The sequence below is a fragment of the Nyctereutes procyonoides genome, unplaced genomic scaffold, assembly GCF_905146905.1.
Source record: "Nyctereutes procyonoides isolate TBG_1078 unplaced genomic scaffold, NYPRO_anot_genome, whole genome shotgun sequence".
In the NCBI taxonomy this organism is placed as follows: Eukaryota; Metazoa; Chordata; class Mammalia; order Carnivora; family Canidae; genus Nyctereutes; species Nyctereutes procyonoides.
Genome location: NW_026575034.1, coordinates 22,528,250 through 22,599,660, shown reverse-complemented (window position 1 = coordinate 22,599,660; position 71,411 = coordinate 22,528,250). Strand labels below are relative to the sequence as shown.

The 71,411-nt window shown below is 38.7% G+C and overlaps 7 protein-coding genes across 7 annotated transcripts; all 7 read right to left on the bottom strand.

Moving 5' to 3' along the window:
* Positions 1-967: 967 nt before the first annotated feature.
* Positions 968-6,590, bottom strand: LOC129505072 (olfactory receptor 52Z1P-like). The gene is made up of 2 exons (XM_055318003.1): positions 6,569-6,590; positions 968-1,878 (listed from the first exon to the last, which is right to left on the bottom strand). The coding sequence occupies exon 2, from the start codon at positions 1,814-1,816 to the stop codon at positions 968-970; it is 849 nt and encodes a 282-aa protein (XP_055173978.1). The 5' UTR covers positions 1,817-1,878; positions 6,569-6,590.
* A 9,061-nt stretch (positions 6,591-15,651) lies between these two features.
* LOC129504873 (olfactory receptor 51V1) lies at positions 15,652-16,602 on the bottom strand. Its single transcript, XM_055317751.1, has one exon. The coding sequence runs from the start codon at positions 16,600-16,602 to the stop codon at positions 15,652-15,654; it is 951 nt and encodes a 316-aa protein (XP_055173726.1).
* Positions 16,603-29,986: 13,384 nt separating this feature from the next.
* Positions 29,987-30,925, bottom strand: LOC129505075 (olfactory receptor 52Z1P-like). Its single transcript, XM_055318012.1, has one exon. The coding sequence runs from the start codon at positions 30,905-30,907 to the stop codon at positions 29,987-29,989; it is 921 nt and encodes a 306-aa protein (XP_055173987.1). The 5' UTR covers positions 30,908-30,925.
* A 15,159-nt stretch (positions 30,926-46,084) lies between these two features.
* LOC129504872 (olfactory receptor 51V1-like) lies at positions 46,085-46,915 on the bottom strand. The gene has a single exon (XM_055317750.1). It carries the CDS (start codon positions 46,856-46,858, stop codon positions 46,085-46,087), a length of 774 nt encoding a protein of 257 aa, XP_055173725.1. The 5' UTR covers positions 46,859-46,915.
* Positions 46,916-58,306: 11,391 nt separating this feature from the next.
* LOC129504919 (hemoglobin subunit beta-like) lies at positions 58,307-59,544 on the bottom strand. The gene is made up of 3 exons (XM_055317795.1): positions 59,411-59,544; positions 59,060-59,282; positions 58,307-58,468 (listed from the first exon to the last, which is right to left on the bottom strand). The coding sequence occupies exons 1-3, from the start codon at positions 59,500-59,502 to the stop codon at positions 58,340-58,342; spliced, it is 444 nt and encodes a 147-aa protein (XP_055173770.1). The 5' UTR covers positions 59,503-59,544; the 3' UTR covers positions 58,307-58,339.
* Positions 59,545-60,629: 1,085 nt separating this feature from the next.
* Positions 60,630-62,104, bottom strand: LOC129504913 (hemoglobin subunit beta). The gene is made up of 3 exons (XM_055317789.1): positions 61,952-62,104; positions 61,601-61,823; positions 60,630-60,885 (listed from the first exon to the last, which is right to left on the bottom strand). Exons 1-3 carry the CDS (start codon positions 62,041-62,043, stop codon positions 60,757-60,759), a joined length of 444 nt encoding a protein of 147 aa, XP_055173764.1. The 5' UTR covers positions 62,044-62,104; the 3' UTR covers positions 60,630-60,756.
* Positions 62,105-66,728: 4,624 nt separating this feature from the next.
* LOC129504912 (hemoglobin subunit beta) lies at positions 66,729-68,193 on the bottom strand. Its single transcript, XM_055317788.1, has 3 exons — positions 68,043-68,193; positions 67,692-67,914; positions 66,729-66,981 (listed from the first exon to the last, which is right to left on the bottom strand). The coding sequence occupies exons 1-3, from the start codon at positions 68,132-68,134 to the stop codon at positions 66,853-66,855; spliced, it is 444 nt and encodes a 147-aa protein (XP_055173763.1). The 5' UTR covers positions 68,135-68,193; the 3' UTR covers positions 66,729-66,852.
* Positions 68,194-71,411: the final 3,218 nt, after the last annotated feature.

Here is a 71,411-nt window from a genome sequence, read left to right as displayed (position 1 = left end):
ATGTGATAGGCCTTGAGAAAGGAGAGATCATAAAATATTTACATATTTCAAGATTGCAAAAATATTTTCTTGAATGAAGACATTAAGGTACAGTATAGAGACAAGCTTATAGAAAATTATACTTAATGAGATTAGAGCCATTTACATAAGATTATTGGAAAACATCTTATGTAATCTATTATTGCCTTTTAATTTTGGACTCAGTATGACATTTTTAATCTTTTAGTCCCTCCCTCAATGAAGTCTCTGTTGATAACAGGATACTTCCTTGGTGATTTGGGCCTGAAGCTGCTAATTTATAGGGGAAAAAAGTATTAACTTTTAAGTTGTCTGCATGGTCTCAGATGGGTTCATTTAATTTATTATTTGTTTTAATTCAATATTATCTGTTCCTTCAGTAACGTATATTCTGTGTTTATGCCATATAGGAGACATTATGTCAGTGAGAGAGAAAATATATCATTTTAGAACTCACATTTCTATTTAAGAAAAAGGTGCTGATAAAAATAAATATGGTTAAGTGTCCTCATGCTACAAGGCAATTGTTTACTGATTGCAGTGGGAGAGTTTTATATTTCAGCAGAATTTCAAATGTCTGTGCAAAATCTCACAAACTCACCATTCTCAAATCCCAGCTATACCCAAGAAATTTCCATCCTAGTTCAATTCTAAAATGCATTCTTCTTTTCTCAGAGATATCTTATGTTTGCTTAGAAATAAGGTACAATGCAAGAAAATAGCAGGTCTAGGAGAATTAGGAATATCATTAGTTTTTCAATGTTCTTAAGTGCTTTCTGAAAATACACTGGTAACTTTGGCATTTACTGTCCTTTTAAATGTGTTGGGGATTCTTTATAGATTTCAATGATTCTTATTCCTCATTCAAATATTCTGTGTGTGTATGTGTCTGTGTGTGTGTGTATGTGTTTAATTCAGAAATATGCAGCGTTTAGCATCAACCTTCATTTTAACAACAAGTGCTGATGAAGGAGAAAAGCAACATCACTCGGTCTTGAATCTGTTTGGTCTTCACCCCATAAATGATGGGGTTTAGCATAGGGGGAACAACCACATAGAGATTGGCTACCAGGATGTGGATGTGGTGAGGGATGGTTTTACCCCCAAAACGATGGGCAAAAAATGAAAAGAATGCTGGGGCATAGAACATAAGGATGACACAGATGTGGGAAGCACATGTGTTGAGGGCCTTGAATCTGGCAGCCCAGGAAGGTATCTGAAACACTGTGCAAAGGATCATGGTGTACGACATAATGATGAACACAATATCCAGTCCTGTAGACAATAGGGCCACAGTCAGGCCATAGATGATGTTGACCTTGATACTGTCACATGCCAATCTGGCAATGCCCATGTGCTCACAGTAGGAGTGCGGAATGATGTTTCTCCCACAGTACCCAAGTCGGTAAACCAGGAAGATGAATGGAAGGCAGATGATAAAGCTCCTGACCACAGCTGCTATGCCAATCTTCCCAGTGGCTGAGGAGGTTAAGATGGTGGTGTATCTCAGGGGGTGACAGATGGCCACATAGCGGTCAAATGCCATGGCCAGGAGAATAGCAGATTCTGCCACAAAGATGAAATGTATGAAGAACATCTGGGATACACAGCTACCAAAGGATATATCCATGGACTGGAACCAGAAGATGGCCAGCATCTTGGGGGCCGTGGCTGTGGAGAGCAGCACATCTGCCGAGGCCAGCATGGAGAGGAAAAAATACATGGGCTCGTGGAGACTGCGCTCAGTCACAATCAGGAAGATCAAGAAGCTGTTGCCTATGACAGCCAGCACGTACATGGAACAGATAGGGATGGAGATCCAGGGGTGAGAATCTTCCAGCCCTGGGATTCCAATCAGGACATACCACATACCCTGGGTATTGGTGTGGTTGTAAGAGAAAGGGGCCATCTCCTGCAGCATATTCAGGACCTAGTACCTTGAATACAAACCACAGGGCAGACTGAGAATTGAAGAGCACCACTGGTTGATGTAGGATCAGAATTTCTTCCCCAATATGTTCTTCTCTGTGGAATGACAGTGAGGTGTATAAACCAGCCTAAAATTGCACTCTGACTCATTACATGGAAATATTAAAACATCTCTTGAAAAAAATAGTTACCATTTGATAAGTGCTTAATATATGTCTAGCACTCCCAAAATTTAAACTCATTAAATCTTCACAATAGCCTGTTGAAAGACTTGAACAATAATCCTTGACGTGAATATCATTCTTATTCCCACAGATGAAAAAAAAGAATCTCACAGACTTTCAGCTTCCTGACTTAGGTCCCATTAGAGCCAAAGAGTGAAAAGGTGAAAGCTCTGATCTTAACCACCATCGAATGTTGCCCATACAAAAACACGTCATCGAAATTTTCTCTGATCCTACCCCTGAGTAACATAGATACCTGTGAAATTGATCATACTGCTTATTAAAGAGGGAGGGAATTCGGTTTTACCAAGATAGATTTCAGACCATGTATACACAGAGGCTCTCTTGAGCATTGGTTGACCATAGAAATGATGCTAAGGCCTATGCTGGGCATTGAGGAGCCACAGATGAATTAACTGATTCTCGTCTGCTAATCAACATGTTTCTTAAAATTATAGGCTGAACATTAAAAACCTAAAGTTTATGCAATATCGAGCTCAGTTAGATTCTTAAATGGATATGTCCTGCATGTGGTGAGGAAAAACATTCTCTCCCTTTTGGGTCATTGATTGAAAATTGGACTACATATTTATTATTTCCAACTCCCCACACAGCAGCAAATACTAATGTATCACATTGAAGTAGGCATCCACTGTCCTTCACTAAAAGGGAGGGTGAGTAATTTACTGTTTGCTCTTTTTCTAGAGTTCCAAAAGAATGTGCATAAAATCAGGAGAGCTGTTGGGTGAAAAACAGACTAGGAGATACAACATGTGAGTGGGATGTGTGTGTGAGGGGGTGTGTCCATATGAACACACACATACAAACGAGGGTATAGGCATGAATAGGAAAGAAGTGGATAACGAGTGGCTTCCATCCTCCCTCAGTCCCCATTCTTCAATAAAAGCGCTCAATGCATTTGCTGAAGAGGAACATGGACTCAAGGGATGTTAACCTATTTACCTCTTGTTTGCAAGGTGTCAGGATCACTGCACAGTATAATCTGACCACTTTGACTTTTTTCATTAAACGTTCAATAATCTGGCACTTCATTTCATATTATTGAAATATTTGGATTCCATTTTTGTTTTTCTTGTTTCTATTGAAGAATTTATGTACACGGTTGCATTAGTTTCAAGAGGACCACACCATGATTGGACAAGTCTATATGTTATGTTATATTCGCCAGATGGATACATCTCATATGCCACCATGCAACGCCATTATAATTCCACTGACGCTATTCCCTATACTTGCCTTTTATTCCTGGGACTAATAATTCCAAAAAGGAAAGCTTCTCCCTTCCACTCCCTTTCACTCATCTTATCCATCTTCCATCCCCCCATCCCTATGGCAACCATTAGTTTGTTTTCTACTGTCATTTGGACCCCATGTATTAAATTACAGTTTAGAATATATAACCCTCAAATGATCATCCCATTAGACCTTTCCTTAAGTTGGTACTTAATTCTTTAAGGTGTTACACTAAAATGTTGAGATGCATAAGTCTGGATCTCCTTTGATTACATAAGCTAATTGTCTAAACATTTAACATACAGTTAGAATTAATTGTTGGAAATTTATTTTAAAATGGATTGCAGGGTTTCAGAGAGTGAGAGAAAAGATATGTTTGGCAGTATACTTGATCCAGACCTGAACCAGAATCATGTATGTAAGTCAAGTACAGTTATGGGGAGGGGTTGTAGAGTAAGCGGGGCTTCATAAGGACATCAGAGATGGGGGAGGGAGGAGTCTACATGAATGATGAAAAGCACAGAAAAGGAGGTAGAAGAGAAATCAAACCAATTTATAGATATTCTCCTGATCCTTTGGGACACCAGTGATCTGGTTTATTTTACTTGATTTCCTCTTGGCGAGCAGTATCACATGCAGCTCTCTAACCTACAGCTCCGGAGCTCACTGAAGAATTTCTTTACAATATTCCTAATGGCCTAGTCTGACTGAACCATGACTATATGCACAGAGGCGGTATGTGTGGCTATAGAGACAGATTGGGACCCACAGATTAGATGTACATGCTGAGTATGTCATATTCTGACTACATTTCCATTAAATCTTACTTGATTTGAAGCTTAGTTTTCTTCTGTAAAATACCCAAAAATAAACATCAATGACAGATGTGAGCCAGTTTTGAAGTTACAATTTTAGGATGGTTGCTACTAAATCAGACACATTTTTATCCAGGCAACATATGAAATTAGGGCACTTCCAAAATTACCATCACTAAGATAAAAAACATTGTTACTTTGAAGTAAGTTCAATGTTTTGGACTTTAGGCTTAGGACCCACTGGACAGATATTGAACTGCTTTAGAGTATACACACAGGCCTTGGCACTTAACACTTTTCACTCTACAACCCCTCCCCTTAGCTGTACTTGACAAACGTACATGGTTCTGGCTAAGGTCTGGAACAAGCATACTGCCAAATGTATCTTTTCTCTCACTCTCTGAAACCCTGCAATGCCTTTTAAAATAAATTTCCAACAATTAATTGTACTTGTATGTTAAATGTTTAGACAATTAGCTTATGTAATCAAAGGAGATCCAGAGAATTATGCATCTCAACATTTTAGTGTAACATCTTTCAAGAATTATGTACTACCTTAAGGAAAGATCTGATGGGATGATCATTTGAGGGTTATATATTCTAAACTGTAAAATCACTTTCCCACACTAGGCACATGGTATCAACTGTAATTTTCACCCCAAATCTGTCCTCCTCATTTTATAAAATTCAGGCAGCTCAGCATGCTGAACTCAGTGGGCTTAGAAATGGAGTTTTATTTTTGCCCGATCACCAGGGTAGCAACTTTGTCACGTAGGGAGAGGAGTCCAAATCTCTAAGCTTCTTCCTCTGTGCTGAGCCCAGCACCTGCTAAATGGTGAATATCAAGGAAATCTAAGGAAAAATGCATGCATGGATTGATGTGTACACACCTATACATGGTCTTTAACTACTAGACTTGTGTAACTCCTGAGCCTTATTCTTATTACTGGATCTGGAATAGAAATTCATTGCCCCAATGCCCAATATTCAGAGACACGTAGTAAAGAAAAACAACCACTGCATAAATATATTCTTAAAGGAAAAAATATTTGTGCTCTTTGCAGATGACTCATTTCGTTAAAGAGCCCAAAGAGCCACTACAGTCACCCCTGCAGTCCAATTACAGCCACACACCACACATCAGGGGTCAGGGCTGAGAGAAATGTGGGATGATCAAGTTCTAGGAAGACTGAGTAGCTCCTTCGGTTTCCTAAGATTTTCTTCCTTTCCTTCCCTTTCCTTTTTTTCCCTGATGTCCTTTTCTACGTCTTTGCTGAGCAAAAGTCAGCTTACTTACCTATCTTTTCTAGGACCCTGGAGATATTTAACTCATTGAAATGGAAAAAGTAAAAGGCAGATGATGTTCAAAGCAAAAATAGGATGGGCCACCTGGGGGTGGATCAATCCATTGAGTCTCTTACCCTTGATTTTCACTCAGGCCCTATGATCTCAGCATCATGAAATGGAGCACCACGTCAGGCTCAGCACTGTGTGCAGAATCTGGCTTGTCCTTCTCCCTCTGATCCTCCCACTGCTTGTTCTCTCTCTCTCTCTCTCTCTCTCTCTCTCTCTCTCTCCTTTAAGTGGATACATAAAATCTTTTCAAAACACACACACACAAAGAGGAAATGGGTAGCTATTTATACCTCCTTTAGGGATCTCTCAGGCCCTAGATCTTCAGTCCCCAGAGTACTGAACTTTACTGATTCATGGAAGAAGAGGGCCCCGACCTGGCTTAGGGGAGAAGTGCCCCCACATTCTCTCCACGTGCCACACGTGCAGGTTTCCCTCTGCCCAGCACTCTAACACACCCAGATCAGCACACACTTGCCGTTAAACATCCAGGTCTCCATTGAGAGGCAGAGACCCCTGCTAGTGTAGTCATGTCTTGTTCCCTTGGAGGCATCAGCAAATGCAGAGGCTCAATGTCACAAGTGAAAGCATTGTTTGCTTCTTAGAAGTTTCCTAAAACCTTGAAGTTGTCATCTTACTTACTTCAAAAATTTAAGACTCCTTGGCCTTCTCTCTCTTCCATTGGTCGTATGGTAGAATTAGCATCAGATGGATCCAGAAACGCCATTAGCTCCTATAGATATTTTTTATTTGGATATATATGTTCTCTGCATGAGGTTTTCTTTTTCTGTCTCTGTTTCTTTTTGAACTTTCTCATTCCTAGTAACCATTCTCTACATGCATTGGGATTGTCTGGGTTTTCTGCAAAGGTTATAAGTATAATCTTAATTTTAGCTTTGTTTTATAATTTGTCCTCTATTTTAACTGATCTCTGTTTCTTTAAAAAATATATATATATTATATAATATATGAGAAAGAGAGAGAGAGGGAGAGAGAGAGAGAGAGAGAGAGAAGGGAAAAGGAGTGCCCAAGGAGGGGTGGGATAGAGAGGAAGGGAAAGAAAGAGAATCTCAAGCTGATCTGCTGAGCGCAGAGCCCGACTCAGGGTTCCATCTCAGGACACGGAGAGCAGAGTTCAGCTGACAATCAAGATTCAGAAGCTTAACTGACAGTGCCAACCATGTGCCCCTAACTCACACCGGTTTTGTCATTGTGTTTCCTGACACAAAAGCAACAGCTTCTCAAGTTTGCTTTCAAGTTTCTTTTCCTGCCCTTTCAACTCTTCCTTTAAAACGCCACTTAAGGAATGTCTCCTTCAAAAGCCCTCAGACCTATTCTCACTATTTTACACCATGGAATGGACTCTTTTTTGGCATTTGTGTTGGTAGATGTGGTGTTTTCAATGTTTCAGTAACAGTAAAATACTGCTGCTCAACCTTATTTCCCTAAACAGTCTTTTTCAGATGTAGTTCTGGAGCTGACTCTCAAAGTTTGAGATTTTGTATGTCCCTAGACATGGAAATATGGATAGTTATGTCTCGTCCTCTTGTTGTACTTCATAGGTTGAGGGAGAGAAAGAAATCTGTAGATATATTGAGATGGAAGTGACTACCATTATCATCAGGAGTCCAGTACCTTCCCTTAACCTTTTGAAGGGATTTTATGATATCTTCTAGATTCCGGCATTCTTGTGGAAATTAGCAGGACCATTCTGTTTTCCACTCCTTTGGTTTTGGCTTTTGGTTTACTCACTTATTCACTTTCAGCTCCAAGCTACTCCTGTGTCCTTTTCATTCCCATTTGATGAAGTATTGATGCATTATTACTCACCAAAGTTGACCGTTTACATATGGGGATCGCGCTGTCTACAATCCTGTGTCTGGTGAGAACATGTTTTCTCCCTGGTGTCCAAAAGTAGAGAGTTCCTATAAAATATTTTCTGAGCCAAAATGAAATGAAACAAAGTAAAGACGCTATTAACAACAACAACATCAACAACAACAAAAAAACCCATGAAGGATTTTGGGCATTTCCAGACCCCCAAAGTACCTTCTATTGGGTTTTCTGATACTTCAGGACATATCTTGCTGACAGATGCGCAAAATCAATCAGGATAGAGCATAGGTGCTCAAAGACACAGTATCAATACTGTGGGGTTTTGATACCGTGATGTTGAGTGTGCTTCATGGGGAAGGACCTTGGTGGGGCTGCTCTCACTGCTCCTGTGATGGCTGAATGCAAAACACACACTAAAAGCTAGTTTTGATTTTCACCTTTTTTGTAAAGTTGAAATATTCTTGAGATTTCTTTCAAGTACCAAAAAGAGGACTAATGTAGGTCTTTCATGACAGCTAACTGCCATAAGGTGAACTTTATAAAACTAGAGGTTACCTATAGATAATGTCATATACCCAGCATCAGAGTATCCTACAGAAACCTTCACTAGCCTAAAATTCCCTGTTCCCCACCTATTCATGTATCTCTCCCTCTTCCTGGACCCCTGGCTACACTGATTTTTATTCTATTACTATAGTTTTGCCCTTTCCAGAGGTCAGGTCTTTGAAATCATATAAATATTCAGCCTTGTCAGGACAACTTCTTTCACTTAAAAATATGCATTTAAGGTTCTTCCATGTCTTTTCATAGATTGATAGCTCTCTCTCTCTCTTTCTCTCTCTCTCTTTAATCAAAGGGTAATGTTACATTTTACAGAGATACCAGTTTTTTTATCCATTCATCTTAAATGCTTCCAATTTGGGGCAATTGCAAAGAAATCTGAAATAAAGATTCAGGTGCATGTCTTTGTGTGGACATTAAGTCTTCATATCATTGGATAAAATGCCTGGAACGAATGACCATATGATAAGAGTATGTTTGATCCTGTGAGAAACTACAAGACTCTCCTCCAGAGAGGCTGTACTAGTTTGGCTTTTCACCAGCAATGAATGAAATGCCTATGACTACATCCTCAGCAGAATTTGGCATTGTCGGTGTTTTAGGTTTTAGCCATTCTAATAGGTGTGTAGTGCTGTCTCGTTGTTTTACTCTGCCATTTGGTAATGACAAATGGTATTAAACATCTTTTTCACAGAGAAAACATTTGACAAAGCAGAGAAAGCATTTGACAAAATACAGCATCCGTCCTGATCAAAACTCTTCAGAGTGTAGGGATAGAGGGAACATTCCTCAGCATCTTAAAAGCCATCTACGATGGGCACCAAAGTGGGCACTTGACAGGATGAGCACTGGGTGTTATTCTATATGTTGGCAAATTGAACACCAATAAAAAATAAATTTTTAAGAAAAAAGAAGCCATCTACGAAAATCCCACAGCAAATATCATTCTCAGTGGAAAAAAAACACTGGGAGCCTTTCCCCTAAGATCAGGAACAAGACAGGGATGTCCACTCTCACCACTGCTATTCAACATCATACTACAAGTCCTAGCCTCATCAATCAGGCAACAAAAAGAAATAGAAGGCATTCAAATTGGCAAAGATGTAAAACTCTCCCTCTCCACAGATGGTATGATACATGGTATGTAGAAAACCCAAAAGTCTCCACCCCAACATTGCTAGAACTCATACAGCAATTTGGCAGTGTGGCAGGATACAAAATCAATGCCCAGAAATCAGTGGCATTTCTATACACTAGCAATGAGACTGAAGAAAGAAATTAAGGAGTCAATCCCTTTTAGATCTAAATGTGAGAGAGGATTCCATCAAAATCCTAGAGGAAAACACAGGAAACACCGTTTTTGAACTTGACCACAGCAACTTCTTGCAAGATACATCCATGAAGGCAAAGAAACAAAAGCAAAAATGAGCTATTGGAACTTCATCAAGATAAGAAGCATTTGCACAGCAAAAGAAAGAGTCAACAAAACTCAAAGACAACCTACAAAATGGGAGAGGATATTTACAAATGATGTATCAGATAAAGGGCTAGTATCCAAGATCTGTAAAGAACTTATTAAACTCAGCAGCAAAGAAACAAACAATCCAATCATGAAATGGGCAAAACACATGGACAGAAATTTCGCAGAGGAAGACATAGACATGGCCAACAAGCACATGAGAAAAACTCCGCATCACTTGCCACCAGGGAAATACAAATCAAAACCACAATGAGATACCACCTCACACCAGTGAGAATGGGGAAAATTAACAAGGCAGGAAACAACAAATGTTGGAGAGGATGCGGAGAAAAGGGAACCCTCTTACACTGTTGGTGGGAATGTGAACTGGTGCAGCCACTCTGGAAAACTGTGTGGAGGTTCCTCAAAGAGTTAAAAATAGACCTGCCCTACGACCCAGCAATTGCACTGTTAGGGATTTACCCAAAAGATTCAGATGCAATGAAACGCCGGGACACCTGCACCCCGATGTTTCTAGCAGCAATGTCCACAATAGCCAAACTGTGGAAGGAGCCTCACTGTCCATCGAAAGATGAACGGATAAAAAAAGCTGAGGTTTATGTATACAATGGAATATTACTCAGCCATTAGAAACGACAAATACCCACCATTTGCTTCAACATGGATGGACCTGGAGGGTATTAGCTGAGTGAAATAAGTCAAAGATAAAATGAGTGAAAATATCAGTGAGGGTGCAAAACATGAGAGACAGTTAAGTCTGGGAAATGAACAAGGGGTAGTGGAAGGGGAGGTGGGCGGGGGGTTGGGATGACTGGGTGATGGGCAATGAGGGGGGCACTTGGCTGGATGAGAACTAGGTGTTATGCTATATGTTGGCAAATTAAACTCCAATAAATTTTTTTAATTAAAAATATATTTTTCACGTGCTTATTGGTATTGACCAGTCCTCTTGGAGGGAAATATCTTTTTAGATCATTTGCTCAATATTTAACAGACTTGTTTATTTCCTTGTTTTTGAATTAAAACGTTCCTTGTATACTTTGGATACAGATCCTTTGATGAACAGTATGTTGTAATGATTTCCTCTGGTCTATGGATTTCTTTTCATTTTCTTAACTTACTATGAAATTATATTCTTTTTTATTTTCTCTTCTGGGTCCTCAGGGTGTAGTATCAATGTGGAATTGTGTCCTTTTGTTCTGGGAAAAAATCTTGTATAAAACTCTAATACATTTCTAATCCTAATATTCTGCCTAAATTTTTATATTCCCTGACTTCCTAGGACATGTACTAGTGATGTGTTGTTGTTGTCGGATTGATCCTCTTTTTCTTCTCCTGCCCCCACACACCCCAATATAACATTTAAATTTTTGTTCTACTTTCTTAACACTATTTCCTGAGAGTTCTATTGGTTTTTCTTTAATCTCTCACATTGTTGCTTAATTCATAAATAATCTTTTGTGTTGTCTAATTATGTCTTATTAAGGGTGTTCTAATCTTCTCTCAAGTATCTATTATGACGGAGTATGTCATTAGGAGTATTAAATAGGGATTGTGGTTTTTTCTCTTTAAGTTTTATATTCTACTCTGAAGAAGCTCTGCTCAATTCAGGTAATTTTCTTTTCATAAATTAACTTTTGATATGTGACTTTTCCATATCTGGATTTGATCTCATCCCTGGTGTAGATTTGGTTGTCCATTCATATGTCATGATGAGGGACCATGAATGTAGCAGGGACTTCCATGGACATACTGGGATATGTTACCTGGTCCATGACATTGTAGGTTCCATAGGAAGGAGACTACACAAGTCAGTGAGTAAATACTCAAATGTCAGTACCTGTTACTCTTTTCTTTTGAGACAGTTCAATGGAGAATCATCTCAAACTTGGTTCCCTAGAGAGTATCAGCGTGCTCCTATTTTACAAGGAGAATGTAGACAAGTGTCTATGGGCTTCAACATTCAAAATGAATTATTTTACACAATCCCTCTCTCTTATATGACCCCTCATTCCTATCATCTTTGTACCCAATGCCCTTTTATCTGGGTCATATTTGATTCTGTCATTATAGAGACCAAGCGTTTTGCAGGAATTGAAATAGATCTTTTCTGGACACTTCAGTTAGGAAGCCTTACACACAAACTCACCTTTTGTACCATTCTCACTGCCACCTCTCACCACTGCCTTGGATGAAATTGCTGTGTTTTTCTAGAGTTGATATACACAGATCATTTTTTACCTCACGGGTATCCCCTTCTGCAGGCACCAAGATTTCAGATTTATGTAACCCATTCTGCCTTTTGGGGATATCTTAATCTTCCATATTTATACAATTTGTTTACACATACATTGGTAACATTTCACACTGTCTCGTGGGCACCATGGTTTTAGTGAACTTCAGAAAGTAGCAGAAATAAAAACATAACATTCAATCTGCTGAGTTTACCTGTAAATTTACACATCCTATTTCATAATTACATTCCTTAAATTCATATTCTATTATTAAGTGAACACAGGAAGGTACACAAAGATTATCTTGGTTAATTACCACGAAATTTGCAGAAACCTATAGCCGACACTCTGACCAAGAAAAAGAACAGCGCCAGCATCCCCAATTGGAATACAGATTCTGTTTCAGTAGGACTGGACTAAGCTCAAGAATATAAGTTTTTTCCAAACTCCCAGATTGAGCTGAGGCTGCAGGACTAGAAGCCACACGTTCAGTAGAAAAGCTCTAGGACACCAGTATTCACTGCAAAGGGAATTTAGAGTGGGTTGGTATTATTTTTAAATTTCTAAGAGAGTGATCCTGGATAGTGGGCTTGTTTTCATTGCCTCACCAGGAGGTCTCTATCCATTCCTCTAGCTGATTCTCCCTTTTTGAGGTGGTGGTCACAAATAGTCTAGGGACCAGAGAAACAGCCTAAGGTAGAAAACCTTCTAAGTTGATTGAAAAGTAGAGTTCTGTTACATCTAAGGAAATAAGGACATATAGTGTACAGTAAGAGCATCGGCCTCTGGACTATTACCAGGGTGGGGTTATTTCCACTAAAAATGTGTTCCCTCACTTCTGAGGATCACAAATCTCTCTCATTCTGGACCATAGCTTTCTGAAGTCAGAACAAAGTGAACACCAACAGAGCAATGACTCTGTTTTCCCACATCCTGTTTTGCTCAACTCACCCCGTCTAATATTCTTTAGCTCTCTCCTTTTAGGTTGGCCTCAGTTAAGGAAGTAGCGTACAAGGACATGACAGTTGACGTGTAACAAAGTCTACACCAAGAGAACACATGCTTCCAAAAATTCGATAGTGGTTTCCATCCATGCTGTATGGCAGCCTTGAAGGCTTAGCATGATATCTGGGCAACTACCATCAGATTGTTAGTTCCTACTAACTCTTTAGGCCACCTCATTGACAACAGCTCTCAGAGACTGTCTAATTCTTGGATAAGAAGTTTCTTTTCCTTACAAGTTGGCTTTCCAGAAGTCATGGAAGAATATCTTTGTCTTGTTTCTAAAAAGGTTACAAAGTGTCAGACAGTGCTCCCAAACCTAAGGTATGGCTGCCAATTCTCAACTTCAGGACCAGGAAGGATAACTCTAAAATCTCCCTTCCTCCCTAAGATTGGCTTTATTTGACTTTATGATGGTGCTTCAGGTAAAAGGCCTTTATAAGACCAACTCTCCCGCCTGTTTGTTTCCATGTAAAACCCAGTAATCAGAAGATGTATTTTCATCAGCTTGCTTCCTTCACACATTTGCCTTCCTTGGACATCCTTCCACTGGTTCACGCAGTTTCAAACATTCTGAAGTTCTTCACAAGTCTCCTCATCATAGTACAATTGCACAGTTCTGAAACCACCTGTGGTTTCTGAGAGTGTACCAGGTATTTTCACGTCCATTTCATAGCCCTTCCTTCCAACTCTTTTGGTCATATTCTACAAATTGTCATAATGTGAGGTACAGCCACTCAGAGCATCTGTATGAGCACCAAGTCCTCAAGTGAACCCTCCCATTCACCGTGGAATACAGGACTCTCCAAAAGAGGACTCGGGTGTGTTACATATGGTGCTATTCCCTTACCACAACATAAGCTCATGGCAGTACTCCCAGCATGCCTGGCCAGGGCAGGACATGTCCGGCTACCCCAGAGGCCCCTGCTTCAGCAAGATTGAGTCAGTGCTGAGGAGAGGTGATGCTGCGGTGTCAAGATATTGAAGGGAAGCTGAGAGACACGTGCCTAGACATGGTCTGTGAGAAACAACAGAATATCCAAAGATTCAGCAGCTAACTGCTGTTTTCATGCTGAAATTGGGTCATAGGACTCTTGTCAAATGCATGTTCCAAGATACTTTGTTCTGTCTAGGAACTATTTCCACACTTTAAAGCTGTTGGAGAGTAGCCTATACTTCTGCTTTCTACACTGATTACTTAATTGAGTGAAACACTAAAAAGGAGGGAAAGATAAAAACACAGAGTTTCAAAGGCTAATTTAAAATACAAAGGTTTAGGTTTTACCTATTAATATTAAATTGTTGCTTCATGATGTGAAATTGCTCTGATGCAGTCATCTGTTGAGCATTACTTAACATTTTTTCCTCAGGTATGCAAGATTATGGGAATCTTAAACCATTTTCCCCCTGTATCTCAGCACAGATACCTGATTTCGTTCTTGCTTCCATTCTTTTGTTAATGAACTAAATTTTTTTTTAATTTTTATTTATTTATTTATGATAGTCACACAGAAAGAGAGAGGCAGAGACACAGGCAGAGGGAGAAGCAGGCTCCATGCACCAAGAGCCCGACGTGGGATTCGATCCCGGGTCTCCATTATCGCGCCCTGGGCTAAAGTCAGGTGCTAAACCGCTGCGCCACCCAGGGATCCTGAACTAAATTTTCTAAATTACTCAGAAGGGAATCTGTTGATATTTTTTTGACTCAGAATCAATAAAGATAAAGTTCATAAAGCTCAATCATAAGCATAAAATTTCATCTACTCAGAATATTCCCCACTTCAGATTTAAAATCAGAGTTTACAGCACAATCTACTTCTGGCCCAATGACAAAGGAGTTTACATGTAAAATATAACAAGTGAGGATTCCAATTTAAAGTTGACATGGTGAAAATTGAAATCAAAATCAAATTCTATTAGAGTTTGTCTTTATAATCTATATTGCGCTGTCCAATACAGCAGCCACTGCATTGGCGGAGACAATGTCCTTTTAACATTTAAATATAAATTAATCATATTTAACATGAATTATAGAGGCATGAGCCCAGTTACACTATGTACATTTCAAGTGTTCAATAGCTATACATAGCTCTTCTTATATGTTGGTCCCTATTACCCTATATTAGAGAATATCTCCATCATGTTAGTAAAACCCTACTGGAAGATTCTGGTCCATATATGCCTATCACAAGATCCCCAAGAGATGGGCACTTTCCCCATTTTTTTTCAAGATTTATTTATTTATTTATTCATGATAGACAGAGAGAGAGAGAGAGGCAGAGAGACAGGCAGAGGGAGAAGTGGGCTCCATACCAGGAGCCGGACGCGGTTCGATCCCGGGACTCTAGTATCGCACCCTGAGCCAAAGGCAGGCGCCAAACTGCTGAGCCACCCATGGATCCCCACTTTCCCCATTTGAAGATTAGTTAACATAATCTGAGAAATAAATAATGTGCAGTCATCCACCCTTGTAACTATAAAACCTAGGATTTGAATCTAGCCTTGTTTCGATGCAAAGAAAGTGCTTGATTTCCATTTTGGGCACATGAACTAGTTTTATCATCTCTTGGATATACTTGTGGCAAGAACATATAATATCTCATTTTACATAAATCCATGGTTGGTAGAAAATTTCTGGAATGTTTCAAAGGGAGTCTCCCAACTCCACCCCAAAGATGATTTACAACCAAACATAAGCTAAAATAGCATTTGTTCATAGGTGATTCTATGTTTATGTTTAAATGTGTTTAAAATCAAGAATCCTAGACTCTGGACTACTTAACTAAAACAAAATTCATTTTTGGTATTACATACCAAAATATGTATGTTTAAATGTGTTTAAAATCAAGAATCCTAGACTCTGGACTACTTAACTAAAACAAAATTCATTTTTGGTATTACATACTGTGTGTTAATTAAGGCTGCTGTTTTATTCTTCAAAAGCCTTAGGCATTGCTACACATTTCCAGAGAAAAGAGTCTGAGCATTCTGCTCCGAATCTGCTGGGTCTTGACACTGTAGATGATGGGGTTCATCAGAGGTGGGAAAAGGATGTAGATGTTGCCCATAAGTACATGGATCACAGGTGAGAGATGCTTGCCAAAACGGTGCACCATTGTTAAGCTAATGATAGGGATATAGAACACGAGAACAGCACACAGGTGGGAGATGCAGGTCTGAAATAATTTGTGCTGCTCCTCCTGAGAGGCAATTGCCAGGACTGCCCTAAGAATCAGGACATAGGAGTAAAGGATGAGAACAGCATCCAACAACAGCGTGAGAATGACCAACATCAGGGCATAGTAGCTATTAAACCTGATGTCTGAGCAAGCCAGACGCAGAAGGTCCTGGTGTAGGCAGAACGAGTGAGAGAGGCTATGGGAATGACAGTAATGGAAAAATTTCAGATTGATGATGGGGGGTGTAATAAAGAAGAAACTCCTACCCACTATGATGAGCCCGATTTTGAAAATCCTGGAATTAGTCAGAATGGAGGAATACCGCAGTGGATTGCAAATGGCGACATACCTATCAAAGGCCATAGTAAGGAGGACAGAGGACTCCATGAAGGAAAGACCATGGATGAAGTAGGACTGGGCAATGCACGAATCCAGGCTGATTTCTCGAATGAACCCCCACAGGATGCCCAGCACCGTGTGCACTGTGGACAGCCCCATGCACAGGTCGGTGAGGGCCAGCATGGCCAGGAAGTAGAACATGGGCTGGTGCAGGCTCGGCTCAGTCCGGATCACATGCAGCACCAGGCAGTTGCCCAAAAGCACCATGGCGTAGATAGTGGAGAAGGGAATGGAGATCCAAGGATATTGCTGCTCCAGGCCAGAAAATCCCGTGAGAAGGAAGGAGGAAGAATTTATGCTAGAACTTCCCAACGCCATCCTTTTGGCACAGGGATACCTCTTCCAGGCAGTAAGAAAGGGTTTTTCCAAGGAAATGCTCCAAGTTCAGATGAATTAGGTGGAATTTCTGAGTAAATAAAATTATGCTATAGTTAACTAAGTGTATGAAATACTAGCTGAGCAACTCTCTTCTTAGAGATGTATTATCTGCTGCCTGGAAGAGAATAATGTCCTCCTCATGTCATGTAAGAGCCATTATTCATCCACTGGAGGCACATTATATCCTTAGAAGCTACAAGTGAAAATGAGGAGACCAGAGTAAGAAGCTAATTTCCAGAGAGACTATGTTGCCTGGGATATTTTCTCAGGGATTCTGAGGAAAAGGAGTACCGGTAAAAGTGAGAGCTGAGGTTCTCAAAGCAATTATTAATTTCCTCTCTCCAATTCATTAAGCATTTAAAATGAAGAGTAACATTTAGCGTTTAAGTATCCAAAGTCTATCCAAAGTCTAGTTACTGTGTACCCCTAACTCTCCATTTTCTGCTGTCTCCAAATGAATAATTCCTCCAAATAATCCTTAGGAAAGACTCCCCTGTTTTTTTTTTTTCCACTCCAGATGACACAGCCAACAATTACTTTTTCTGTGCAGTGACAAGAAGAGAGGAATATTTATGCATGAGGCCTTTGGAGAAGAATCTCCCAGGAGAGCTCTCACTCTGAGATGTTCAGCTTACCTGTGCCCTTGTGACTCAGAGACTTGGGCTGAAGGCTCTCAGCTTCTGACATCAGCCCAGTGTTCTCCACCCACTTATTCATTCATTCAATCAGTAAGTTCAATATTCATTGAATATCAATTTATGGAAGGGATGAGTTTTTTTCTCTTCCTTAGATCCTAGCATTTGAAAGACTAGAAATAAGGCCAATGTGGCAGAGGTAATTCCAGAATTTTAAAAAGCCTCCTGGCAACGGCATTCATTGACTTCCTCCCCACATTGTTTTCCTGCTTGGGATTCTGACCCTGGGAGTCATCATAAAAGGACTGAAGGCTTTAGAATATAGGCAGGCGTTTCAAAATCAATTCTGGCTTCTGTTTCATTTCATCCTTCCAACATGTTCAATTAGTTCCAGATTCTGGCTTCCTCTTCCTCTTCCTCAACTTAGTCATTCTAGCACACTAAGCAGCTCCTCAGGCTACCTTTCTTCATAATGCACCCTCTGTCCCTGTCAGACCCCTTCTAGAGTCCCCTGTGCTGTTCTTTCTTGCCCTGAGCCCCTCTCCGTGTGAAATAATCTAGTCCAATATTTTTCTTTCTGTCCTTCCTTGAATGAATAGAGTCTTTACCCTTTGGAGAAAAATGTATTCCCCTTGAGCTCCTTTTCCTTCTCAAAAGCACAATTGTCTTCTTTCATGAGATATTTCTCCAGATGTTCGATCTGCCTAAGGTGTTCTTTTCACAGAGATGGTCTTTCCGTCTTCTCCTCAACCTCTTCCTCCCCTTTGTAAAATAATCCTATAGTTTTCCTCCGCAACCATCACTTTTCAAGGATTCTTTACCTGAGACAGATTTTCCTCACTTATCTATTGTGTTGGTAAATACATTTATCTTTATATAATTTATTCCATTTACAATTTCATATTCATAAGCCTACATAACTGACTAAGGTCTCTGTTACATACTGCATTGTAATGTCCCTGAGAGCGAGGATAGTGTTAATTTTTATTCCGTATGGTAGGCTGAAATTTGCACTTCAGTGTTCTCACCTCCCCTGTGAGCACAGACTGATGGATACAGCCTCATATTTGAGATCTTCATCTTTAACCCAAAAATTCAAATTATGACAAAAAGATTTGATTTTCCTCATAAATCCATTAACTCCTGGTATCATAAAATCAGTTCAGCAATTACAGGATTACTTAGGAAGACTCCCAAGCGTCTTTCTTGTTTCTTGTCTTTCCTTCCCTCTCCTGGCTATCAAATCCTTCATCTCTTTCTGTCATTTCCTGCCTCAACATACCCAGACCTGCCCACTTCTCACCTATACACTGTACGCTACCACTGTCTTGGTACATAATATCCTCATCTGTTCTTCACGTATGGCAATAACTTACCAGTTAGTTTTATTGTTTTTCTACTTGCCCCCTAAAAACATACTCTCCCCAGGGATACCACACTGCTTTCTCTTTCTTTCTTTCTTTCTTTCTTTCTTTCTTTCTTTCTTTCTTTCTTTCTTTCTTTCTTTTTTCTTTCTTTCTTTCTTTCTTTCTTTCTTTCTTTCTTCTTTCTTTCTTTTCTTTCTTTCTGTCTTTCTTTCTCTTTGTTTCTTCTCTTTCTTTCTTTCTTTCTTTCTTTCTTTCTTCCTTCCTTCCTTCCTTCCTTCCTTCCTTCCTTCCTTCCTTCTTTATATTTTTACATTTTTTTTACTTATTTGACAGAGAAAGCACAAGTAGGGAAGGCGGGAAGAAAAGGGGAAAGGGTCAAGCAGACTCCACCCTGAGCCCAGAACCCAAAGCCGAGTTTAGTCCCATCACCCTGATCATGACTTGAGCTCAAGTTGGATGCTTAACCGACTCAGTCACCCAGGCACTACCGAGTGCTTTTTAAAAACATCTTTTCCCCCCGCCAAAAAAAAAGTTAATTAATAAAATAAATAAAAATAAATAAATCAACGATAAATGTCTACTACATCACATAAGCCCATGTTAAAACAAAATGAAACAACAAAAGGCAAAAACAACAAAAAACAAAATCACTGATGTCTTTTCATTGCTCTTAAAACAAAAATATTTTTATCCTAGTCGGAAAAATGAAAGCATCTGGCTTACCCACTTTTCTGTCTACAGGATAGGCCACTGTTGCTTTCTTTTCCTATCTCCAGGAATCTATTCTTTCTTTTTTATTTTTTTAATAATGTTTATTTTTTATTCGTGTTCAATTTGCCAACATACAGAATAACACCCAGTGTTCATCCCGTCAAGTGCCCCCCTCAGTGCCCGTCATCCATTCACCCACCCCCCGTCCTCCTCCCCTTCCACCACCCCTAGTTCGTTTCCCAGAGTTAGGAGTCTTCCATGTTCTGTCTCCCTTTCTGATATTTCCTACCCATTTCTTCTCCCTTCCCCTCTATTCCCTTTCACTATTATTTATATTCCCCAAATGAATGAGATCCAGGAATCTATTCTTCCTTAAAACCACTTAGGTGTTTTCCTATCTCAGAGTCTTTGTTCTTGATCTTCTCTCTGTGTAGAATGATCTACCCCAAGTATTTGCACAAAACCTCCTTTCATCATTGAGGATTCTCCCTCCAGGTGGCATAGTCAACAATTACTTTTTCTTCTTTGGTGGAGAAGTTCAATGTAGCTTCCTCAGAGGGATTTTTGTAGCCCCACCACAAGTGCCCGCATCCTCTCCAATAAATGAGTCTCATCGTACCCTGCTTTGTGTTTATGCCACTTATCCTTTGCTGATTTTCTAGGAGCTCTGTTGGAAGTGTGAGAAGAATAGGAGCTATGTCTGGTTTTTGCTCATTGATTGGCAAAGTGAGGTGTAGCATAGATTGGGCATTTATCCAATTATTACTGTATTATTTGAATTAATCTATGATTTTGAACTGTTCAATTACAGAGGTATAAAACAAGTTAAATGCAAACACATTGCAAAAAAATACCATGAAATCTAAACTGTCATATCTTAAAGTACACATTCGATTCTTTTTGGTCACATGTTACCAAACGTTGTCATCCTCTCTAAGGTTTATGTGATGCATAAAACAGATGCTGCCTTAGGCATTCCTGCTGACCTCAAACAACAATGCTCAGAATCCAGATATGATTCCCGTCATCCACAGCCTGACCAACAAAAGATTCAAACATCCTCTGAATATAGGCACACATGGAATTGAAATCTATACTCTCATTCAGGCTTCTTCAGCCTAGCCACAAAAGCTAAGTAGTGTCGCCTCAGATGAAGTCTTTCAGCATAAAAGTGCAATTGTAGAATTCTTCTAAATTCTATTTTTTTTTAAATTTTTTTTTAATTTATTTATTTATGATAGTCACACAGAGAGAGAGAGAGAGGCAGAGACATAGGCAGAGGGAGAAGCAGGCTCCATGCACCGGGAGCCCGATATGGGATTCGATCCCGGGTCCCCAGGATCGCGCCCTGAGCCAAAGGCAAGCGCCAAACCGCTGCGCCACCCAGGGATCCCCTAAATTCTATTTTGAGATAGGATGGGAATCAGAGAAGATAGTGCTGATGAGATGAATCAATGAAAATTTCTAAGGAAAGTGGTCAGATATTTCAGATGCAAAATATGCTCCATTTGTATCAAAAAGGAGGGGAAAAAAAGAACATATTTCTCAAAACATCATGCTATGTTTTTCCCTCTCTCAGTCAGTGTGCATAATACTTGTTTCTGAATTCCTAGCAACCAGAGCAATGCCTGGCATGAAATAAATAATATTGCAGTGAATTAATGCAGCAGTGAATTGGAGTCCAGGGTGGTGATGGGATTCTGGCATTTGCTCTGTGCACTTTGTCTGGAATGTGGATTTGGAAAGCATATCTGTGATCAAAGTAAACAGATCATTTTCTCACAGGAGTCTTTTCTTACACCCTCCAGTTCAAACTGACCTACATATTCAAGCATGCTGTCTTTTTTTCTGTTCTTTGCAAATGAATCACTTTTAATGAATTAATCACTCGCTGCCTTCTCCAGGTTGGGTAGGGTAAAGATGAATATTCCTTACTTACCCTAAAGGCATGGAGGTGGAGTGTTGGATGTACAAGTCAGAGTCTTTTTCATTAAATTGAATAAAAAGTATGACTGTTTGCCAGAATAGTCCAGGTTTTTGCTTTTTTTTTTTTTTTACCATTATTTAATGACACCCGCACACAACCTGCTTTGTTCAATAAATTGAAAGATTCACTCCTTGCCAGGTAGTCCCTCTCAGTGTCACATCTGGACACCAGTAGGGGGCAGAAGAAGCCCGTTTTCCCCCATCTTCAAGGATGCATAAAGCAAGTTTGCTTTAAAACTGGATAATTGTGAGGCCCAGCCCTTTGGAGTTCCAGCATGGCTGAAGAGATAAGAACCTTCTATGACACTAGTCCAAAAAACTGGGCTTTCAGGAGTTCTCAACATGTTAGTATTGGTGGCAACTTTTTCACCAGTAACCCAGTATAGACTTAAAACTCAGGTTACAGGAATGGTGACTGTTACTAATTTTATAAATGTTCTCTTTATTATGTTACTTGTGTATTTATTCTTACTATGTGTTTGCTTATAACATTACATAAGATGCATATAAATAATATTCTCATCATAGCATAAATATTGAAAAGTGATTACCATAATTTAGAACCATGATAAAAAGTTATAATATGTGGTACATTTGTTTAACTGTGGTCATGTGGGTATCTGAGAAAGTTCTATTAAGATTTGTCTTGTTTGATTGCACTTTAAGGCCTAAATAATCTCCAAGCAAATAATCTGTTTTAATACTTTTTCTAGGCTTAAGACAATGTAAGATAACTAACATAAAAATGAGACATCATAAGATGTCAAACACTGAATGAAAGATGAAAACCAAGCAGAAAAGTGCAAATGGCAACTAAATCTCTTTTTTAATTATACTAAAATAAGGAGTGACAGTTTTGATGATAAATATTGGGATGTTACACATATTTTAAACTGTCTCTAAAATTATCAAATAGACCAAGACAATTTAATTCAGCACCCTCCTTTTCAAGATAAAGAAACTTGCAGGGTCTTTCTAGGAAATGGACAACCCGAATACACACTGGTAGTCTCCTCTTGCTGTCCCAGGCATTTGGATGGCTTCAGTCTGGGCACTGGAATCACTTTCTTCATTACTACTCTTGTTTTCCAAGCCCTGTTTTCACAGGGTGGAGAAAAATAGCTTGGTCATCAATAAAAAATATTTTGTCATATTAAATCAATAATGTCTTCAGAAAGAGACGTAGAAATTGGTAGATATTACACAGATTTATAGTTACATCTATAGTTAATATTTACTCATGGAAGTTTGTATCTATGATCATCTTTACATGCTTGACAGAAATTTATTAATAATGATGTTATGAATTCACATACTGGTGTTAATTTCCAGTCCCATCCTCCTTTATGGGAAGATCCTATAAGGAGAAGTATATTAGTTCCTCTAATTGTTTCTGCTTTATCCCCAACAGAGAGAGCACTATTGTACAGTTTTTTGATTCTCTATTTAATCTCGAATACTATCTACCTGTAGTAATATATTCTTCCTTGCTAACCATTCATTTGTCCTTCCTTAAGAATCAGATTCCCTACAAAGAAAGACAAACACCGTATGATTTTACTGTGGAACTTAAGAAACAAAACAAAAGAGCAAAGGGGAAGAGAGAGAGAGAGAGAGAGAGAGAGAGACCACGAAATAAACTCTTAACTAGAGAGAACAACCTAATGGTTACCAGAGAGGAGGTTGGTGGGGGATGGGTAAAACTGTGATGGAAGTTAAGGAGTGTACTTGTCTTGATGAGTATAGTCTGATATGTGGAAGTATTCAACACTGCGTACACCTGAAACTAATATAACACTGTATGTTAAATAACTCTAATTCAAATAAAAATTTAAAAGAATCAAACCCCCTAATTAAAAAAAAAACAGAGAAAATAAAAATAACTCTACAGACTGCTGCTTTCAGTTGATTTTCAGTGCTTCACTCTCTTTGCTAACCCACATTCCATGGGGACCTCTACAGCTTGTCTCTCATTGCTCTCTCTCTCTCTCTCTCTCTCTCTCTCCTTCTCCCAGAATTATAAAGACACAATGGCTATAAACTCAAAAAATGTAACACTATACAAAATCTCCCATTATGCTTCTATTCTTTGCTATAGCATTTATAACATTATAGATTTTTACAACATGTTATGAATTTGTAAAGAAGTAAATGGCAAGAGTGCAGAAAAGGATTGACGTGTAAAACGGAACAACAGATTGTTCATGATTTTTATGTATTAATACCCTAAAGGACATTGGAAATGTTGAAATTTGAGACTATGTCTCATCAGATATATGAGATATATGACCAATAGCTTGGTCATCAATAAAAAATATTTTGTCATATTAAATCAATAATATCTTCAGAAAGAGACGTAGACAGTTTTTTTTTCTTTGTTACAGGTTTTTTTTCTTTTGTTTTTCTTTTTTTTGGTCTGAATAAGAATAAAAAACTTCCTCTCATTTACCTTAAAGATGATAGGGGTATCCAAAAACACAGAATCAACAGCTTTTATCAGCAACTACCTGAACAACCAAAAACAATGTCTTGGGTGCATTTATATTCATTGGGAGATACATATGTGTGAATCCTTTTGGGAAGGATACTTAAAGGAGAAAAATCAATCAGGAACTGAAAAATAAGAGAAAGAAAATGATATGTGTTCAGTGCATGGAAGGCTAAATGCATTAGAACCACCAGATCATCTGAGTAAGAGAATCAAGTGCTGACCTGTTTTGTCCTCCTGGACCCATGGACAAAATAATTATACTTGTTTATTTTGCTTGTACATTAATCACATTTTGATAAGTCTCTCCCTGTCCCAACTTGCAGCTAATCCTTGGTGCTCTATTTTTCCCCACTGTCTCTGAGTCAGGAACTGTTAGTCTGAACCAGCAAGTAGCCACACTCTAACCAGTATATTGGTATTAAAGGCTCCTATGAAAGAGAAGGGGGATAGAAACAGCTTCACCAAAGAGCATAATATACTTAGATATCTGTATCTATACATTACAGGTCTATGTTAAGAGTGGATGTCCTTTCAAAAGAATGTGAGGAAGAGCTTGAGAAAAAATGATTCAAATCCATGCAATTTGTATCAAAGTTCCATGCTATTTCTTGCATTATTAGTAAAACTGTATTTTATTTTATCCCTATTTTTAACATTGGAATTCCATAAAGGAGCTGTATGCTTAAAATAGCATAAATACTATAATACAGGTTTCAGAATTACTAGAGGCAAGAAATATCTAGGAGGCAAGGAAATCCAGAGCCACACTGTAGAAAGAAGAGGACTCATTCTTGCTGACTACAGGACATTGGTATTGGGTAACTTAGCCAGAATAGAGGTTAGTTTCTAGGGTTTAAAGTGTTTAGAGGTACCATTAGAAAAATATTGGTAAATTTAGTCTCATTGATTCTCATTTGAATACTTCAATCATTTTGGAGGTGAAGCATCAAAAATGAATAGAAAATAGAAATAAAGAATGATAGAAAATAAAGGGATAAAAAGACAGGTTCCTTAAAAGGGAGCCCAATCTAGAAGCTGGAAAGGAGCTGCCATGTGAGCATTACCTGACAAGTACAGATGGTGAGAAGCCCTACAAAGGGAGGAAAGATGGCAGACCTCGGCACACCAGAAATGATTTAGGAGAGCTGTAGAGCAACTAAAGATAATTTGATCGCCACAATTCACTGATGACTGGATTTTCTAAACTCTTGGGCTCTTAGTCCTCAAATGAGAGTTCTTCTCTGATAAAGATGATTGATTTTAAAAACTGCATATCTAAAATCATGAAATTCTCAAGTTATACGATAGAAAGGCATTTCCTATAAAATACATGGTTCAGGTATGTCATTTTCCCTAAACTCTCCAACAGTGTTGCCTGAAGTCAGCAAGCTCATGATCAACAAACCACATGACGAATGTCACCAAATATGCCAGTAGATCAAGCACAGCTGTGATTTATGCAGCTACAACTCAAGGAAAGGACTTAAATCAGAGGGATCATTTATGAAGAAAGGCTGCATCAGCCAACATGTATTTAGGATAGACTAGTAAGTCAGCTAATTCCTTAATTTCCACAGCTTTGCTCTCCAGTGTCTTATTCTACACATCCATAGGTCACAGATTGTTTCTCATAGGGTTGATCTTTCTCTTCCTCATAGACAGAATTAGAATAGGAATCCTTTAGTAACAATCACATTGTCTGACTTAGTCAAGAGAAAGGAACTGCCATGTGAGCATTACCTGACAGGTACAGATGGTGAGAAGGCAGGTGGGAGAGGATGTGAGTTAAGGACGGGTGGGAAGGAAAATCCACTAGTGAAGCATTGTGAGGTAAACTTAGAGATAGTGAGACATTCTTACCCTTTGTTATTGGGAACCAGTTCTGTTCTTACCAGACACCTGATGACCGTCATCAGTCTTCATACAATATCCCTCCTTGCTTATCTCTCCTCCACCTGTCTTTCTCTCGAGATTCTGGTCTCATTCCCCGGTATCTTGTGCTGGGCAGTGCCTCTTGTTACACCCTCAGTAACAGCCCTTGTCAATGTCATGATCTCTGATCTATTTGCTGCTGGGGCCATATCCAATATATGGACATGGACATCTGTGGGACAATTTTCTTGCCTTTCTTCTCTCCCTTTAAAACAGATTTGACTCTATTCTGTAAGTCTGCCTGAGATCATGTTGCTGAATTCATCCTCCAGCAAAACTGACATCAAGGTCTGTCTCATTTATGCTGAGGCAGCAACATAAATTTATTGAGCTCAAAGTACAGAAGAAAGCTCCTGGCTACCAATTAACATGTTCCATAGTGAATGTGGAGAAAAAGGAAGTCTGAACATGGACTGAGAGATTTCCTTGCCACTAGCAAGGAAAGGAGGCCAGGAGGCCCAGCAGCTCAGAATAAGTCACTTCGGGGTCCATTCACAGCTAATATCTCTGAAATCATTTCTATACCTCGCAGAATCTCATTGTTCTTCTCTTTTTTCTTTCCTCACAGAGTAAATGCAGAGAAATTAATGCACACGAGTTATATTTTTATGAGTTCAGTTCCTTTTCTGCCATTCTCACTTGGAAAAACATCTAAAGAACATTTAGATATGGGTATGTTACTATGCCAATGAATTCTATAAATATCCTTATGACCCTTTATCAATGAAGCACTTCTGGAAAGAAAAATCTGTATCCACAATAGCTCTTTATCACACATTTCCTCTCATGGTCCTGCATTCTCATTCCTCTGATTTTTATTGTGTTGAAACTATTTCTGTAAATTTAATAATATTCCCACATGACAAGTTATATGGTACATTTCTAAACCCTACCATACTGAACTTTGAGCATGTTTTTGGCCACTTGGTGACATTTTTCTCCATTTCTCTTTTATAGTTCCTCTTTTCTGCCACTCTTCTCTCAGAATTCAGATGTTTTATGTCTCATAGATGTGAAGGAATCATGCCATCTGCTCTTGATGCAAGTATAAAGAATATATAATATATGCTTTCAAATCTTTAGAAATATGGGAGGAAGAATTCATATACCTTTTATCATTATAACAAGTGATGAACTACAAGAAATACTTACACACCTGTTATTTCTCTCCTTGACATGATTCACCTGGAGTCTAGACCTTCTTGTATGTTGCTAACCGTAAGAAGTACTTGGTTCACCTGGAGTCTAGACTTTTTGTATGTTGCTAACTTTAAGAGGTATGTTGAGATGCTGGCAAATTTGGGACAAATACTTTCGGTAGGATCGAGGAAGGCATTCACAGTGGATTTCAGGGAGAATATGAGATAAAGATAAAAGGGCACACTTGTGAAGGAGACAGATACAGTGATACTGATTCATGTGGAATGAAATTGAAACAGAAGTCAGACTGGCACATGTTAGCTAATCATAAGCCCATTCTTGAGTCACTAAAGAACAATTTAGGCTGGTGCATCACTTTGTTTCCCTCCTCTTCTTCTCTTCTACTGATTTTATTTAAATTTGGTGCCTTCCAATATTCTATCCTAAGTTCCTTTCACCCTCAAAGTATCCATTATTGTTGGTAATTGGCAATTGCAGCTTCTCAAAATAACTTAAGCATCAATGTTATTATGTCAACTCTTACAATATTTTCAGCACATATCCTGATTCTGCTCCAGATATATATTATCAGCGAGTCATATACAAATTTCAGTTAATGTAGAACATACTTTGAAAGATAATTCTTCAGATCAAAGATGATGTGATATATATTAACAATGGAATATTACTCAGCCATCAGAAAAGATGAATACTTAGCATTTACATCAATATTGATGGAACTGAAGGGTATTATGCTGAGCAAAATAATTAAGCAAGGGAGGGAAAACTAAAAGGGAAGTCATCAGAGACAGGAAAATTATGAGAGACTCTTAATTATAGGAAAGAAACAGAATTGCTGGAGGGAAGGTGGGGTGATGGGATAAATGGGTGATGGACATTAAGGATGGCACATGATGCTCTGAGCACTGGATGTTATACGAAATTATAAATTATTGAACACTACATCTGAAACTAATGATGTATTATATGTTGGCTAATTGAATTTAAATTAAAAAATAAGAAACAAGTAGTGTGAAAAGTAGTCCTGACCATTTTATTTTTGCTAACAACCTTTTTCTACTTTATTGTAATCCCTGGAAATGTCTTCACACATAGATCAATACCTATTTGTTTTCCTTTTTTCTGAATATTGGCTTTTTTTTTTTTAGGAGGGGAGTAGGCTAATGAATCATCTTTAAAGGATTATCACCCAAAAATTTCCCCAAAAATATTGTTATGTATTCACTATGTATCATACACCAATCTGACAATCCAGGCTTTTAGCAGGTAATTACACCAATTTCCTGCCCACTTTGTATTTTAAGAATGCTACGGTCATTAAGAGACTCATATTGCCAAAGTAACTGATATATCATATGTAATACAGAGTCAAGAAATTAATGTCTACATATGAGGTCAATTGATTCTCAAAAACAATATCAAAGTTGTTCAACAGAGAAAGAATAGTCCTCTCTACAAATATTGCTGAAACAACTGGGTATCATTATCCAAAAAAGAAAAAGAAAAACAACCATTTTCCTATGCAACAATTAACTTGAAATGGATTATAAATCTAAATGAAATATCTAAAATTATAAATGACTAGAAGAAAACAGAACATTTTTTGACCCATATGAGTCAAAGAGTTCCTAGTTATGTGCTGCAACTTTTGTCATAGTTTATGTGACTCCCATATCTATGACTATGACCCATTCCCACCATTTTTCTATGAACTATTGTTACTAGAGCTAGGTTCAGTTTGCTGGGTTCAGTTTGCTGGGTTCTTTAGTGTCTCTGATCATAAAAATTACCAACAACATCAAAATAAAATTTATATTTATAAAATATCAAATATATCCTATGACATATTTTGATTAATTATCAAGCCAATAAAGAAGGTACTCAAATGATTCCATTTTACCAGGCAAGAATCAAAAGTTACACAACAGATAATTTTATACAGTTAGTGTGGACAAGCAAACAAGGATTTTTAATATCAAACTTTTTTTTTAACTGCTAAAATAGATTTGTTGAAATTCAAGTGAATATATCATTTATTGCAAGCCACGGTGATTATTCAGGATTCCAAGGATCAAAGAAAAAGACTTTCATTTCACATTCATTCACATATATTACATCATATACACATTAATGTGTATATCCACACATACATGATATATACTTAATAGGAGACCACAAAAAAGACTAACCCTGGAAAGGTTGCAATTGTTCAAAGCAATACCTCCAAGTTCACTTATTGCTTACATCAAATGTAAATAAGTTCAGATTTTACATTCTCATAGCATGTTAAGCCTTGAGGAAGGAGATACTATAAATGCATTTTCTTAAATAAAGAAATTAAGGTACAGTTTGGAGACAAGCTTATAAAAATGTATATTTTGTGTGATTAGAGACATTTTATGTAAGATAAAGTCATTATTTGTTTTAATTCACTATTAAGTGTTCATACAATAGACCTATATTCTGTAGCTATTCCATACAGTAGAGTGTATCAGGGATACAAAAATATCTCACTTTAAAACTAACAATTTAATTAAAGAAAAAGGTGCTGGTAAAAATAAGTTCAGTTAAGTGGCTTCATGCTACTAGACGATTGTTTACTGATTGCAGTGGGAGAGTTTTATATTTCAGCAGAATTTTAAATGTCCGTGCAAAAGCTCAGCAACTCACCATTCTCACTTCCCAGCTATACCCAAGAAAGTTCCATCTGGATTCAATCCTAAAATATATTCCTTTTTTTTTTCAGACTTATCTTACACTTGCTTAACAATTAGGTACAAAAAAAAAGAATTAAGTGCAATGCAAGATGATAACATGTCTAGAATTGAGAATATCATTAGTATTCCGAAGACTTTAAGTGATTTATGCATTGGTATCTTTGGCATTTACTGTCCTTTTAAGTGTGTTGAGGATTCTTTATGGATTTCAATCATTCTGATTCCTCATTCAAATATTCTGTGTGTGTGTGTGTGTGTGTGTGTATATGTGAGGGTGCATGTGTTTGATTCAGAGATACGTAGCATTTAGCATCAATTGCCATTTTAACAACATGTGCTGATGGGAGAGAAAAGCGACATCACTCGGTCTTGAAACTGTTTGGTCTTCACCCCATAAATGATGGGGTTTAGCATAGGGGGAACAACCACATAGAGATTGGCTACCAGGATGTGGATGTGGTGAGGGATGGTTTTACCCCCAAAACGATGGGCAAAAAATGAAAAGAATGCTGGGGCATAGAACATAAGGATGACACAGATGTGGGAAGCACATGTGTTGAGGGCCTTGAATCTGGCAGCCCAGGAAGGTATCTGAAACACTGTGCAAAGGATCATGGTGTACGACATAATGATGAACACAATATCCAGTCCTGTAGACAATAGGGCCACAGTCAGGCCATAGATGATGTTGACCTTGATACTGTCACATGCCAATCTGGCAATGCCCATGTGCTCACAATAGGAGTGCGGAATGATGTTTCTCCCACAGTACCTAAGTCGGTAAACCAGGAAGATGAATGGAAGGCAGATCATAAAGCTCCTGACCACAGCTGCTATGCCAATCTTCCCAGTGGCTGAGGAGGTTAAGATGGTGGTGTATCTCAGGGGGTGACAGATGGCCACATAGCGGTCAAATGCCATGGCCAGGAGAATAGCAGATTCTGTCGCAAAGATGAAATGTATGAAGAACATCTGGGATACACAGCTACCAAAGGATATATCCATGGACTGGAACCAGAAGATGGCCAGCATCTTGGGGGCCGTGGCTGTGGAGAGCAGCACATCTGCCGAGGCCAGCATGGAGAGGAAAAAATACATGGGCTCGTGGAGACTGCGCTCAGTCACAATCAGGAAGATCAAGAAGCTGTTGCCTATGACAGCCAGCACGAACATGGAACAGATAGGGATGGAGATCCAGGGGTGAGAATCTTCCAGCCCTGGGATTCCAATCAGGACATACCACATACCCTGGGTATTGGTGTGGTTGTAAGAGAAAGGGGCCATCTCCTGCAGCATATTCAGGACCTAGTACCTTGAATACAAACCACAGGGCAGACTGAGAATTGAAGAGCACCACTGGTTGATGTAGGAACAGAATTTCTTCCCCAATGTGTTCTTCTCTGTGGAACGACAGTGAGGTGTATAAACCAGCCTAAAATTGCACTCTGACTCATTACATGGAAATATTAAAACATCTCTTGAAAAAAATAGTTACCATCTGATAAATGCTTAATATATGTCTAGTACTCCCAAAATTTAAACTCATTAAATCTTCACAATAGCCTGTTGAAAGACTTGAACAATAATCCTTGACGTGAATATCATTCTTATTCCCACAGATGAAAAAAAAGAATCTCACAGACTTTCAGCTTCCTGACTTAGGTCCCATTAGCGCCAAAGAGTGAAAAGGTGAAAGCTCCGATCTTAACCACCATCGAATGTTGCCCATACAAAAACACGTCATCGAAATTTTCTCTGATCCTACCCCTGAGTAACACAGATGCCTGTGAAATTGATCATACTGCTTATTAAAGAGGGAGGGAATTCGGTTTTACCAAGATAGATTTCAGACCATGTATACACAGAGGCTCTCTTGAGCATTGATTGACCATAGAAATGATGCTAAGGCCTATGCTGGGCATTGAGGGTCCACAGATGAATTAACTGATTCTTGTCTGCTAATCAACATGTTTCTTAAAATTATAGGCTGAACATTAAAAACCTAAAGTTTATGCAATATCGAGCTCAGTTAGATTCTTAAATGGATATGTCCTGCATGTGGTGAGGAAAAACATTCTCTCCCTTTTGGGTCATTGATTGAAAATTGGACTACATATTTATTATTTCCAAGTCCCCACACAGCAGCAAATACTAATGTTTCACATTATGAAGTAGGCATCCACTGTCCTTCACTAAAAGGGAGGGTGAGTAATTTATTGGTTGCTCTTTTTCTAGAGTTCCAAAAGAATGTGCATAAGAGCAGGGAGCTGTGGAGCAAAAAACAGACTAGGAGATACAACATGTAAGTGGGATGTGTGTGGGGGAGGAGGTATGTACATATAAACACACACATATAAACGAGGGAATAGGCATGGATAGGAAAGAAGTGGATGACAAGTGGCTTCCATCCTCCCTCAGTCCCCATTCTTCAATAAAAGCTAGCTCGATGCATTTTGCTGAAGAGGAATATGGACTTAAGGGGTGTTATTCACCTCTTGTTTGCAAAGGTGTCAGCATCACTGCACAGTATAATCTGACCACTTTGATTTTTTTTCATTAAATGTTAAATAATCTGACACTTCATTTCATATGATTGAAATATTTGGATTCCATTTTTCTTTTTCTTTTTTTCCATTGAAGAATAATTTGTATACATGGTTGCATTAGTTTCAAGAGGACCACACCATGATTGGACAAGTCTATATGTTGTTATACATGCCAGATGGATAGATCTCATATGCCACCATACAAGGCCATTATAATTCCACTGACACTACTCCCTATACTTGCCTTTTATTCCTGGGACTAATAATTCCAAAAAGGAAAACTTCTCTCTTCCACTCCCTTTCACTCATCTTACCCATCTTCCATCCCCCTATCCCTCTGCAACCATTAGTGTGTTCTCTACAGTCATTTGGACCCTATGTATTAAATTACAGTTTAGAATATATAACCCTCAAATGATCATCCCATTAGACCTTTCCTTAAGTTGGTACTTAATTCTTTAAGGTGTTACACTAAAATGTTGAGATGCATAATTCTCTGGATCTCCTTTGATTACATAAGCTAATTGTCTAAGCATTTAACATACAAGTACAATTAATTGTTGGAAATTTATTTTTAAAAGGATCGCAGGGTTTCAGAGAGCAAGAGAAGAGATACAGTATACTTGATCAGGACCTGAGCCAGAACCATGTATGTGAGTCAAGTACAGCTATGGGAGGGGTTGTAGAGTGAGCGGGGCTTCATAAGGACATCAGAGATGGGGAGGGAGGAGTCTACATGAGTGATGAAAAGCACAGAAATGGAGGTAGAAGAGAAAATCAACCAATTTATAGATATTTTCCAGATCCTTTGGGACACCAGTGATCTGGTTTATTTTGCTTGATTTCCTCTTGGCGTAGCAGTATCACATGCAGCTCTCTAACCTACAGCTCCGGAGCTCACTGAAGAATTTCTTTACAATATTCATAATGGCCTAGTCGGACTGAATAGTGACTATATGCACAGAGGCAGTGTTGTGGCTACAGGGACAGAATGGGACCCACAGATTAGATGTACAGGCTGAGTAAGTCATACTCTGACTACATTTCCAATAAAACTTACTTGATTTAAAGCTTAGTTTTCTTCTGTAAAACACTCAAAAATAAACATAAATGACAGATGTGAACCAGTTCTGAAGTTAGTATCTTAGGATGATTGCTAAATAAATCACATGCATTTTTATCCAGGCAACAGATGAAATTAGGACACTTCCAAAATTACCATCACTAAGATCAAAAACATTGTTACTTTGAAGTAAGTTCAATGTTTTGGACTTTAGGCTTAGGATCCACTGGACAGACATTGAACTGATTTAGAGTATACACACAGGGCAAGACTCACTTTCTCACACTTGGCACATGATATCAACTATAATATTCACCCCAAATCTATCCTTTTTGCTTTATAAGATGCAGGCAGCTCAGCATGCTGAACTCAGTGGGCTTAGAAATGAAGTTTTATTTTTGCCCGATCACAGGGTAGCAACTTTGTCACATAGAGAATGGAGTCCAAATCTCTAAGCTTCAGCTTCTTCCTCTGTGCTGAGCCCAGCACCTGCTATATGGTGAATATCAAGGAAATCTAAGGAAAAATGCATGCATGGATTGATGTGTACACACCTATACATGGTCTTTAACTACTAGACTTGTGTAACTCCTGAGCCTTATTCTTATTACTGGATCTGGAATAGAAATTCATTGCCCCTATGCCCAATATTCAGAGCCACATAGTAAAGAAAAACAACCACTGCATAAATATATTCTTAAAGGAAAAAAATATTTGTGCTCTTTGCAGATGACTCATTTCGTTAAAGAGCCCAAAGAGCCACTACAATCGCCCCTGCAGTCCAATTACAGCCACACACCGCACCTCAGGGGTCAGGGCTGAGAGAAATGTGGGATGATCAAGTTCTAGGAAGACTGAGTAGCTCCTTCGGTTTCCTAAGATTTTCTTCCTTTCCTTCCCTTTCCTTTTTTTCCCTGATGTACTTTTCTACATCTTTGCTGGGAAAAAGTCAGCTTACTTACCTATCTTTTCTAGGACCCTGAAGATTTTTAACTCGTTGAGATGGAAAAAAGTAAAAGGCAGATGATGTTCAAAACGAAAATAGGATGGGGCACCTGGGGGTGGATCAACCCATTGAGTCTCTTACCCTTGATTTTCACTCAGGCCATGATCTCAGCATCATGGGATGGAGCACCACGTCAGGCTCAGCACTGTGTGCAGAATCTGGTTTGTCCTTCTCCCTCTGATCCTTCCCCTGCTTGTGCTAGCTCTTTCTCTCACACACACACTGTCTCTCTCTCTCTCCTTTAAGTGGATACATAAAATCTTTTCAAAACACACACACACAAAGAGGAAATGGGTAGCTGACTATTTATACCTCCTTTAGGGATCTCTCAGGCCCAAGATCTTCAGTCCCCAGTGGACTGAACTTTACTCACTCATGGAAGGAGAGAGCCCAGACCTGGTTTAGGAGAAAAACACCCCACATTCTCTCCATGCACCACGTGCTCAAGTTTTCTTCTGCCCAGCACTATCACACACCCTGGTTTAACTTGCCATTAAACATCCAGGTCTCCACTGAGTGGCAGAGACTCCTGCTAGTGTAGTCATGTCTTTTTCCCTTGGAGGCATCAGCAAATGCAGAGGGTCAATGCCACACGTGAAAGCATTGTTTGTTGTTTGTTTCTTAAAGGGTCTCTAAAACCTTGATGTTGTCATTTATTTACCTCAAAAATTTAAGGCTCCTTGGCCTTCTCTCTCTTCCATTGGTCATATGGTAGAATTAGCATCAGATGGATCCAGAAACGCCATTAGCCCCTATAGATATTTTTATTTGGATATTTATGTTCTCTGCATGAGGTTTTCTTCTTCTGTTTCTGTTTCTTTTTCAACTTTCTCATTCCTAGTAACCATTCTCTAAATGCATTGGGATTGTCTGGGTTTTCTGCAAAGGTTATAACTATAATCTTAGTTTCAGCTTTGCTTTATTGTTTGGTTTTGCTCTTTTTTTCTTCTTCTATTTTTTTTTTTTACTTTTCAGAGAATCCTTTTGTACATTTTGTCTTTTCTCCACATATCACTGACCTTTACATAATGATTTCTCTCCTGTTTATTATTCTTTTTCAATTCCTGTTACAATATTTTCACCAATCTGTTTTGAGACTGTGCAAAGTAATCTGTGAAACAGACTGTAATCCCTCCCTTCTCAATGGATGCCTGCCTCTACTATCATCCATAAGGGTGCTGATGTCTCCTCCTCTTGAAACTGGGCTGGTAGGTGTTTTGACCAAATAATACTGCAGAAATGATGGTGATGTTCTCAGGATATTGAGTCAAAGTAGTAGGTCTGGCAACTTCGACCTTGTTTCTAATTCAATGCCAGCCACCCATGTTAGGAATAGGACCACACCAGAATAAGAAGAAGCTCTCCCCTTGGGGAGAGTATGACTAGGTGGATGAGGCCAAAGGCACCAAATATGACAATGAACTCTGTGGACCTTTCAAATCAACTGAGTTCCCAGCCAGATGCTGCCTACTGAGTGACCAGTGAGGTCTCAGTGAGACCATTTCCTCTTTGAAATAGAACCATACAGACAAGCCCTACTTGGATTGTTGACCCACAGAATTTTTAGAAATGTTATATCACTGTTGTTTGAAGCACAAAGGTTTTGGGTGGTTTGTTACATAGCAGATAACAATAAAAAGACAGTAAATATATTTTTGTAATGATTGTGTATCTTTCTCTTCTGACTTCAAACAGAGTTTAAATAATATGATCCATTTCTTGTCTACTTCTGTTCTTTCCATTCCTGTTTTATTTCCAATATCTGAGGAATACAAATTATTCCCAAGAAAGATAGATTGGAGAGATACATTGAAGTTTCTCTAGAACCCGTGTGTGTGTTATTGTTTGTGTGCGTTTTCAGGGAGGGGAGACAGAATCTCTCTCAGCAGAAACATTTTTATTATAATTATATGTTTTCTGTAGGAACTCTTCAATTGAAATATCTCATGGTTTCCCTGGAATGCCCAACACATGCACATATAGAAGGGTGAGGGAATGATAGAAGACTAAGAGGGTTTACTAGAGTGTCCCCTGTCTTAACTGATCTCTGTTTCTTGAAAAAAAAATATATATATATATATATGAGAGAAAAAGAGAGAGAGAGAGAGAGAGAGAGAGAGAGAGAGAGAGAAGGAGTGCACAAAGAGGGGTGGAAGAGAGGGAGGGAAGGAAAGAGAATCTCAAGCTGACCTTCGGCTGAGTGCAGAGACCGACTCAGGATTCCAACTCAGGACATGGAGAGCAGAGTTCAGCTGACACATCAAGACTGAGAGCTTAATTGACAGAACCAACCATGTGCTCCTAACACCCGTTTTGTCATGGTGTTTCATGACACAAAAGCAACAGCTTCTCAAGTTTGCTTTCAAGTTTCTTTTCCTGCTCTTTCAACTCTTCCTTTAAAACGCCACTTGAGGAATGTCTCCTTTAAAAGCCCTCAGACCTATTCTCACTATTTTACACCATGGAATGGACTCTTTTTTGGCATTTGTGTTGGTAGATGTGGTGTTTTCAATGTTTCAGTAACAGTAAAATACTGCTGCTCAACCTGTTTCCCTGACAGTCTATTACAGTCTTACCTGTAGTTCTGGAGCTGACTCTCAAAGTTTGAGATTTTTTATGTCCCTAGACGTGGAAATATGGATAGTTATGTCTAGTCTTCTTGTTATACTTTATAGGTTGAGGGAGAGAAAGAAATCTGTAGATATATTGAGATGGAAGTGACTACCATTATCATCAGGAGTCCAGTACCTTCCCTCAACCTTTTGAAGGGATTTTATGATATCTTCTAGATTCCTGCATTCTTGGAAATTACCAGGACCATTCTGTTTTCCACTCTTTTGGTATTGGCTTTTGGTTTACTCACTTATTCATTTTCAGCTCCAAGCTACTCCTGTGTCCTTTTCATTCCCATTTGATGAAGTATTGATGCATTATTACTCACCAAAGTTGACCGTTTACATATGGGGATCGCGCTGTCTACAATCCTGTGTCTGGTGAGAACATGTTTTCTCCCTGTGTCCAGGAGTAGAGAGTTCCTATAAAATATTTTCTGAGCCAAAATGAAATGAACAAAGTAAAGACGCTATTAACAACAACAACAACAACAACAAAAACCCATGAAGGATTTTGGGCATTTCCAGACCCCCAAAGTACCTTCTATTAGGTTTTCTGATACTTCAGGACATATCTTACTGACAGATGCGCAAAATCAATCAGGATAGAGCATAGGTGCTCACAGACACAGTATCAATACTGTGGGGTTTTGATACCGTGATGTTGAGTGTGCTTCATGGGGAAGGACCTTGGTGGGGCTGCTCTCACTGCTCCTGTGATGGCTGAATGCAAAACACACACTAAAAGCTAGTTTTGATTTTCACCTTTTTTGTAAAGTTGAAATATTCTTGAGATTTCTTTCAAGTACCAAAAAGAGGACTAATGTAGGTCTTTCATGACAGCTAACTGCCATAAGGTGAACTTTATAAAACTAGAGGTTACCTATAGCTAATGTCATATACCCACCATCAGAGTATCCTACAGAAACCTTCAGTAGCCTAAAATTCCCTGTTCCCCACCTATTCATGTATCTCTCCCTCTTCCTGGACCCCTGGCTACACTGATTTTTATTCTATTACTATAGTTTTGCCCTTTCCAGGAGGTCAGGTCCTTGAAATCATATAAATATTCAGCCTTGTCAGGACAGCGTCTTTCACTTAAAAATATGCATTTAAGGTTCTTCCATGTCTTTTCATAGATTGATAGCTCTCTCTCTCTTTCTCTCTCTCTCTAATCAAAGGGTAATGTTACATTTTACAGAGTTACCAGTTTGTTTATCCATTCATCATAAATGCTTCCAATTTGGGGCAATTGCAAAGAAATCTGAAATAAAGATTCAGGTGCATGTCTTTGTGTGGACATTAGGTCTTCATATCATTGGATAAAATGCCTGGAACGAATGACCATATGATAAGAGTATGTTTGATCCTGTGAGAAACTGCAAGACTCTCCTCCAGAGAGGCTGTACTAGTTTGGCTTTTCACCAGCAATGAATGAGAATGCCTATGACTACATCCTCAGCAGAATTTGGCATTGTCGGTGTTTTAGGTTTTAGCCATTCTAATAGGTGTGTAGTGCTGTCTCGTTGTTTTACTCTGCCATTTGTTAATGACAAATGGTATTAAACATCTTTTTCGCAGAGAAAACATTTGACAAAGCAGAGAAAGCATTTGACAAAATACATCATCCATTCCTGATCAAAACTCTTCAGAGTGTAGGGATAGAGGGAACATTCCTCAGCATCTTAAAAGCCTTCTACGAAAAGCCCACAGCAAATAGCATTCTCAATGGGGAAACAATGGGAGCCTTTCCCCTAAGATCAGGAACAAGACAAGGATGTCCACTCTCACCACTGCTATTCAACATTGTACTAGAAGTCCTGGCCTCAGCAATCAGGCAACAAAAAGACATTAAAGGCATTCAAATTGGCAAAGAAGAAGTCAACTCTCACTCTTTGCAGACGACATGATACATGGTACGTAGAAAACCCAAAAGACTCCACCACATGATTGCAAGAACTCATACAGCAATTTGGCAGCATGGCAGGATACAAAAACAATGCCCACATTAGTGGCATTTCTATACACTAACAATGAGACTGAAGAAAGAGAAATTAAGGAGTTAATCCCATTAACAATTGCACCCAAAGGCATAAGATACCTAGGAATAAACCTAACCAAAGAGGTAAAGGATCCACACCCTAAAAACTACAGAACACTTCTGAATGAAATCGGGGAAGACACAAAGAGATGGAAAAATATTCCATGCTCATGGATTGGAAGAATTAATATTCTGAAAATGTCAATGTTACCCAGGGCAATTTACACGTTTAATGCAATCCCTATCAAAATACCATTGACTTTCTTCAGAGAGTTGGAACAAATCATCTTAAGATTGGTGTGGAATCAGAAGAGACCCCGAATAGCCAGGGTAATATTAAAAAAGAAAACCATAACTGGGTGCATCACAATGCCAGATTTCACATTGTACTACAAAGCTGTGGTCATCAAGACAGTGTGGTACTGGCACAAAAACAGACACATAGATCAGTGGAACAGAATAGACAGTCCAGAAGGGACCCTCAACTCTATGGTCAACTAATATTCGACAAAGCAGGAAAGATTATCCACTGGAAAAAATACAGTCACTTCAATAAATGCTGCTGGGAAAATTGGACATCCACATGCAGAAGAATGAAACTAGACCATTCTCTTACACCATACTCAAAGATAAACTCAAAATGGATGAAAGATCTAAATGTGAGACAGATTCCATCAAAATCCTAGAGGAGAACACAGGCAACACCCTTTTTGAACTTGGCCACAGCAACTTCTTGCAAGATACATCCATGAAGGCAAGGGAAACAAAAGCAAAAATGAACAATTGGGACTTCATCAAGATAAGAAGCTTTTGCACAGCAAAGGATACAGTCAACAAAACTCAAAGACAACCTACAGAATGGGAGAAGAGATTTGCAAATGACGTATCAGATAAAGGGCTAGTTTCCAAGATCTATAAAGAACTTATTAAACTCAACACCAAAGAAACAAACAATCCAATCATGAAATGGGCAAAAGACATGAAGAGAAATCTCACAGAGGAAGACATAGACATGGCCAACACGCACATGAGAAAATGCTCAGCATCACTTGCCATCAGGGAAATACAAATCAAAACCACAATGAGATACCACCTCACACCAGTGAGAATGGAGAAAATTAACAAGACAGGAAACGACAAATGTTGGAGAGGATGTGGAGAAAGGGGAACCCTCTTGCGTTGTTGGTGGGAATGTAAACTGGTGCAGCCACCCTGGAAAACTCTGTGGAGGGTCCTCAAAGAGTTAAAAATAGACCTGCCCTATGACCCAGCAATTTCACTGCTGGGATTTACCCCAAAGATGCAGATGTAGTGAAACACTGGGACACCTGCACCCCGATATTTATAGCAGCAATGTCCACAATAGCCAAACTGTGGAAGGAACCTCAGTGTCCATCGAAAGATGAATGGATAAAGAAGATGTGGTCTATGTATACAATGGAATATTACTCAGCCATTCGAAACGACAAATACCCACCATTTGCTTCAACGTGGATGGACCTGGAAGGCATTATGCTGAATAGAATAAGTCCATCAGAAAAGGACAAACAGTATATGGTCTCATTCATTTGGGGAAATTAAAAAAGAGTGAAAGGGAATAAAAGGAAATGAGTGAAAATATCATTGAGGGTGACAAAACATGAGAGACACCTAAGTCTGGGAAATGAACAAGGGGTAGTGGAAGGGGAAGTGGGCTTCGGGTTGTGGTGACTGGTGATGCACAATGATGGGGGGCACTTGGAGGGATGAGAACTGGGTATTATGCTATATGTTGGCAAATTGAACTACAATAAATTTCTTTTTCATGTGCTTATTGGTATTAACATGTCTTCTTGGAGGTAAATATATTTTTAGATCTTTTGCCCAATATTTAACTGACTTGTTTATTTCCTTGTTGTTGAATTTAAAGGTTCCTTGTATACTTTGGATACAGATCCTTTGATGAACAGTATGTTGTAATGATTTCCTCTGGTCTATGGATTTCTTTTCATTTTCTTAACTTACTATGAAATTATATTATTTTTTTTATTTTCCTCTTCTGGGTCTTTGGGGGATAGTATCTATATGGAATTGTGTCCTTTTGTTTTGGGAAAAAATCTTGTATAATACTCTAATACATTCCTATCCTAATATTCTGCCTATATTTTTATATTCCCTGACTTCCTAGGACACCTACCAGTGATGTGTTTGTGTTATCGGATTGATCTTCTTTTTCTTCTCCCACCCCCACACACCCCAATGTAACATGTAACCTTTTGTTCTACTCTCTTAACACTATTTCCTGAGAGTTTTATTGGTTTTTCTTTAATCTCTCACATTGTTGCTTAATTCATAAATAATCTTTTGTATTGTCTAATTATGTCTTATTAAGAGTATTCTAATCTACTGTCAAGGATTTAGTATAATCCAGTATGTTGTTAGGAGTATTAATTAGGGATTAGTTTTTCTCTTTAAGTTTTATTTTCTACCCTGAAGAAGCTCTGCTCAATACAGGTAATTTTCTTTTCTTTCTTTTTTCTTTATTTTTATTTTTATTTTTTTATTGGAGTTCAATTTGCCAACATATAGCATAACACCCAGTGCTCATCCAATAAAGTGCCCCCATCAATGCCCATCACCCAGTCACCCCCACCCCGCCCACCTCCCTTTCCACCACCCCTTGTTCGTTTCCCAGATTTAGGAGTCTTTCATGTTCTGTCTCTCTCTCTGATATTTCCCACTCATTTTCTCTCCTTTCCCCTTTATTCCCTTTCACTATTTTTTATATTCTCCCAATGAATGACAGCATATAATGTTTGTCCTTCTCTGATTGACTTATTTCACTCATCATAATACGTTCCAGGTGATTTTCTTTTCATAATTTAAATTTTGATATGTGACTTTTGCATATGTGGATTAGACCTCATCCCTGGTGTGGATTTGGCTGACCTTTCATATGTCATGATGAGGGACCATGAATGTAGCAGGGACTTCCATGGACATACTGGGATAGGTTACCTGGTCCATGACATTGTAGGTTCCATAGGAAGGAGACTACACAAGTCAGTGAGTAAATACTCAAATGTCAGTACCTGTTACTCTTTTCTTTTGAGACAGTTCAATGGAGAATCATCTCAAACTTGGTTCCCTAGAGAGTGTCAGCGTGCTGCTATTTTACAAGGAGAATGTAGACAAGTGTTCTATGGGCTTCAACATTCAATATGAATTATTTTACACAACCCCTCTCTCTTATGTGACCCTCATTCTTATATGACCGTATCATCCTTTGTACCCAGTGCCCTTTTATCTGAGTCATATTTGATTCTGTCACTAAGACCAAGCATTTTGCAGGAATTGAAATAGATATTTTTTGGACACTTCAATTAGGAAGCCTTACACTCAAACTCACCTTTTGTGCCATTCTCAATGCCACCTCTCACCAATGCCTTAAATGAAATTGCTGTGTTTTTCTAGAGTTGACATACACAGATCATTTTTTACCTCATGGGTATCCCCTTCTGCAGACACCAAGATTTCAGATTTATGTAACCCATTCTGCCTTTTGGGGATATCTTAATCTTCCATATTTATACAATTTGTTTACACATACATTGGTAACATTTCACACTGTCTCTTGTGGGCACCATGGTTTTAGTGAACTTCAGAAAGTAGCAGAAATAAAAACATAACATTCAATCTGCTGAGTTTACCTGTAAATTTACACATCCTGTTTTATAATTACATTCCTTAAATTCATATTCTATTATTAACTGAACACAGAAAAGTACATCTTGGTTAATTGTCACAAAATTTGCAGAAACCTATAGCCGACACTCTGACCAAGAAAAAGAACAGCACCAGCATCCCCAACATGAATACAGATTCTGTTTCAGTAGGACTGGACTAAGCTCAAGAATATAAGTTTTTTCCAAGCTCCCACACTGAGCTGAGGCTGCAGGACCTGAAACCACATATTCAGTAGAAAAGCTCTAGGACACCAGTTTCCATGGCAAAGGGAATTTAGACTGGGTTGGTATTATTTTAAATTTCTAAGAGAGTGATCCTGGATAGTGGGCTTGTTTTCATTGCCTCACCAGGAGGTCTCTATCCATTCCTCTAGCTGATTCTCCCTTTTTGAGGTGGTGGTCACAAATAGTCTAGGGACCAGAGAAACAGCCTAAGGTAGAAAACCTTCTAAGTTGATTGAAAAGTAGAGCTCTGTTACATCTAAGGAAATAAGGACATATAGTGTACAGTAAGAGCATCGGCCTCTGGACTATTACCAGGGTGGGGTTATTTCCACTAAAAATGTGTTCCCTCACTTCTGAGGATCACAAATCTCTCTCATTCTGGACCATAGCTTTCTGAAGTCAGAACAAAATGAACACCAACAGAGCCATGACTCTCTGTTTTCCCACATCCTGTTTTGCTCAACTCACCCCGTCTAATGTCCTTTAGCTCTCCTTTTTGTTTGATCTTAGTTAACGAAGTAGCTAGCGTACAAGGACATGACAGTTGACGTGTAACAAAGTCTACACCAAGAGAACACATGCTTCCAAAAATTCGATAGTGGTTTCCATCCATGCTGAATGGCATCCTTGAAGGCTTAGCATGATGTCTGGGCAACTCCCATCAGGTTGTTAGTTCCTACTAACTCTTTAGGCCACCTCATTGACAACAGCCCTCAGAGACTATCTAATTTTTGGATAACAAGTTTCTTTTCCTTACAAGTTGGCTCCCAGAAGTCATGGAAGAATATCTTTGTCTTGTTTCTAAAAAGGTTACAAAGTGTCAGACAGTGCTCCCAAACCTAAGGTATGGCTGCCAATTCTCAACTTCAGGACCAGGAAGGATAACTCTAAAATCTCCCTTCCTCCCTAAGAATGGCTTTATTTGACTTTATGATGGTGCTTCAGGTAAAAGGCCTTTATAAGACCAACTCTCCCGCCTGTTTGTTTCCATGTAAAACCCAGTAATCAGAAGATGTATTTTCATCAGCTTGCTTCCTTCACACATTTGCCTTCCTTGGACATCCTTCCACTGGTTCACGCAGTTTCAAACATTCTGAAGTTCTTCACAAGTCTCCTCATCATAGTACAATTGCACAGTTCTGAAACCACCTGTGGTTTCTGAGAGTGTACCAGGTATTTTCACGTCCATTTCATAGCCCTTCCTTCCAACTCTTTTGGTCATATTCTACAAATTGTCATAATGTGAGGTACAGCCACTCAGAGCATCTGTATGAGCACCAAGTCCTCAAGTGAACCCTCCCATTCACCGTGGAATACAGGACTCTCCAAAAGAGGACTCGGGTGTGTTACATATGGTGCTATTCCCTTACCACAACATAAGCTCATGGCAGTACTCCCAGCATGCCTGGCCAGGGCAGGACATGTCCGGCTACCCCAGAGGCCCCTGCTTCAGCAAGATTGAGTCAGTGCTGAGGAGAGGTGATGCTGCGGTGTCAAGATATTGAAGGGAAGCTGAGAGACACGTGCCTAGACATGGTCTGTGAGAAACAACAGAATATCCAAAGATTCAGCAGCTAACTGCTGTTTTCATGCTGAATTTGGGTCTTATGACTCTTGTCAAACGCATGTTCCAATATACTTTGTTCTGTCTAGGAACTATTTCCACACTTTAAAGCTGTTAGAGAGTAGCCTATACTTCTGCTTTCTACACTGATTACTTAATTGAGTGATGCACCTAAAAAGAGGGGAAGATAGAAACATAGAGTTTCAAAGGCTAATTTAAAATACAAAGGTTTAGGTTTTACCTATTAATATTAAATTGTTGCTTCATGATGTGAAATTGCTCTGATGCAGTCATCTGTTGAGCATTACTTAACATTTCTTCCTCAGGTATCCAAGATTATGGGAATCTTAAACCATTTTCCCCCTGTATCTCAGCACAGATACCTGATTTCGTTCTTGCTTCCATTCTTTTGAAAAATGAACTAAACTTTCTAAATTACTCAGAAGGGAATCTGTTGATATTTTTTAACTCAGAATCAATAAAGATAAAGTTCATAAAGCTCAATCATAATCACAAAATTTCATCTATTCAGAATACTCCCCTCTTAAGATTTAAAATCAAAGAGTTTATAGCAAGATCTACTTATGGCCCAATGACAAAGGAGTTTACATGTAAAATATAACAAGTGAGGATTCCAATTTAAAGTCTACGTGGTGAAAATTGAATCCAAAATCAAATTCCATTAGAGGTTGTCTTTATAATCTATATTGCGCTGTCCAATACAGTAGCCACTGCATTGGCAGAGGCAATGTCCTTTTAACATTTAAATATAAATTAACCATAATTAACATGAATTGTAGAGGTATGAGCCCCGTTATACTCTTTACATTTCAAGTGTTCAATAGCTATACATAGCTCTTCTTATATGTTGGTCCCTATTACCCTATATTAGAGAATATCTCCATCATGTTAGTAAAACCCTACTGGAGGATTCTGGTCCATCTATGCCTATCACAAGATCCCCGAGAGATGGGCACTTTCCCCATTTTTTTTAAAGATTTATTTATTTATTTATTTATTTATTTATTTATTTATTTATGATAGAGAGAGAGAGAGAGAGAGGCAGAGAGACAGGCAGAGGGAAAACAGGCTCCATACCAGGAGCCAGATGCAAGTTGATCCCGGGACTCTAGGATCACACCCTGGGTCAAAGGCAGGTGCCAAACTGCTGAGCCACCCATGGATCCCCACTTTCCCCATTTTGAAGATTAGTTAACATAATCTGAGAATTAAAGAATGTGTAGTCATCCACCCTTGTAACTAAAACCTAGGGTTTGAATCTAGCCCTGTTTCTATGCAAAGAAAATGCTTGATTTCCATTTTGGGCACATGAACTATTTTATCATCTCTTGGATATACTTGTGGCAGGAACATATAATATCTCATTTTACATAAATCCATAGTTGGTAGAAAATTTCTGGAATGTTTCAAAGGGAGTCTCCCAACTCCAGCCCAAAGAATGATTTACTACCAAACATAAGCTAAAATAGCATTTGTTCATAGGTGATTCTCTTGATTTATGTTTAAATGTGTTTAAAATCAAGAATCCTAGACTCTGGACTACTTAACTAAAACAAAATTCATTTTTGGTATTACATACTGTGTGTTAATTAAGGCTGCTGTTTTATTCTTCAAAAGCCCTAGGCATCTCGACACATATCCAGAGAAAAGAGTCTGAGCATTCTGCTCCGAATCTGCTGGGTCTTGACACTGTAGATGATGGGGTTCATCAAAGGTGGGAAAAGGATGTAGATGTTGCCCATAAGTACATGGATCACAGGTGAGAGATGCTTGCCAAAACGGTGCACCATTGTTAAGCTAATGATAGGGATATAGAACAGGAGAACAGCACACAGGTGGGAGATGCAGGTCTGAAATAATTTGTGCTGCTCCTCCTGAGAGGCAATTGCCAGGACTGCCCTAAGAATCAGGACATAGGAGTAAAGGATGAGAACAGCATCCAACAACAGCGTGAGAATGACCAACATCAGGGCATAGTAGCTATTAAACCTGATATCTGAGCAAGCCAGACGCAGAAGGTCCTGGTGTGGGCAGAACGAGTGAGAGAGGCTATGGGAATGACAGTAATGGAAAGATTTCAGATTGATGATGGGGGGTGTAATAAAGAAGAAACTCCTACCCACTATGATGAGCCCGATTTTGAAAATCCTGGAATTAGTCAGAATGGAGGAATACCGCAGTGGATTGCAAATGGCGACATACCTATCAAAGGCCATAGTAAGGAGGACAGAGGACTCCATGAAGGAAAGACCATGGATGAAGTAGGACTGGGCAATGCACGTATCCAGGCTGATTTCTCGAATGAACCCCCACAGGATGCCCAGCACCGTGTGCACTGTGGACAGCCCCATGCACAGGTCGGTGAGGGCCAGCATGGCCAGGAAGTAGAACATGGGCTGGTGCAGGCTCGGCTCAGTCCGGATCACATGCAGCACCAGGCAGTTCCCAGACAGTACACTAGCACACTAAGCAGCTCCTCAGGCTACCCTTCTTTCATAATGCACCCTCCGTCCCTGTCAGACCCCTTCTAGAGTCCCCTGTACTGTTCTTTCTTGCCTTGATCCCCCTCCATGTGAAATAATCTAGCCCAATATATTTCTTTCTGTCCTTCCTTGAATGATTGGAATATTTACCCTTTGAAGAAAAATGTATTCCCCTTGAGCACTCCTTTTCCTTCTCAAAAGCACAATTTCTCTTCTTTAATGAGATATTTCTCCAGATGTTCGATCTGCCTAAGGTGTTCTTTTCACAGAGATGGTCTTTCTGTCTTCTCCCCAACCTCTTCCTCTCCTTTGTAAAATAATCCTGTATTTTTCCTCTGCAACCCAACTATCACTTTTCAAGGATCCGTTACCTGAGACAGATTTTCCTCACTTATCTATTGTGTTGGTAAATACATTTATCTTTATATAATTTATTCCATTTACAATTTCATATTCATAAGCCTACATAACTGACTAAGGTCTCTGTTACATACTGCATTATAATGTCCCTGAGAGGGAGGATAGTGTTAATTTTTATTCCATATGGTAGGCTGAAAGTTGCACTTCAGTGTTCTCACCTCCCCTGTGAGCACAGACTGATGGAGGCAGCCTCATATTGAGATCATCTTCATCTTTAATCCAAAAATTCAAATTATAACAAAAATATTTATTTTCCTCATAAATCCATTTACTCCTGGTATCATAAAATCAGTTCAGCAAATTACAGGATTGCTTAGGAAAACTTTCAAGAGTCTTTCTTGTTTCTTGTCTTTCCTTTCCTCTTCTGGCTATCAAATCCTTCATCTCTTTCTATCATTTCCTGCCTCAAACGTACCCAGACCTGCCGACTTCTCACCTATTCACTATACGCTACCAGGTCTTGGTATATAATATCCTCATCTGTTCCTTGCCTATGGCAATAATTTACCAGTTAGTTTTATTGTTTTTCTACTTGCCCCCTAAAAATAACTCTCCCCAGAGACACCACAATGCTTTTTTTTCTTACTCTTTCTTTCTTTCTTTCTTTCTTTCTTTCTTTCTTTCTTTCTTTCTTTCTTTCTTTCTTTCGTATTTAATGACACCCACACACAACCTGCTATGTCCAATAAATTGAAAGATCTCACTCTTTGCCAGGTAGTCCATCTAAGGGTCACATATGGATACCAGCAAGGCCTGAAGAAGCCCATTGAATTTTCCCATCTTCAAGGATGTATAAAGCAGATTTACTTTACAACTGGGAAATTTTAAGTGAGGCCCAGCCCTTCAGAGACTTGGCATGGCTGAAGAGATAAGAACCTTCTGTAACACTAGTCCAAGGGACTAGTGTTTACCATAATCTCAGTGTAGGTTTAAAATCCCAGATTACAGGATTAGCTACTTTTATTAATTTTGTAAATATGCTCTTTATTATATATTATTTGTGTACCTATTCTTACTATGTGTTTTGCTTATTACATTATATTAGAAATTTCTAAATAATACTCCCATCTTGACTGAAGTATTTTTAAATGATACCATAGTTTAGAACCATGATAAAAGTTATATTACATGGTACATTTGTTTAATTGTGGTCATGTGAGTATCTGAGAAGTTTCCATCAGGAATTGTCTTTTTTGATTGCACTATGGCCTAAGTGATCACCATTAAGGAAATTTATCCTTTTTAATACTTTTTCTATTTTTAAGGTAATATAAGACAACTGAGATAAAAATCAGACATAATAGGATAACAGTCACTGAGTGAAAGATGAAATCCAAGCAGAAACATGAAAAAGGGGAAGTAAATCTCTCTTTAATCGTTCTAAAATAGGAAGTTAAATTTTTGAGGGTAAACGTTTAAAATGTTACATATATTTTTGAATGTCCCCTAAAAAATACAGAATAAGCTAATTCACCCCCCTCTATTTCAAGATAAAGAAACTTGCAGTGTCTTTCTAGGAAATGGACAACCAGAATATACATTAGTAATCTCCTGCTGCTCTCGAAGGCATTTGGGTGGCTTCAACCTGGCCATCGGAATCACCCTCTTCATTACTGCTTTTATTCTTTCAGTATAGAAGAATAGTTGGTGAAGAAGAATAGCTTGATTACTGTACTATAGGAGATCAGACCTAATTAGATGTGTTTTAGGTTTTTAGTTTCATTTGGTGGAGATAATAGCTTGGTCAGCAATATATATATATATATATATATATATATATATACACACACACACACACACACACATATACATATACATACATATACATATATATTAATATATATTCATATAGCATATATACTATGACTATATATATACACAAACATATATATATATATATATAGTCATATTAAATGCATAAGATCTTCAGAAAAAGACATAGAAAACCAGTGGGCATTATATACATATATAGTTATATCTAGAATTAAGATATAATCATAGAAGTTTATATTCCCATGATCACTTTTACATGCTTGACAGAAATGTTATTAATAATGAAAAAGTGGCATTAATTTCCATTTCCACTCTCCTCTATAGGAAGAGAACATAAGAAGTATATTAGTTCCTCTAATTGTTCCTGCTTTATTACCAAGAGAGCACTACTTTGCTGAGAGTAGAGTCGAGGCCCCGATGACTGGTTACTGTGTCCCCAGAGCATAGGAAAGAAGGATATTATAGACAAGACTAGAACTAGGCTAATGCCAAATGACTACTCAAGACTCCTTCATAATCAGTGGAAACCCAGATCTCCAAGGGCAGAAAGGGCCTCCAGGGCATCCCTAGGTACATATCTTGCCTGTTAGCCCTTCTGTTGCCACAGAGATGGGGATAAGAGCAAAATCTAGTTCAGAGAGTAATGCTGGCCATATCTCAGAATAGTCAGTTTTCCAAGGAGCAAAAATCAACTCACTCAGTGAAATTTTAACCTAAGCCAGATGGAGTAGCAGGGGGAATGTAGCCACTGTATCTCAGGGAAGAGAGTTACTCAAAGCACCTCACCAGGATGTTATTACTAGGATGCCTTGTTGCTGGGGAAAAAAAAAAGATGGTGGAGTACAAATGGCTAGACTTCCCTGTAGGGCTTATGAGAAGTTATGGGTGATGAACATGGCCTCTTACCCTGTCCAACAGCCTCTGCTCTGATAGATGCAGTGCTGGGAGATTCCCCTTACTGTGGCTTTTGACAACAGGTTGTTGCATTCTGTGAGAACAGATCACTTTTTATTTATGTAAAGCAAATTTCAGTGTATATTGGACATTGTTATATTTTGAACTTGTAGTAGATGCAAAATTTTAATTGCTTACATTTCTAGATCCTTGAATTTCTAGAAGGTCCCAGAAGTGGTAAAGGCTCATTACCTGAAATACCAGAGGTAGGCATTTTTGAGTGTTTTGGGATTTATGGCCTTTCAAATCAGGTAATGAGCCAGGCATGTCTCTCAGAATGGAACTGGTAACTATCTGGAAAGACACATTGTTCTAAAATGTGACAAAATACTCAGGAAAAGTACTGGTGCCATAGAAATTGTTTGTTTATTAATCCCTCATTTTCTTTGCCATTTTCCTTTATTAAAAATTATTTTTATTTTATTTTATTTTGTTTTTGAGACTACATTATGTACCAGTAACAGGATCCAGGCTCTAAATTTAAAAAAAGAAATTGAGAAATCCCAGAATCACAGAGATTGTAGATTTTAAATTGTGAGTAATATCTCATGTGATATCTGTTATACCACTTTTAATGCATATCTATGGAAACATAAATTAGGTTCACAGTAAAAAGTTTCAGAGGGATAAAGGATCAGAAAAATACATACTGTAGAAAGTAATATCCAACACCAAAAATGCCTTTTATGTTGATAAAAATAGCAACAGTGATGAAACAGCAAGGAGAAGTAGCATGGGTAAGAGTCTAGGAGTAAAAGAACATGCATGGTGCAGGGGTTACCTCTCTATCATTAGCCTTAAAGTTACTCAGTGCCCTGATTTGTCTCTTTTTACCTATCATGACTGATTCATTTTCCTGTTTTTAAAATGTATATGTATTGAATTATATAATTTTCTTAAAGTCTGACTTACTTATGCAACCTAATATTTGTGAATTGCATTCATACTGTTGATGTAACAAGAGAGTGGTTCGTAGTATTCCACTTTATGTATCTAACACAAATAAATCTATAAATACCATTGTTGATGGGCATTTGGGTTCTTTGTAGCTTTTGACTCATGAAGAACCTTACTCTGAAGATTCTTGTAGAATTTTTGCATACACACACTCACTTGGATCTCTGGAAATTTGAGGTCATAAGGTATGCATATATTCGTCTTTACCATGTGATTTTGAACAATTTAGTTTTCCACTGAAGAAACCAAGTTCCCCCAAGGTTACATTGCTCATGGCTACATTCTAGAACAACAATAGCAAGAACACATATTCTAGCTCATATTTGACTGGAAATTCAATAAGAGAAACAGTTGTGGGAAGCAATGTGGCCCCATTAGGCACAAAATGAAAGCAATACAAAGGCATTTACTCTCAAGGGCATCTCCAAGAAATACTTGATTCAACTTTGGAGGAGGCTATAAATCATCTCAGTAAGGTAGGAAATTTCTTCCCTGCAGACAGGCAGATCATTCTTTTACCACAGCTGGGTCTAATGTACAAAGTGATATCCTAACTCTTCTATTATCTGAGTCTATTTCTGGTAGATAAACAATAAAACTAACATCCAGAATTCCTTCAGAATTGTCCTGTATCTCCCTTTATAACTTTTTTTAGGTATTTTTAAATTATTTTTAATTTTCTCCCTCAGCTTCATGGCTAGCCTTGGTTTAGGTGCAAAAGCTGACATTATGGTGAAGTTTAAAGCCTAGCCCTACCATCCAACTAAGCAGGCAGACAGGGAGCTGAGAGGGGAGGGGAGCAGCACCTGCCAAGACCTAAGTTCTACTTCTCTCATGTGCTCTTCACATCATGTAGAAACTCCCCAGCTCAGGGCTTACTAGAGATTGAGAAACTTGGTGTTCTTACTCATTTCACTTCCTTACCAACAAAGCAAAGCTAACTATAGCTCTTTTTCCCCTTTTTAATAATTCCTCCATGAACTTCCTTGTGGTATTTCTTAATCTTTTTGATGCCTTCTGATTTCATTCAGAAATAACACTTGAGTTATTACAAGGACTAAAAATTGACATTAATGATTCACTTTGGCCAAGGAGACTAAGGGGTGCATCATAACTTTGTGTAGAAATATTTATTGTCCCATGCATCTGAGAAGAGAATGATAAAACTAATTTAATATACTGAAAGAAGAGGAAGCATCTTGGACTAAATTGCTTATACATTCTATTTTTAAAATTCCAGTGTAATTAATGTAGTGTTATATTAGTTTCAGTGATACATCAGTGATTCAACAATTCTATAGATTACATGGTGCTCTATACAGTAAGTGTACTCTTAATCTCCATTACCTGTTTCATCCCTACCTCCTCATGCTCCTCCCCTCTGGTAATCACCAGTTTGTTTTCTATAGTTAAATGTCTGTTTTTTTTTTCTTTTTACCTTTCTTTCTTTGTTTTTTTATATTTTAAATTTCACGGATGAATCAAATCACATGGTATTTTTCTTTTTCTGATAACTGATTTATTTTAGCGTTATATCTTCTAGATTCATCCATGTTACTATAAATAGTAAGATTTCATTTTTATGGCTTATTAATATTCTATCATATATGCATATCACTTCTTCTTTATCCATTCATCAACCAAGTGGACACTTGGGTTGCTTCCATAGTTTGGCTATTGTAAATAATGATGCATTAAATATAGAGGTGTATATATATTTTTGAATTGGTTTTTTTTTAATTCATTGGGTAAATACCAAGTACGGGAATTATTGGATCAGGTGGTATTTCTATTTTTAATTTTTTGAAGAACCTCCATACTGTTTTCCACATTGGGCGTGCCAGTCAGCATTCCCACTAACAGCGCATTAGGGTTCTTATTTCTCCATACCCTTATTAACACTTGTTTCTTGTGCTTTCTGTATTAGCCATTTTGAAGTGGTGTGAGGTGATATCTTACTATGTACTTTCCTGATGATGAGTGATATTGATCATGCATATGTTAGCCATCTGTATGTCTACTTTGAAGAAATGCCTGTTCATGTCTTCTATTTTTTATTTGGATTATTTGGGTGTTTGGTCTTGAGCTGTGTATGTTCTTTCTGTATTTTGGATACTAACCCCTCAGATATGTCATTTGCAAATATCTTCTCTCATTTTGTAGGCTCTCTTTTCCCATTGCATATTCTTGTCTCTTTTTTTGAAGATTAATTGACCATTTAATCATGGGTTTGTGTGTTTGTTTGTTTGTATGTCTGTTTATTTCTGGACTCTCTCTTCTGTTCCATTAATCTATGTGTTTACTTTTGTGCCAGTAACACACTGTTTTGATGACTACAGTTTCATGTATATCTTGAAACCTGGGGTTGTTTTACATCTAGCTTTGTTGTTCTTTTCCAAAGTTGCTTTGACTATTTGGGGTCTTCTGTGGTTCCATACAAATGTTAAAATTATTTGTTCTAGTTCTGTGAAAAATACTGGTGGTTTTTTGATAGGTATTGCAGTAAATGTGTAGATTGCTTTGGGTAGTTTGGGAATTTTGACAGTATTTATTTTTCCAATCCATGAGCATGAAATATCTTTCCATTTGTGCTCTCTTCTTACTTCTACTTTTTTTCAAGGCAAACATACTATTATTATTCTGTATCTAGGACATAAAACAGAGTTTTAAATTTAACATATAGAGACCCTATAAGTGCTTGTTGAATAAAAATGAATCAAAAAAAAGAGTAGTGAGTCAGCAGATTACTTCTGTGATGCACATGCAAGAATTGTTAAAGACTCACAGTTAGGCATGCAATTGTGTGTTTTTTTAATTGATTATCTTATATGAGAAAAGTAGAAGAAAGTGAAGACAAAGAAGAAACAAATTGTGAGCAGGCCAGATGAAACTACTACCAATTCCATCAATTACCTTAGCAAAGAAATAAGTAGTTATCCTTTATCTGAGAACACTTAGGATAGAGTCCTATCTATCCCTGCCTTTTCTCCAACCTCAGTTGTTTGAGTTTTCTTCTTTATTCCAGAATACTCCTTGGCTTCCAAATTCTCTTCAATAAATGTCTCCTTTGCTTCTTTGCACACTGAATTATATCTGGATCCATGACTTCGTGGGGTCCCCAAAAGAAAAGATAGTTCATCCAAAGTCCAATGTCTGAAGAAGACAGACAAAATCTTTGCATGAGTGTCATTTCACAACTTGAGAAGTTATGAAAGGCCCATGAATCCATTGCAAAAAAATGCTTCTAGGCACTCTGGGAGTGTAGACTTCCATTTGAATATATCAGTAGCATTGCTTCCATGCTCTTACTTTCTCTTACTTCTATTACTATCACAATACTCAGCAACAATAAACTATAAAGAAGGTCATCAGATGATCTATCCTCAGTCAACTAACTTGAATTTTTATATTGATTATTGATGTCTCTGTGTATTTGTTTTTGTTTTGTTTTATTTCAACTGGACTGTTTCCAAACCTCTATCTCTCTTCAGTTATTTTTTATCTCTGATTTGACCTCCTAGTTCTCAAAACTTTGGAATGCAAATGACAGGTATTTCCATAGATTGTCAATTCCAGATGAATGTAACAATTTAACTTTCTTCTGGACTTTACAACTATTAACATTGCTGCCTTGATGTTATGCAGGTCCTTAAGAATAAGGCTCAAAAATTCCCTAGGGCTCAATATTTCTATCCCAGCGTGAGACCTCAGGGATTTAGGAAGAGATGTTAAGAGTCAACTCACTCTGTGAATTATCACCTGGCATCAATTTGTGTTGAAAATAAAAATATAGTGGGATGCCTGGGTGGCTCAGTGGTTGAACATCTGCCTTCAGCTCATGTCATGATCCCGGGGTCCTGGGATTGAGTCCTGCATCAGGTTCGCTGCAGGGAGACTTCTCCCTCTGCCTATGCCTCTGTCTCTTACTGTGTCTCTCATGAATAAATAAAAAACCTTTAAAAAATAAAAATATAGAAATCATATTTTATAATTCTGCTGTGTTAGGTAATCCCTGGAATCTTGCCTGGTCTTCCATTGTTAGATCTTCCAAATTCACACTGACAGGTTTTCTAGGATGGAATATGGGCCCTACTGCTGAGTCTCCATCTCTGTTGTCTAGGTGTACTAGGCAGCAGTGCTGGGCAAAGCCACAATCATTCCCATAGTCCACATAGACTTATCCCTGAACTAATCCATGTACTATTTTCTGGTTATGCTGGCAGGAATTGACCTGGGTCTCTGTGTTCCAGTATTATCCACAGTACTGGGAAAGCTATGGATAAATTTTGTATCATTTATATGACTGTATTTTCCATCCCTATGTTGTTCATATCTTTCTTTCATGGAGTCAATCATGCTTTTAGCCATGGCATATGATTGCTTTGTGGCCATTGCTGACCCTCTGAGATATCCCTCAGTGCTTATCAGCTCCCAAGTAGTGAGGATTGGAGTGTTTTGTGGATTCAGAGTGCATCTTTCACCATCTTTCATGGCCTGTACCTCTTTTGTTTCTCTTATTGTCATGACAGTGTCCTTTCTCACTCCTGCTGTCTACACCAGGATATGATCCAACCCCCCTGCTCTGGCTCATGGATCAACAGTTTCTATACTTTGTTGGTCATCTTGCTTGCCATGGGCCCAGACTTCCTTTTAAAAGTGCCTTCTTATGTTCTGATTCTCAGATCTGCAATGGCCATTGCCTCCTACAGGAAGCAATTCTCAGTCCAGTGTGTGTCTCACATTCTTACTTCCCTTTTACTTTATGTCCTTGTGCTGGGCTCTTCTATCGTTCACAAGTTTGCAAAGAATTCCCTCTCCCTTATCCACATCATCACAGGCAAAGTGTCCATTTTCTTTGTACCCCTAATGAACCCAGTCATTTTTAGCACCAAGACCTACTGGATGTACTGAACCATTATCAAGGTGTTCTCTTTGACATAGATAGAAATATTGTGTGTTCTCAACCAGCCAATTCCCCTTCCAGTAGATTAGTTGTGACAAAATCTCAGGTCTTGTTCAACTCTAACATTAGTCCCTCACATCTATATTAGAATCTCCTTTCTCATTTCATTTTAAGAGCTAGGGAATGTTCATTTTAATAGCATCCTGAGACAAGCAATCAGAAAATAAAAAATCAGTCCTGGCAGAAAAATCAGTATCTTTATAAAGCAAGATGCAAAAGCAAGAGTAATTTTGGAGCAACTCTGGCCCTTATCCATTTTATGATGTGAATAATTGAGATTTTTCTCTACTGCTTGATAGAAAGTGAGAGAATCCTTTCCATGAGTCTAAGTCACTTTCAAACAAGAAAAGTATTCTCTGTGTATGACATACACATGCTATGTACTCTGTCCCTCTCTTTCATCCTTCTCCAACTAATATTAGGAATGGAGTAGAACAACAGCCAGGTAGTGCCAAGTTTTGTCAGAGATGGGCATTTATCCCTTGGAGTTACTATACCTCTGGCCAAACAGCTATAAAGTGGTGCTTATTGATTTGTTAATTAGTGATATCTACTTTTCCTTTCCCAATCTTGATGTTACATTCTTTATAATACTAATAATCAAGGGACACAAAAATAGGAAGGGAACACTTGAGAATATGGATTATTAAGAGGCAAAACCTATCAGTACAAGAGAAAACTAGAGTTAAATATATGATGGAGTTTGTTCCCATAATAAAACCATATTTGGCTTAAATAATTTTGCATAAGTAATTTTGCATAAAAATAATGCTCTGCTAATAAAATCATCATCAAATTATAGAACCTGGGCTGTCTAATAGCATTAGTGCTTCCTATCCATTCTATGTCCTTTCTTTTGACTTCCTGGACCATCCATAGCCCTTCCACTCCTCCACTTCATTCTGATGCCCAGGACAGCGTGTGTAGTCCACTTTCTCTTAAATACTTGCGTGACTCTGCTTTCCATTGTACTTTTATGTCAATACCAAATCTCATGTTATCCAGATCTATGGGATATCTGCTCTACTATGCTCTGTCTGCATGCAAAGTCCTAACATTCAGGTCAATATCAAATATCAATCTCCCTTTCAGCAGATGACCAAAGTTGTCACCAAGGCACACTTTTGACTCCCTTCTGATGCTGAAGGTTCAGGGAATTCTCATTTGTGTATTTATAAGGACACCTTGTATTCATCTTCTTTTCTGTGTTTGCATGAAGATTGGTTTTATATTAATTTAATTAATCAATTATTTTACTTATTAATGGTATTACTTTCATAGTCTTCCTAACTTTATTCATAATTAGAATGTGGGTTGGGACAAGTCACTTCAAAGTGAATGTCTTCAAAGTCATTTTATTTCCAAAATCTGCCATCCACATAAATAGCCATTAACTGAGGAAATGAAATAAGGGTGTGTTGCTGATGGTAACACTGTGCTAATAACTAGAAAGCCGGAGAAGGCATCAGAGGCATCAAAGAGAGGAGGAGGTGGGAGCAGGCTTCCAATCACTTCTTGGCTATGGACGCTAAAACATCCTGAGAAGATGGGATTCCATTCAGTGGAATTCCATAAGAGGATTGCAAGACAGCAGTGAATATCAAGCCAGAAAATCTCCTTTTCACATTTGTCTTAGTCTTATATTTATCAAAACATTATCAGTTCCTATCTTCCAATGTAGACCTAGAAAGAAGCATGGGAAGAGATAGTAAAATTCCCTCCCCTGCTTTGAGACTTTCATGCTAGTATATGTTGTAAGAGGATGGAGAGAACCAGAATAAGAGTGTTGGGGAGGACAAGTAACTGTCAACAACACACAAAGGAAAATCTTAGAGGAGCATTGATGCCTTTAGGCAGAAGAACTTCATGTATTAAAGTGAGTTTTTGAACTGGGGAGAGTGAGGAAATTTAAGTAAGCCTAAATACAATGCTTGATTTAAATAAAGCATAGGAAAAGCCTAACCCTCAAAGCAAGTCTCTAGTTGAGTCCTTTCCTAAGGGAAAGTAAAAATAGGCGACAGGGTCAGTTTGCCACATAGTTAGCTATTTATAACCTCTCCATTCATGGAGTCCAAAATACAGATATATTTTCCCAAGATCTGAACTAGCCCCTCATTCTTTATGTCTTACATGACTTGACTTCTCATGTGATGTAACAATTCCAGTGACAGTCACAAAAGTAATTTTAAATACACCAGTACAAAGAAAATAAATGTTCTTTATTAGTCAGGAACCAGATGCTCAAAGGACTTCGCAATTTCCCCATGTTCAAGTGTTGGGGTCCGGGGACCAAACGACTTTGCCTTGAAAGCAAGAAAGAGAACTCAGTGGTATTTGTGGGCCAGGGCATTGGCCACACCAGCTACCACCTTCTGGTAGGCAGCCTGAGCCAATGGGGTGAATTCCCTGCCAAAGTGGCGGGCCAGCACACACACCAACACGTTGCCCAGCAGCTGTGGGGAAGACAAGAGGCATGTGGATGATTAGCGGAGGGACCTAGATAAGACTCAGAGTATTCCAACCTATCCACAGACCCAAAAAGTGCCATTAGAATATAAGCAGAAAGATAGCTGATTATTACATGTTACAATCCATATGACTCCAACAATATCAGCCTGATTTTACATTGAGAAATGTTTCTTTCCTTCTGTTTTAACCCAAATCTTAAATTTTCTTGGTTATTCTTTCCAACTATGCAAAGAAGCAATAAGATTTTATCTTCCTTGCTTTCAAAAAAAGAGATAAGGAAAAAAGGATAAGATAAAAAAAATTTTGAATGGATTAAAAGCACTTTTTAAACACTCAAAAGTTTAATTAAAACAATAAAGACCATTGAAGAGAACAAAAAAAAAGGACAAGAGGAAACAATTATGAGCCAAGACGATAAAATAAGTAAAACAGTGCTGAGGAGTCCGTACTTATGAAACTAGAACACTTCCTTTACACTCTGAACAACATCCTGATACCCATACCCTTTACGGACACCATGAGTTGGGTCTTAAAAAGGAAGATCAAAGAGAATGTTGAGGGTCCCACAGACTCACCTTGAAGTTCTCGGGATCCACGTGCAGCTTGTCACAGTGAAGCTCACTGAGCTTAGCAAAGGTGCCCTTGAGGTTGTCCAGGTTTTTCAGGCCATCACTAAAGGAGTTCAGCACCTTCTTGCCATGGGCCTTCACCTTAGCATTGCTCATAACAGCATCAGGAGTGGACAGGTCCCCAAAGGAGTCAAAGAACCTCTGAGTCCAGGGGTAGACAATCAGCAGCCTGAGGGGTGAAAACAGCACAGAGGGCACAGGGGTCAGTGCCTGTCAGAACCCAGGGGACTGAGTTAACGCCATCTGCCCAGCTCTCATGCTTTCTCCAAAAGCCTGCCTTGCCACATGGATACCAACCTGCCCAGGGCCTCACCGCCAACTTCGTCCACATTCACCTTGCCCCACATGCTGGAGACAAGACTCTTCTCTTCAGCAGTCAGATGCACCATGGTGTCTGTTTGTGGTTGCTAGTGAACACGGTTGTTTCAGAAGCAAGAGTAAGCAGCAGCTGGCCCTGTTCTTCCTTTTATGCCCAGCCCTGATCTTGCATCCTTGCTGTTATGAGATTGGCCCAGGCCTGGGTGTGGTCACGCAGGGTGAAGCCTATCCTTGGCAATTCTGAAACTGGCTTGTGAGTCTGACTTCAGACCCTCCCATCCTCAGGCCCATCTCAGCAATACAAATTGCTACTAAAATCATACTTTGGCAAGTGTACTGTCATACTTTTGAGAACCATAACCTGGTAACTTCTTAGAGAGTGCCTCCCTAATTTTCTTGTTATACAAATGAAGAATTCCAGGTCCAGAAAATAGAAGGCATCCATCCACTGTGGTTCAACTTAAAAGCGTATGGATGGATCTCCCCCTGTGTCTTCAGAAAATAATTATAAGGACAGTGTGGATGGGACCTCTGCCACAGTCCTACGTGTATCTTCCTTCTCTTGGTTTGGATTAAATCCTCCTAGAAAGATACTTAAAGTCCATTCATTCATTCATTCATTCATTTTCCTCATACTTTAGTCATGTAACCAAATAAATGATGATTGGAAAAATAATTATGTATAAATCAGAAGTCTCCTGTGTAATGATTACTCTATTAGGTTTGAGGACTCATAGATGAAGAGTTGTCTCTTATAGCTGGAACCCCTGATGGAGTATGTCATGGTAGGCTACACTGCAGGCAAGGGAAATAGGGAAAAAGGAAACAGAACAATATCTTGATCATTCATTATGTCTCTAATCAAGCATCCTGTTTTTTACTAATTGTTGGAAATAAGTCAAAGCATTAGCCTGAGGGCTGTGTCTTAAGTTGGAAGTCTTCCACAGAGCCCTGTAATGCCAGCATTTTTTATATAAAATCTTCTTGACCATGCCTATGTTTTGGAGGAAGAAGTGTTTTCCACTAGTGACAATGTAGGCCCCTACTTCCTTTTCTCATCTCCCTTGATCTCTTTGAATACGAAACAAGTGCTTCCTATCTGTAGACTCTCAAGTATTTCTCAAACCTCTAGACAAATAAATTAAAAAATAATAATAAAATAAAATATAAAATAAAATAAGTGAAATGAATCAGAAAGTTGAGCTGAAGGTTCTTTATTAGGCAGAAGCCATACCATTGATGGTGGACATTATTTCCCCCAGTTCAGAAGAAAGAATTTAGGGAGACAGGGTCTTCCAGTGGTCACCAGGAAACAGGCCAGGATCTCAATGGTACTTGTGAGCCAGGGCATTGGCCACACCAGCCACCACCTTCTGATAGGCAGCCTGCACCTGAGGGGTGAATTCTTTGCCAAAGTGGTGAGCCAGCACACACACAAGCACGTTGCCCAGGAGCTGTGGGGAAGACATAGAGAGACACGCATCCACGATTAAGAGAGAAATCAAGCTCGGCTTCTGAGAAACTGAGCCAATGATCTTTTTTTTTTTTTTCCCCCACACTCCAGCCCAAACTGATTTTCAGGTTTTCTCCATCAGCATAAATGAGCAGATATATGCGTATGTACACTGTATATTTTCATTATATATTTATATATATATATATAATTTAATAATTAATTGATTAATTAGTATAATGCTGGGCTGTCTTTTAGCACCTGCGGCTGTCCTACTTCACTATTCTGAGATATTCAATTCCTTTCCTTTCCATTGAGTCTTGTCTCTATAAAAATCCAATTATCCTTTAATTTTGAAATGATTTGTAGCCTCTAGATTGACAACTCTTTGAGGTGCCCTTCCAATCCCCATTTGGAGAGACAGAAAGATGTTTCTGAGTGGAGAAGTAGAAGATGAGAGTAGACACGCATAATTTGCATATCGAGTAGGGAAAAAAAAACTAGTTAGGGGAAGAAGACAAGAAGTTAAATAAACAACTTGAAAAAGAAAAGGCCGTGAGAAAGGAAATGTATGAAATTACATAAACTTTGAAAAGCATTCAAGATGATATATGCTGAAGTACAAAGGAAGGTGGAGGGAGAACAGGTAGGTAAATGAATCAGGGGAGAGACTAGAAAGTGAAAAGAAAAAAAAATGGAACATATCCTAGACTCACCTTGAAGTTCTCGGGATCCACGTGCAGCTTGTCACAGTGAAGCTCACTGAGCTTAGCAAAGGTGCCCTTGAGGTTGTCCAGGTTTTTCAGGCCATCACTAAAGGAGTTCAGCACCTTCTTGCCATGGGCCTTCACCTTAGCATTGCTCATAACAGCATCAGGAGTGGACAGGTCCCCAAAGGAGTCAAAGAACCTCTGAGTCCAGGGGTAGACAATCAGCAGCCTGAGGGGTGAAAACAGCACAGAGGGCACAGGGGTCAGTGCCTGTCAGAACCCAGGGGACTGAGTTAACGCCATCTGCCCAGCTCTCATGCTTTCTCCAAAAGCCTGCCTTGCCACATGGATACCAACCTGCCCAGGGCCTCACCGCCAACTTCGTCCACATTCACCTTGCCCCACAGGCCGGTGACAAGACTCTTCTCTTCAGCAGTCAGATGCACCATGGTGTCTGTTTGTGGTTGCTAGTGAACACGGTTGTTTCAGAAGCAAGAGTAAGCAGCAGCTGGCCCTGTTCTTCCTTTTATGCCCAGCCCTGATCTTGCATCCTTGCTGTTATGAGATTGGCCCAGGCCTGGGTGTGGTCACGCAGGGTGAAGCCTATCCTTGGCAATTCTGAAACTGGCTTGTGAGTCTGACTTCAGACCCTCCCATCCTCAGGCCCATCTCAGCAATACAAATTGCTACTAAAATCATACTTTGGCAAGTGTACTGTCATACTTTTGAGAACCATAACCTGGTAACTTCTTAGAGAGTGCCTCCCTAATTTTCTTGTTATACAAATGAAGAATTCCAGGTCCAGAAAATAGAAGGCATCCATCCACTGTGGTTCAACTTAAAAGCGTATGGATGGATCTCCCCCTGTGTCTTCAGAAAATAATTACAAGGACAGTGTGGATGGGACCTCTGCACAGTCCTACGTGTATCTTCCTTCTCTTGGTTTGGATTAAATCCTCCTAGAATGATACTTAGTTCATTCATTCATCATTCATTCATTCATTTTTCTCATACTTTAGTCATGTAACCAAGTAAATGATGATTGGAAATTGAAATTATGTATAAATCAGAAGTCTCCTGTGTAATAATTACTCTATTAGGTTTTGAGCATCCACAGATGAATACATAGAGTTATCTCCCCGTAGTAAGGAATAAAACTAACTGAAAAATCAGTTAAAAAACAAAATTGTTAGTAGCACTGAGAAAAATAATGTCTTTAATTAGCCAGGGACATAAAAAGGATTTCTTCCTGGACTGATGTGGAAAAGTGTATGGGAGAAGAGAGAAGCTTCTTTGTGACTTAAAATGAATGGCAGGAAAGTGACAGGGCACTATGGCTTTGGCTCAGATAATCATCCCCCTAGACCACTATGAATGCTGTATGTATAACCATTTCTTTTATTCAAATTCACCACTTATAATCTCATTTCCTCCACATATTTTTTGTTTAAATCTTTTTTTAGGGACGCCTGGGTGGCTCAGTAGTTGAGCATCTGCCTTTGGCTCAGGGTGTGTTCCCAGGATCCTGGGATCAAGTCTGGCATCAGGCTCCCTGAGGGAGTCTACTTCTTCTTCTGCCTATGCCTCTGCCTCTCTGTGTGTGCCTTTCATGAATATATAAATAATATTTTTAAATCTTCCCTTATTATCATGTTTTCCCCTATCTCTATAGTTTTTCCAATTTCCCTCCCCTTATCCTTCTCTCCTCCAAGTAATACATTCTGATAACTAACTTCTTAGGCAAAGAAACTGAAGTGGAGATTTCTGCTCCTTACCATCAAAAGATACCATAAAAAAAAAAAAAGCAGTGAGCATTTCTGAGCTCAGCTTAGGATGTTGGTGTTCTTGGACGGCCCTGCTGGTTCTTTTTCCAACTTCCCATCATCTGTGTACCTCTTGCCTCCTAGCCTGCTCCTAAATTCCCCTTTCCTATAAGCAAAGAAATGGCTGTGCATTTTTTTACTTACCATGTTTCTCCTGCCTTAGAATCTTCTTTTGATTCAGGTACCTTGATGTCTAGAATCATCTTTCTCTCTCTGTTGTCATCACTGGCTGCAAATACTTAACATATATTTTTCATCCTTTCACCTCTAACACTCCAAAACCTCAACTACAAGGTGAACCATAAGAAAAGGACTTCTCTATTTCTAGTTGTTTCAAATAAACTCACAAAATCTCCACTTCCATTGTTCCATTCCCTAAACTACTTTCTCCATCACTGCTAGGTGAGTAAGGATCTCTCTCCCCTTTTACTCGTCCCAAATCCCATCAAGTATTTGTGAACAACCTCTCTCTGATCTTTCTCAGACAGAGAGGAAAGTCTTGGTTCTTCTCTGGTAATCTGGAGGTTAGGTCAGAATTATATGCCCATAAAAGATGATGGGAGTAAAAGAGATACAATTCTAGCATTTTCTATTTATATTTATTCTTCTCTAAAACCCGTAAGCAAAGAAGTTCTGACTATCTGTCTATTCCTGGGGCAAGATTTCACGTGTTGACTTCCAGGAAAAGGAAGCCTTCAAATATTTTAGATATTTAGAAACCAAACACACACACACACACACACACACACACACACACACACACGGATGCACACACACATTTTGTTTGACCTGTAAGTTTTGAGTTTCATTTTACTAAATTTAAAACTTCATTAGCTTTACCATGTTTACCACTATTTTCAAGACTCTATTTCACACCCCTGATTTCAGAGTTTGGGTATAAGTGTGTGAAGGGAAGTCTTTCTTGGGACGTTTGGACATGTCTTTTGCAAAAGCTCTCTGTCATGAGAAGTTCACAGGCCTTACTAAATAACAGTAATGAATATGTTTATACTTTACTGTAAAGAGCCAAATTGTCAAGGCTAAACTATAGCTTTGCCATCTTGACAGAAATCTGCATCTGCTTAGACTTGCTCTAACATTTTCTGTACTCACAAATATTTCCCCTAAGTTGTCTTTTATATTCTTCCCTCATCCTTCTTTGCCGTGAATGATCTATGAACCACTTTTTTGTACTGGCAACTCTGCAGCCACCTTGTTCCTGGCTTCAGGACAGGACTTGCTGTTCTCTCTCACCTTTGCTACTTAGCAAGACTGAAGAGGGCGACAGACTTTTCCTTTTCTTAACCTTACCCTGCAGGGCCAACACTGCAAGTTGTTAATAAGACATCAAAAGTTCAGGCATATCAGACAAAACAATAAACTGATAAATGTGATTATGCTCTGAGCCTCATGGTCACATCCTGATCAACATTCAAAGATTCTAGAAAGTTCTAGAGTCACTGCCATCTTTACCATTACTTCTACCCTTCAAATAGGGGGTAACAAAAGATGTCTGCTTTATTTCGACTCCAGCCCCATTGAGCACTAAACATACACATACACACATGAATGTGCACACACGCACACACATACACACATGTGCATGTGTGCATACACATATGCACAAACACCCTGAGCTCCCAAGAGACAGAAAGATTTTTTTTTCTCCAGTTTGTCAAGTTTGCATACTTCTTGATGTTTTGAATTTAGGATGGACCTAGTCTGAGTATAATTAAGAGAATGAGGATCAAATGATTCATGACAGTCACCCAAAGATATGTAATATTATTTGTTTCAGAAATGATACTCAATTGGAACACTTGTACATATAGCAGTGTTCAGTTTCAAATTCTGTTCATTAAGGCATTTCTACAAAATATTCCATATTTTCCTGGGTTAGGCACAGTTAGTTTTCCCTCTTCTTTCCAAGATGCACAATTTCTGAGTTACCTCAATTTAGCATCCTTTCAAAACTGTAATTCAAATTAGTAAAATTAAATAAAGTAAAAATACTCCAAAGGAGCAGAACTCACAGAAATGATGTACATACACTTTTTTAAAGTCATATTTTAGTATGAAAAGCAATACAGCCAATCTAGTCATAAGTTTACTGAACTATGTGCTAATTGTTACAGAACATTTAATGTCTCAGTCTATAATCACTACACAAACATTTTCTATGTTTGGCTCAGATCTTCATCCAGAATTAGCTTTTGTCGACATGACTAAGTAGGTCATGGTGTTGATTTCCCAAGTTAACTTTGAAACTGTGCCTCTCTAGGGATAGAGTCTTGGCTTCAGTCTTTGCCCTTTTTACAAAAACATAAGGCATTAGTTCATAAGGCCAAATGTCCAGTAGGCTCTGAACAGAAAGTAAATGTCTGAGCAGTGTTTTCCTTTCCTCTGTGCTTCCTCATTGTATACTAGGACATCAACACCAAAAGATTATCTTCAATGGTTCCTTGTTCAGATTGTCCTCTACTTCCAGCAGTCCTAAGATAGGGAATAATCATTCTTTCATTTATTTATTCATGGACTACTTTATTTAATAAATATTCAATTCCTACCTATGAAGGAACTTAGCAAGGCACAGTAGTCACATGGTACAGTCCAAAATAGACAGAAATGTTTATTCAGCAAAGAGTGTGAGTGTGACAGACAAGAAGAAATGTGGAAAATAGGGAGGGGGAAGGGTTTGGAATGATTTTCATAGGCAATATTGGAAAGCACAATGAGGCCAGTGTGCAAAGGCATCACAAGAGATAAGCAGAGATGCAGTTTGACTGAAATGGGAGAGTGGGAGGAGGAATTATTTATGCCATGTTGGGACAAGTAAAAGAGGGAGATTTTTCCTTAGAGCAGGAACAACTGATGGAGCATGGTATGGTAAACTAGCTACACTGCAGGCAAGGGAAGTAGGGAAAAAGGAAACAGAACAATATCTTGATCATTCATTATGTCTCTAATCGAGCATCCTGTTTTTTACTAATTGTTGGAAATAAGTCAAAGCATTAGCCTGAGGGCTGTGTCTTAGGTTGGAAGTCTTCCACAGAGCCCCTATAATGCCAGCATTCTCTATATAAAATCTTCTTGACCATGCCTATGTTTTGGAGGGAGAAGTGTTTTCCACTAGTGACAATATAGGCCCCTACTTCCTTTTCTCGTCTCCCTTGACCTCTTTGAATACGAAACAAGTGCGTCCTATCTGTAGGAAGGATTTCCCATATCCCTAGACAAATATAAAATAAAATAAAATAATAAAATAAAATAAATAAAATAAAATAATAAAATAAATGAAATGAATCGGAAAGTTGAGCTGAAGGTTCTTTATTAGGCAGCCATACCCTTGATGGTGGACATTATTTCCCCCAGTTCAGAAGATAGAATTTAGGGAGACAGGGTCTTCCAGTGGTCACCAGGAAACAGGCCAGGATCTCAATGGTACTTGTGAGCCAGGGCATTGGCCACACCAGCCACCACCTTCTGATAGGCAGCCTGCACCTGAGGGGTGAACTCTTTGCCAAAGTGGTGAGCCAGCACACACACAAGCACGTTGCCCAGGAGCTGTGGGGAAGACATAGAGAGACACGCATCCACGATTAAGAGAGAAATCAAGCTCGGCTTCTGAGAAACTGAGCCAATGATCTTTTTTTTTTTTTTCCCCCACACTCCAGCCCAAACTGATTTTCAGGTTTTCTCCATCAGCATAAATAAGCAAATATATGTGTATGTACACTGTATATTTTCATTATATATTTATATATATAATTTAATAATTAATTGATTAATTAGTATGATGCTGAGCTGTCTTTTAGCACCTGTGGCTGTCCTACTTCACTATTCTGAGATATTCAATTCCTTTCCTTTCCATTGAGTCTTGTCTCTATAAAGATCCAATTATCCTTTAATTTTGAAATGATTTGTAGCCTCTAGATTGACAACTCTTTGAGGTGCCCTTCCAATCCCCATTTGGAGAGACAGAAAGATGTTTCTGAGTGGAGAAGTAGAAGATGAGAGTAGACACGCATAATTTGCATATCGAGTAGGGAAAAAAAACTAGTTAGGGGAAGAAGACAAGAAGTTAAATAAACAACTTGATGAAAAAGAAAAGGCCGTGAGAAAGGAAATGTATGAAATTACATAAACTTTGAAAAGCATTCAAGATGATATATGCTGAAGTACAAAGGAAGGTGGGGGGAGAACAGGTAGGTAAATGAATCAGGTGAAGACTAGAAAGTGAAAAGAAAAAAAAATGGAACATATCCTAGACTCACCTTGAAGTTCTCGGGATCCACGTGCAGCTTGTCACAGTGAAGCTCACTGAGCTTAGCAAAGGTGCCCTTGAGGTTGTCCAGGTTTTTCAGGCCATCACTAAAGGAGTTCAGCACCTTCTTGCCATGGGCCTTCACCTTAGCATTGCTCATAACAGCATCAGGAGTGGACAGGTCCCCAAAGGAGTCAAAGAACCTCTGAGTCCAGGGGTAGACAATCAGCAGCCTGAGGGGTGAAAACAGCACAGAGGGCACAGGGGTCAGTGCCTGTCAGAACCCAAGGGACTGAGTTAACTCCATCTGCCCAGCTCTCATGCTTTCTCCAAAAGCCTGCCTTGCCACATGGATACCAACCTGCCCAGGGCCTCACCGCCAACTTCGTCCACATTCACCTTGCCCCACAGGCCGGTGACAAGACTCTTCTCTTCAGCAGTCAGATGCACCATGGTGTCTGTTTGTGGTTGCTAGTGAACACGGTTGTTTCAGAAGCAAGTGTAAGCAGCAGCTGGCCCTGTTCTTCCTTTTATGCCCAGCCCAGATCTTGCCCTCTCTGCTGCTGCAAGCAGATTGGCCCAGAGCTTAGCTGAATCTTATTGGTTTATACCATAGCCTATGATCTAGTTTGCAACCCAATTCCTCAGTTCCCCTCAATTGTCCTGAGAGTGGCGTTCTAGGTGTTATGTTTCTTGACTCAGAATCCCTGTCTTCTCTCCTCACCTCATCCTCTTCAGCAGTGGCTTCCATAAGTATACTCCCACTCTCATTTATGTGCAAATTCTGTAGTCTGATATAATGGAGTATATCTCTTGTTTAACTCCTCTAGTTATTTCACTTCATAGATAAGAAAACTAAGGCCTAGTAAACAGAAATGCTATCAAGTTGACTATGTGGTACTTCTTTTGGTCTCTAGAGATAGTTATAAGTAGTTAGAATGAATAAATACTTTGCTGTACTTTCAATTTGCTTTCTTCTTTTTTGGGTAAATACTTTTAGTAGCAAAACTTTCTTTTCATTCTGTCACTGAAATAAATGTTAATTAAAAGAATGAAAACTAATGAATATTGTTTCTCTACCAGCTACTGAAATAGATCTAGGAAGCATGGATTTTAATGGAAACAATTTAATGAACGATAAAGAAGAAAATATCAGAAACCTATAACATGATTATTTAAAACTGTGATATTATTAAAGAAAAAATGCAGAGGAATTGCAGTGAAGATTGACCTCATTCAACTAGATCAAGTCTGATAGGGTTTCTGAGAACATGCAGTTGTAGAAATTTCCATGGGTGTGTCCTTAGGAAAAAAGTAAAGTTAAATCTAAAAATGAAGATTCAAAGGGAATTTTCATCTTTTCTGAATTCAAAATAATACTGCATTGACTTACAGATACATACCCTTTAGCACAACTAGAAGGAAAGAATGAGGTTGGGAGGGACTATCAGAAAGGAAGAGAATAGAATGGGATAGAAGTCAGAAGGCAAAAAATATAAAGAAGATGAGAGGTAGGTAATTTCAAAATTTAGCAAGGATATAGATCTCAACAAAACTCTCAGTCTCTGCTGGTGACATTGTAAAATGGCATAACTGCTTTAGAAAATATTTGATAGTAGCAACTAAAGCAGAATATATGCAAAACCTATGAGCTAGCAATTATTCTTCCAGAAATGCAGAAATGCATGCTTGTGTGAGTCCAAAATCTGTAACATCAATATACATGAGGATCTCAAACTACTAGCAACTTAAATGTTCCTCACTCAGTGAAATAGATAAAACATGATATAGAAAAAGAATGAGGGATCCCTGGGTGGCGCAGCGGTTTGGCGCCTGCCTTTGGCCCAGGGCGCGATCCTGGAGACCCGAGATTGAATCCCACGTCGGGCTCCCGGTGCATGGAGCCTGCTTCTCCCTCAGCCTGTGTCTCTGCCTCTCTCTCTTTCTCTCTCTGTGACTATCATAAATAAGTAAAAAAAAAAAAAAAGAATGAAATGTTACACAATAATGAAAATAATCAATTTCACTTGCAGAAATACAGATTATTTTTTACAACATAATGTCAATTAAACCTGAATGACTCAGTCGGTTAAGTGTCTATCTCTTGGTTTTTGCTCAGGTCATTATCTCAGGGTTGTAAAATTGAGCCTTATGACAAACTCCACACCGAGTATGGAGCCTGCTTGGAATTCTGTCTCCTTCTCTGCCAACTCTCTATGGCCACTCATGTGGGGGTGCCCATTCTCTCTTGTCCTCTAAAAAAAAGCAACCAGGGACAATGATTAAATGTGTATGATTTATATGCAAAAAAGCAGGATAATGTAACTATATTTCAGATCACAAGAATGAATGATTGGAAGGTACAGAGGAGCCATGAATGATCTTTAAGCCATTTTACAGATTATCTGTTTTCAACCTTAAAACAAACAAACAAAAAAAACAACTATTGAAAACTATAAGGATGTGGGTGGCATGATCTCATTTGTATTTTTAAAATATTATTCGCGTTTCCATATATAAATAGATTTAAGGGCTAGGATAAAGGGAAGACAAATAATTAAGATGATATTATAATTGGAAGAGTGAGCAAAAATGCCGTCTCTATCTTCAGCCTTGAGCAATGTGTGATGCATTAGTCCCTAGATAGGGCAGAAAGAGGGCTAAATTAGCAGAAATAGATTGGAAAATAGTTGGAATTGTCTTGGACATGCTTTATTTGATGCACTCTTAAACAATCCAATATGGAACACTAAATAAATAGATATATGGGTCAGGAACCCATAAAGAAAACAGTCATGTTGAGAATACACAGTGGAACAAGGCGCAGAGGAACAGATCATAGTGAATTGTATAAACTGCTACCACAACCTTCTCAGTAATGAAGGCCAAAGCACTTTACAGCAATGTCCTTAAAACCTCGGAACATATTTGTGGGGTAGAAATTTTTATTCCATTTTACAAACAAGGGAATTCATTCTGAAAAACATTAACCAAACTTTTCAAGGTGATGGGGCTATAATTTGATCTTTTTCTGCTAATCCCAAAGCCCTGGCTTTTCACATCTATGCTAGGGACTTGGGTACAAGAATTTGAGATGATGGTCACAAAAGTGGCTGTGATCAATTGCCAGCTCCAAACAAGAGACTTCTCAGCATTTTCTTTCCTAAAAATAGTCTTTTCTCTTTCCATTCACCAGGTAGGGAACCTGGCTATCATTGGTGACTTCACTTTCTTCTGCACTTCATTCCAAGCCCTGCAGTATCTTGACCAAAATGGTCCCTTACTTGAGGGGTTCTTAGTTTCATTGCTTCTGTGAAATTCAGTCCTTTGCCCTAATTATTATCACAGCACATTCCTGTGCCTAGATCCAAGTTAGACTCTGCCTTGTTCTATACCTGTATGTGGATCAGTTTCCCTAAAATTCCCTATTCATTATGTTACTCTTGTGTGCAAGAGATTTCACTGGTACTTTGCTTATAACAATAGCTCTTTTCCTGCTTTTTTGGGCAGCAATGTCCTTAATTTTATACCCTTGCACTGAACTAATTAAGAGAAATTAAGGAACTAATTTCTCCTCTGTCACTTAGACCTGGCATGCTAATTCCTAAATTTGTCATTTTCCCACATAAATGAACTTTTATATCCACTGAAAGCTTAATGGAATTGGAAATATGTTCCAGGTCACAGAAATAGCAGATGAGGTACAGATTCAAACCAAGGCAGTTAGTTC

What these genes read in the sequence shown, in the direction of transcription:
- LOC129505072 (XM_055318003.1), bottom strand. Translation starts at nt 1,816, where the DNA reads ATGTACGTGCTGGCTGTCATAGGCAACAGCTTCTTGATCTTCCTGATT.
- LOC129504873 (XM_055317751.1), bottom strand. Translation starts at nt 16,602, where the DNA reads ATGGCGTTGGGAAGTTCTAGCATAAATTCTTCCTCCTTCCTTCTCACG.
- LOC129505075 (XM_055318012.1), bottom strand. Translation starts at nt 30,907, where the DNA reads ATGTGGTATGTCCTGATTGGAATCCCAGGGCTGGAAGATTCTCACCCC.
- LOC129504872 (XM_055317750.1), bottom strand. Translation starts at nt 46,858, where the DNA reads ATGTTCTACTTCCTGGCCATGCTGGCCCTCACCGACCTGTGCATGGGG.
- LOC129504919 (XM_055317795.1), bottom strand. Translation starts at nt 59,502, where the DNA reads ATGGTGCATCTGACTGCTGAAGAGAAGAGTCTTGTCTCCAGCATGTGG. An exon ending in GGCGGTGAGGCCCTGGGCAG is followed by an intron (nt 59,283 to 59,410) that starts GTTGGTATCCAT and finishes TTCACCCCTCAG; the next exon opens with GCTGCTGATTGTCTACCCCT. An exon ending in TGGATCCCGAGAACTTCAAG is followed by an intron (nt 58,469 to 59,059) that starts GTGAGTCTGTGG and finishes TCTTCCCCACAG; the next exon opens with CTGCTGGGCAACGTGTTGGT.
- LOC129504913 (XM_055317789.1), bottom strand. Translation starts at nt 62,043, where the DNA reads ATGGTGCATCTGACTGCTGAAGAGAAGAGTCTTGTCACCGGCCTGTGG. An exon ending in GGCGGTGAGGCCCTGGGCAG is followed by an intron (nt 61,824 to 61,951) that starts GTTGGTATCCAT and finishes TTCACCCCTCAG; the next exon opens with GCTGCTGATTGTCTACCCCT. An exon ending in TGGATCCCGAGAACTTCAAG is followed by an intron (nt 60,886 to 61,600) that starts GTGAGTCTAGGA and finishes TCTTCCCCACAG; the next exon opens with CTCCTGGGCAACGTGCTTGT.
- LOC129504912 (XM_055317788.1), bottom strand. Translation starts at nt 68,134, where the DNA reads ATGGTGCATCTGACTGCTGAAGAGAAGAGTCTTGTCACCGGCCTGTGG. An exon ending in GGCGGTGAGGCCCTGGGCAG is followed by an intron (nt 67,915 to 68,042) that starts GTTGGTATCCAT and finishes TTCACCCCTCAG; the next exon opens with GCTGCTGATTGTCTACCCCT. An exon ending in TGGATCCCGAGAACTTCAAG is followed by an intron (nt 66,982 to 67,691) that starts GTGAGTCTAGGA and finishes TCTTCCCCACAG; the next exon opens with CTCCTGGGCAACGTGCTTGT.